This window comes from Camellia sinensis, chromosome 10 (genome assembly GCF_055761805.1).
Source record: "Camellia sinensis isolate YWXY chromosome 10, ASM5576180v1, whole genome shotgun sequence".
Taxonomy (NCBI): domain Eukaryota; kingdom Viridiplantae; phylum Streptophyta; class Magnoliopsida; order Ericales; family Theaceae; genus Camellia; species Camellia sinensis.
This window is the reverse complement of record NC_138970.1, coordinates 91,293,602-91,365,690: the sequence shown is the minus strand read 5'-3', so window position 1 is coordinate 91,365,690 and position 72,089 is coordinate 91,293,602. Positions and strand designations below refer to the sequence as shown.

At 37.8% G+C, this 72,089-nt stretch overlaps 1 pseudogene across 1 annotated transcript; it reads left to right on the top strand.

Annotated features, from left to right (window-relative positions):
* The first annotated feature begins 52,694 nt into the window (after positions 1-52,694).
* On the top strand, positions 52,695-69,100 carry LOC145800547 (uridine nucleosidase 1-like; annotated as a pseudogene). Its single transcript, XR_014341488.1, has 8 exons — positions 52,695-52,736; positions 54,550-54,609; positions 56,541-56,723; positions 56,855-56,959; positions 67,775-67,871; positions 67,975-68,082; positions 68,520-68,655; positions 68,744-69,100. The product of XR_014341488.1 is annotated as a uridine nucleosidase 1-like (transcript).
* Positions 69,101-72,089: the final 2,989 nt, after the last annotated feature.

Below are 72,089 nucleotides of genomic sequence, written 5' to 3'. Positions count from 1 at the left end.
ATGTCGTAATAGCTTATTAGCTAGTTAGCTATTTGGTCCCTCCGTCGAGAGGGCCAACTGTTGTAATAAGTGTGCGTGTGTGTGATGCATGTTTTCCAACCCCCATTTCTTTCTCCATTTTACTTAACCGCTTACGATGGTTAGTTTTAGGGCATATTTCATTTAGCATACCTTATGCTTGCATGTGTGCATCCATTCATTTGTATTGCATGCACCTGGCTCGGCGCATCATACTAACTGCATTGTATTTTCAATACATTTACTTGAATACGTGTTCAATAGCATGTTATCAAGTTGCATTTCACATGACGTTCTAGAATAGCCGAGCCTATTTTAGCTGCATTTTCGCATGTGATGCATTAGCCATTTTAACATGAACTAGGATCATGCATGATTTCTAACTAGTTCTTTGTTTTGGCTCGGAGTACACTGTGAGTGTTTACGCTTTAGCATACTGCATGCGTGTTATTGATTACCATGAAAGCATGCTTGCCATGAGGCTAATTGCTTATTTGATATAACTGCCTGAATGTCTGTGGGTGAAAGTTGGATTACTTGAATTGGAACAATTCATCGAATCCCGAATTTAGCCTGCTTGCGAGTAGCAAACTTCAAATCATTTTTAAACAAACGAATATGCAATGTTTTGTTCCAAATTAGGCGATCTAGTCTATACTTGTATGCTGTGCGCATCACGTAGTAAGATTAGCTAATTAACCGGAATAAGAGCACATGTGTTTTCAAAAATAAAATATCATGCTTAGTACAGGCCGATCTTTGATCAGGCGAGCGGGGGTGCTCATTGCATGACCTTCCCCCCTCATACCCAAGTTCCCGAGCCGAGGCAACTTTGGTGATGACGGACACGTGGCCTTAGGCATGAGTCAGGGTTTCCTAAATTCCCCCAAAATAAAATATTTAGGTGGCGACTCTGTATCTGGCAAAGCAGTCCATGTTTGACACTTCTTTATAAAAATCAGTTTTCCAAAAAATGATTTTCCGGATTTGGACTCTTTGGTGATTTATCGGTCTCACATTGCACTTTGTGAGATTAGATTCAGAACCGTGACATTGAGTTCAAACTATGGTAGCTCAGAACAAAATGAGATTCGCGTGCGCCCTCATCGCGAGCGCGGATGTCGAAGGGTTCCCGGAAGCGCGTCCACAGTATCCCGTCTCTCAACAACCATTCCCCCCCAATCTCTCTCTCTCTAAAATATGGTGTATGTGAACCACCGCCTCTAAGTCCACTCAGATCTCAGACCTCATGCCCTCCATCCTCTGTCATCATCCGTCGTCGTCGTCTCTCAAATTTTCCTCTCACCTCCATCGCTGCTCTCTCTCTCTCTCTCTCTCTCCTCCTTTTCTCTTTACCTCCGTCGCCACAGACTGACCACCACCACCTCTATCGCCGCTAATCTTCACTGGTCATTGATCAGTCACCGATCTTTACCATCGATATCCTCTCTCTTTCTATGTATACATATATATGAGTTAATTACCTAACAGTCTTATTTATAAATGTAATGGTAGCTCAGGCCCTATCTAAGATTTTTTGAACCAATAAATCCTATTTAGTAAAACTAATCATATTACCAGTTTTTCCAATTTTTAAAACTAAGAATATTATTAATTTTGTATAGTAATATTTCAAATAATTGTTTCAATAACTGATAAAAAAACAAAGCATGAGATTAAATGTTTTTGTCTTTCTACTTATTGATTTGATTTAACTATCTAATAAAATCGAGAACAATATCAGTTTTTTTCAGTTTTAAAATTGATAATATTATCAATTTTTTCATTTTTAAAAGTTTTATTAGCAATAAAATCTCGTAATAAAATAAACAACTTGTGGTCTCGCCAAGCCCCACATTACCATCGTGGTATCGCCAAGACCCGCGTCTGCTTGCTTTACCGGTTGTTAGCCGAAAGGAACACATTACCTCTATATAGCACGGCTTGCTTTACATGGTGCTAATCGGAAAGAATGCATTATCTCTATATAGCACATCAGCTCGCTTTACCGGTTGCTAGCCGGAAGGATACCGTTACCTCTATATAGCACAATCATATTCCATAACACGTGCATCTCAATTTCTTTCCGTTCATTCTCATATAATTACGCAATTGCAGTTAATCAACAACACATAAGGTTTTATATCAACCTATTTCACATCAATTCTACAACAAGTAATACCATCATCTGCCAATGATCAAGGACAAAACCTCTAAGCATTTAATAGTAATAATATAAATTCTTATAAACAAGATAGTGTGATTCTCATAACATTTCCATACCTCCATATTACCAATATTGTCTAGAATTAGATTAAGAATTATATCATCTCGTAATGTCCACAATTGATTCCACTATTTTCAATCACCAATATTTACAACTTAGGTCAATTTCATGATAATCATTTACTTCATTCTCTCCCTACTTTCCATTTTTAGTTCACAATGATTATTACAATCATCTATTAATTAATTTTTAACTATCACATTTTTCAATTTACCAATAACAATACTTAGCTCAACCATTCATAAACAATAACTCTTTTTCATACTACATAACCATCAAACAAAAATTAGAGTTTTTCATCTTAAACTTCACAACTAACTTTTAATAGCATCAATTCATCATATTAACTACGACATCACAAAATCAACCATTTAAATTTCCTTCTCTTTCTATTTCACATTTCTTATTCACAAAATATATATATATATATCAACATGACTCAATATTTATATATAAAAAATCATCTTTTCTTTTCATTCTCATAAACATTAAATTAAAAATTAAGGCTTGGCTTTTTATTTCAACCATCATAAACATGTTCTATTCGCTTAAAATTTTCATAATCAACAACAAAATATGAGATTAAACTATTTGATTCAAAATCCTAAATCTCATATATATGTATTTCAAAAATCACTTATAAACTCATGTTTTTCATGCAATAAAAAGTACCACATATCCATCTACAGTGATATATTGAACAGAATTTAAAAAAATCTATACCTCAAAATATGACAGAGCAAATATGGAAATGCAAAGCTTGTCGGATCAAGAATCCGAGGCTACCGTTGCAAAGAGTGCAACGAGCTCTCCAACTTCACTTTACAAAGATTATACAAAATCTTACTCTAAGAACTCCCACTCCAAGCTCAAAGTTTGAGCAATAATGGCGGAAATTGGAGAGAGAGAGAGAGGAACAACTCTCTGGGAAAGGGGAAAAAAAAAAGAGTTATGTTAGAGACCCCAAATGAATTACCAAATATTCTATCAAATCTCTCATATGGGTGTGAGATCCATACACATGTGATTTGTGTAGGTCCTACATCCATATGAGAAGTTTGATAGAATATTTGGTAATTTATTTGGGTTCCATAGCATTTTCTAAAAAAAATTAAAGAAGAGAAAAGAGAACAGAAAAGATAAAGGAAAGAGGGTGGGGACTTGGGTTGTCCCTCTTCTTTTTGTTTTTTATATTCAAATATCAATCTATTTACACGTACATATATATATATATATATATGTATATTGAGAGGGTAATTTTTGGTAAAAATTGGGCCGAGCTGCGAAGATAGACTTTATGGCCCAAAGTACGAAGGACTGGATAAAAAGGCCCAATGGAAATGTAAAAGTTACTCCGGTCCAAGAATAAGAAAGTTACTCCGGTTCAAGAATGATAAAGTTACTTCGACCCAGAAGAGATGTTGAGTTACTTCGGTCCGTGCAACTTTTCTAGTTAGACCGGTCTCAGAGATAGCCCGGTCATGATGTATTCTGGGTAGGTCGGTCGGAATGTTGCTACTCGGTAGATCGGTCCAAACACACCATGGTTCGTGCATGAGAGAACCGAAATATGGAGTAGCAAGAAGAAGAACCGAACTACTGTTAGTACGGCCTACTCTGTGGCTCAGTATAGCCAGGTTTATCTCGGTCGTATGGCAGTTTGGCCATAATAAAAACCATCCCACTTGGTTTAAGCAGTGGGGGGGGGGGGTGTAAAAGGATAAGCATTATCCTTAGGAGTATGAATCCTAGGAGGACTCTGCATGGAGGAACAGAAATCCTACTAGGATTGTGCCATTCGAAACTTATAAAAAGCTCACAAACATCACCTTGGAGGAGGTAACACGATTTTGCTTTCTGAAGAACATAGAGCTTTGTCTATTTGTCAAGTTTACTGACTTAGGCATCGGAGAGGTTTCCGGCACACACCCGCCGGCTAGCTCACGTTTGTGTTTTCAGGTGATAAAGCAACGTCGTACGGAGGAGCGTGGACTTGGTCAACAGGATTATACGAGAAGGCGTATTTCTTTCCCGTACAATTGGCGCCGTCTGTGGGAAAAAAACAGACAGAACAAAACCTTTTGACTAAAGCTTCTCCCCTTGACAATCAATGGCACACATTGAAGAATTGCCGCAGTCCGCCGTCGACGGACTAACTCCAGAAGGAGGCGCAAGGCGAGAAGGATTACCTTCTGTCCCTCCCATGGCGGACTTGGAGCCCCAACGACATAACTCTAGGAGGGATGCTAGGGGGAGGCGGCCTAACAGCCCCCGTCACTCTCGTTCACAAAGTCCTGACAGGCAAAGGAGGAGAATTGATCCCCAAGCTCTGGAAGACCGCGTAAAGGAGCAAGATGAATTGATAAGAAAGATGGCGGCGGACATGGAGGCCTTGAAACGCCAGATGAAGAAGAAATAAGTGGCGACAGGAGAGGGGCGCAAAAACAAGACGCCCCCTCGCCATTCAGAAAATCGTAGTAGGAATACTACACCCTCGCAAGGAGAGAGTAGAAGCCTCAGGACAGGCGATACTCAATCATGGTCATCCAGAACTCGTCACTCCAGGTTTGAGAGGACGAAGTCTGAAAGATCATACACTGAAGGAAGCACGTACTGGCCCTCTCATTCGCATCAAACTAGATCTAGACAGACGGAATTACCCAGATCATCCGACTTACGAACCGTGCTCGAAGAGAAAGCACGATGCAAGGAGGATGCCAGGGCGCGGGATCCGCACAGAATCTCTGCCTTACAGCGGTTGGCTCCTCGGACGCATGGAAGCGTCGAGGTTGGAATGCCAATACCGCGCCCTACCTATGAACCAACGGACAAAGCATTAGCAAGACTACAGACTTTGCCGTTTGTTCCAGCGATCAAAAACGCGCCCCTACCATCAGGCTTCCTTCAGCCGAAATTCACCACATATGAAGGGAAGACGGACCCGTACTCACACTTAAGCCACTTTTGCCAGGTCATGGCCGTTTACAGGCGAAACGAGGCCTTAATGTGCATACTCTTCCCATCAAGCCTTGGCGACCTAGGCTTGACTTGGTTCGAGAAACTCCCAGAAGGCAGCATAGCCTCTTGGGCACAATTGGCAGAAGCCTTCGTAACAAGGTTTCGGACAAATACTAAAACTCCGGTGGAGATCGACCAGCTACTCTCCATCGACATGGGTGATAAGGAGACCCTAAAATCCTACAACAGTCGCTACTGGGAGACATTCAATCAGATTGGGGACTGCCCCACCAATCTCGCCATTGCACAATATAAAAGAGGCCTTCCAGTCGGGAACAAACTAAGGGACTCGATCACCATGACGCCACCCCTCACCATGGAAGCCCTGATGGAAAGAGTGCATCAACACATCAGGGTAGAAGAGGATGGCGCACGCGCCAAAGCAAAATCTGGGGCACCTACAGTACCAGAAAAGAAGACCTCAGTAAAGGTCAACACGGTAGACCAAAATAACAGAAACGAACGTGGCAGACAAAATAACGGAGAAGACCCAGATAAAAGATGGTTGAGAATCCGCACTGCCATAACCACGGTATTCAAAAAACCGATATATCGGATTCTGAGCAAAATAAGAGATGAGCCTTTCGTCAAGTGGCCAGCCAAGCTGGGAGAAGCCCAGAAGGACTATGACGAAAGATCACGGTGTACCTTTCACAAAGAAAAGGGGCACCGAACTGAGAATTGCACACCATTGAGACAACACCTGGAAGCGTTGGTGGCAGCAGGCCACTTGGACAAATACATTGAAGGAGGGATGCAACCAGCCCCCCAGGATCACAATAATCCCAACGGAATGCCAATCGACGCCCCACCTCAAGGCATTATCAATGTAATACATGGAGTCTTTGAACCTGAGCGTGTATGCGAGCTCAGAGGATCTATCAAGAAGGCTGAGCACTTTAGAGAGGTGTTAAGTGCCCAACCTACCATCAAGAAGGGAAGGACAGAGGCAACAAACGTCATGTCCTTTTCGGATAAGGACTTGGATCGAATATACTGTCCTCACAATGATGCTCTGGTCGTCACTCTCCGAGTCAAGGATTTTGACGTCAAGTGGATTCTGATTGACCAGGGTAGTTCATGTGAGATCATGTACTACGACACATTCAAACAACTGAAGCTACAAGACAAAGACTTGGCACCTGCCGTGTCTCCCCTTATTGGGTTCAACTCCATGCCAGAATGGCCTGTCGGCAAGATAATTCTTCCAGTCAGAGCAGGAAGCGTGACAAAACAAGTGGAGTTCTAGGTATTAAAGGTCCCCTCCACTTACAACATCATCTTGGGCAGAACATGGCTGCATGCCATGCGATCGGTGGCGTCATCCTACCACCAGGTAATGCGGTTTCCCAATGACACTGGAGTAATTGAAGAGGTCTATGGGGACTAGATCATGTCGAAGCAATGCTTCGCCACTGTAAATGGCAGTCGCGCTGCCAAAGGATACGTTCATTCAATAGAGGAACCTGAGAGCAATGAACTATTTGTGGACGTCGGCAAAGCAGCTGATCAAAAAGTAGTGGAGGACTTGGTAGAGGTAAGAATAGATGAAAAGAACCCGGATAAGTTCTTTTTGCTTGGTTCGTCATTGTCCAGCACTGAGAGATTAGAGGTCTTAGAATTCTTAACCTCTAACATCGAAGTGTTCGCCTGGACGCCCTACGACATGCCAGGCATTGATCCAAACTTCATCTGTCACCAACTCAATGTCCACCCATCAGCCAAACCAGTCATTCAGCGCACTCGCAGATCGGCACTTCACCATGCCGAAATAGTGGCAGAAGAAGTAGGCAACCTGTTGGAGGCAGGAGCAATTAGAGAGGTGCACTACCCAAGATGGATCTCCAACACAGTCGTAGTGCCAAAGAAGAATGGCAAGTGGCGTGTCTGCGTCGACTATAAAACAGTCAACAAGGCATGCCCAAAAGACAGCTTTCCTCTACCACGAATAGATCAACTGGTAGACTTAACGGTAGGGCACAACCGACTTAGCTTCCTGGATGCATATAGAGGCTACCACCAAATCGCCATGCATGAGCCAGACCAGGAGGTCACATCTTTTACAACTCCAAGAGGACTATACTGTTACAAGGTCATGCCCTTTGGCCTGAAGAACGCAGGGGCAACATTCCAACGGATGGTCACCAAGATGTTTGAACCATTGTTAGGCAGAACAATGGAGGCTTACATCGACGACATGGTGGTCAAAAGCAATCTTAAAGACCTAAGCGAGATGTTTGAGATCCTGAAGAAGCACAAGTTGCGCCTCAATGCGTCCAAGTGTGCGTTCGGAGTAGGGTCTGGCAAATTCCTAGGCTTCCTTGTGACCAACCGAGGTATAGAAGTAGACCCCTCCCAAATCAAAGCAATCCAGGAGTTGGAGAGAGCAAACTCAGTCAAAGAAGTACAGCATCTCACCGGAATGGCGGCTGCGCTCAATCGGTTCATAAGCCGGTCATCAGACAGACTATGACCATTCTTTCATGCTTTAAAGGCCAAGTTTGAGTGGGATAAAGAATGCGACCAAGCTCTAGAAAGCTTAAAGGAATATATGTCTTCCCCACCACTGCTTGTTACCCTAGTACCTGGTGAAGAACTCTTCTTGTACCTGGCAGTATCTCAGCACGCAGTTAGCGCAGTGTTAGTTCGTGCAGAAGGCATATAACACTTGCCCATGTTTTATGTCAGCAAGACATTGTTGGGTGCCGAAACATGGTACTTGCCTTTGGAAAAATTAGCATTGGCCTTAATGATGGCCTCCAGGAAATTGGCACACTACTCCCATGCCCATACTATAGTCGTCCTCACAGCTTTTCCACTAAAAGCTTTGTTTGAGAGGGCAAACTTTTCTGGGCGTATCTTGAAGTGGGCAGTAGAGTTGGGACAATTCGACATCAAATTCCAACCTAGGACCGTAGTAAAAGCCCAATCTTTGGCAGACTTCGTCGCAGAGTTTACTCCAGGAAGTCATCATATCTGCCCAGTCGACCTAACTGACACAACCGAACTAGGGATGGAAGTTGACGCCGGAATAGCGCAACCCCTAATAGAAGGTACTCAGTCAGACTCCAAGGCAGACCAGATTAAAGAGACCAAGGCAAAAGCCACACCAAACCAAGACTCATCAACAGTACAATCAGATGACGAGGGGCAGACAGCAAGCATAGACCTTGAAGAAAACACCATTCTCGACCCCACGACATCATCTGACGCCACCACTTGCTGGAAGTTGTTCGTTGGAGAGATGTGGAAACTTTTTGTGGATGGAGCATCCAACCGACATGGTGCAGGACTTGGCATAGTCCTCATCTCTCCAGACGGCCTGGTTGTAGAGCAAGCAATCAACCTTGGCTTCCCAGCATCCAACAGCGAAGCGGAGTATGAAGCACTTCTTGCAGGACTCAAATCAGCATACTACATGAAGGCCACCGAACTAATGGTCTACAGCGACTCACAGTTGGTGGTAAACCAAATTTCTGGTGACTATGAAGCAAAAGATGATAGAATGGCCAAGTACCAAGAATTGGTCAGAACAGAGATCAAGAAGTTTGATGTAGTAAGGATAGAACAAATCGGCATGGAAGAAAACAGCAGAGCAGACGAACTTGCAGGCTTCGCCTCAATGGCAGACGCATCCATCCCTCATCCATTACTCATCGACTACTTACCAAGACCAAGCATAGAAGACCCCGAAGTAGAAGAGGTATGTTGCGCAGAACTAGGCCCCTCTTGGATGGATCCCATCATCCTGTTCTTAAAAGACGGCATCTTACCAAAAGAGAAAAAAGAAGCCAACAGAATAAGAGCGAAGTCGCAGCGATTTTGGCTCTCCCCATCCTTGGCATTATACAAGAAGTCATTCTCAGGACCTTACCTAAAGTGTGTTCATCCCAGCAAAGTGAAAGCGTTCTTGTTCGAAATACACGAAGGGGTATGCGGAAGCCATCAAGGAGGAAGATCACTAGCTTACAGGGCCATTTCGCAAGGATACTGGTGGCCATACATGCAGGCCGACTCAGAAAAATATGTAAAGAAGTGTGAGAAGTGCCAGAAATTCGCACATCAAATACATCAACCAGCTAGGGAACTCCTACCATTAACTAGCCCATGGCCCTTCGCAATGTGGGGCTTGGACATAGTAGGACCACTTCCAACAGCACCCGGTAACAGGAAGTTCTTTCTCGCAGCAACAGACAACTTCACAAAGTGGGTGGAAGCAGAAGCATTGGCATCAATCAAAGAAAAAGATGTGAAGAAGTTCGTTTGGCAGAATATCATCACTCGGTTTGGCATACCAAAAGCCCTAATCTCAGACAATGGTACTCAGTTCGACGGCAGAATCTTCAGAAGCTTTTGTGAGGAATACAAGATAGAGTTCTACAATTCTACACCAGCATATCCTCAAGCAAATGGGCAAGCAGAAGCATCAAATAAAGTCGTCTTGGATGGACTAAAGAAAATGCTAGAAAAGGCGAAAGGCAAGTGGGCAGATGAACTGCCTCATGTTTTATGGGCTTACCGCACCACACCTCGGCGATCAACAGGAGAAACACCATTCTCCTTAGTCTATGGAATGGAAGCAGTAATCCCACTGGAAGTTGGCCTCCCCACAATTCGAAGCGAAAATTTTGATCCAGACTTGAATGGAGAAGCCATAACATTGGAACTCGACCTTGCAGAAGAAAGAAGAAAAAGAGCACTGGTTCATATTGCCTCATACCAACGAGAGTTAATCAGAAAATACAACAAAACGGTGCATCCAAGACAATTCAAGATTGGGGACTGGGTACTGCGCAAAGTAATGGGAAACACCTTAATACCAGGAGACGGCAAGTTAGGGCCAAACTGGGAAGGTCCTTACAAGGTGGTTGGGTTAGCAGGCAAAGGGGCATACCACCTAGAAGACAAGGACGGCAAAGCAATCCCTAGGCCATGGAACACGGCCAATCTCAAGTTATTTTACTTTTAGCTTTTTCAAACATATGTAATTTTTTCTTTCCTCATTAAAACAAGCGATTCTTTTCAGCATGTGTTGTTCTCTGTAAGAGTTAGCTTTAGTATAGTTTAGGTACATTGCAAACATTATTCTAAGTTAGCTGGAAAAACTAACTTAGAGGTTGGCTGGACTAAACCAACACCCTCCTAAGCCCAGGATAAGGATCCAGGCTACAGGACGTTTTGGTCGAAATAACCAAACACTATTCTAAGTTAGCAGGAAAAACTAACTTAGAGGTTGGCTGGAATAAACCAACACCCTTCCTAAGCCCAGGATAAGGATCCAGGCTGCAGGACGTTTGGTCGGAATAACCAAACATTATTCTAAGTTGGCTGGAAAAACTAACTTAGAGGTTGGCTGGAATAAACCAACTCTTATTACTCTTCAGCCGAAGTAAGGGTATCGCTGAAGAGTGGTTGGCTGGAATAAACCAACTCTTGCTACTCTTCAGCCAAAGTAAGGGCATGGCTGAAGAGTGGTTGGCTGGAATAAACCAACTCTTATTACTCTTCAGCCGAAGTAAGGGTATGGCTGAAGAGTCGTTGGCCGGAATAAACCAACTCTTGTTACTCTTCAGCCGAAGTAAGGGTATGGTTGAAGAGTGGTTGGCTGGAATAAACCAACTCTGTGTACTCCTCAGCCGAAGTAAATATGTCGGCTAAGGAGTGGTTGGCTGGTAAGCATAACCATCTAGAATCGGAATAACAATTGGAGTAAAAAAAGACATTACAAGTGCAAGCACACATCAAAACCGGAATAAGAGTTCAAGCAAAATTTCTCATTCATTAAAAAGCCATTACAAAGGGGCATAGTTCGGTTACAAAGACAAAAGGCAACAGAAAAAGAAAAAGTACATAATCAAGAGAAAAGTTCTTCAATTTCGGCATCAAAAGCTGCATCACCATCAACTTGAAGACCGGTTTCAGGAGGGAGCTCGCTCTCGGTTGCCAGGGTGGTTTCGGTTGGAGCCACGGTTTCACCTGGTAGTTCAATAGTCAGGTCTTCCACCATGGGCTCCAACCGAACTGATGGGTCCGCACTGACAACCGGAGTATCTTCAGAAGCAGAGGAGTCATCGGAATCTGAGTCTTCTAGAAACTCCTGTTGCAGGGCATTAGCATAGTCCACAAGGGAGCTCGGTATAAAATAGGCTGGAGGGTTGAAAACCTCGGTCTGTGGATCGTGACCGAGCTTCTCAACAGCCGCCCTCCAGCCGCACTTGAAGAACAGCTCCTTGGCAACATCGCACTGTTTAACATAAGCATCCTCTGCCTTCTTGTAGCCCTGCTTTTCGGCTCCCTTCGCGCTCTTTTTCAGTTGAGTTATTTCGGTATCTTTTCTCTTTTCTAGCTTTATCAACTCGCGCAGATACTTGTCTTTCATAGCGATGGCGGCTTTCTGCTTCTCTGCTTCGGCCGAACTAACCAGACCGGCAAGTCGGCCATTCTCAGCTTGTAGCTCGGCCATTTTCTTTTCGGCTTCTTCTAGCTCGGCCACCTTTGCTTCGGCTTCCGCCACTGCTTGCCTTGTGGTTTTTCTAAGCTCTTGGACTTTCTTGTAAGTAATGTTGTTTTTCTGTAAGGCCTGACAAAAACGAAGACTTCCCTTGAGCCGAAGTAAAAGTTGGAAAAATTAGATAGAAGAACGGACAGAGCTACTTACCAAAATCATGGACTTCGATGAAGACCGGATGGACTTCAATTCGGTGTTTAATTGCTTTAGTTGGTGCTCCATGTCTTTGGGGAGGCACACATTCTTGGCCAGGTTGAAGGCCAATTGATGATCTTTGTCAGCAACAACCGAATCAGAATCCTGAATATCTCGGTCGTTGAAGGTTAGCTTCGGAGCCCATTTGGAAGATTCTGCTTGGTCAGTTTGCTCCGGTTGAAGGGTAGGTTGAGGACTTTGGGGAATGGATTCAACCTCATCGACGAGTTGCTGTTCAGCCGGTGTAGATCGGGCGCGTTTAGAGGGGCGAGATGAAGAAGGCTGTTGAGAAGGGAGGGCCACAACGGCAGGCTGCGTTTGGATTGATGGTGGTACTTCGGCCCTGGTTGTTGCGGTCAGAAGGGCCCTGACTCTGCTTTTCTTTGCCATCTCTTCTTCAGCGGTTAGTGGGACAAGTCTTATTTCGGGCAAGGTTGGGTCCGGCTCTGGTGCGTCTTCAAGAAGGAAATCGGTCACTCTGGCTTTTCGACGACTGTTATATCTGTAGGTCGGTTCAAAGTTTAGAAGCTTGGCCCAACTCCTTTCTTTAAACCGTAATGCGGCTCGGAGTGTGTTCAGATTTGGGTAACTATACAGGGAAGCAAGATGAGCTGAGTCTGCAAAAAAGATACAACTGTTAGATCGGTTATGACACCTGAAACCGAAGTGAAAGAAAAACATGCATAAAACCGAAGTAACTCTACCAGGTTCTCCTTTCTTTCAGTTTATACTTCGGCCTGGGATTTGGGCTTGCTGATCTTCAAAATTGCCCGATACCCAGAAAAAGTCATCATCATTCACATTCTTATCCAGCGTATCTTTTATTATCTTTTCTCTACGGCGGCGTATCCTAAGGTAATAAACCCAGCCATCGTCTTTGGAACCTATGGAGTACTGGTGGAAGATTTCGGCTAAACCGAGGTTCAGGCCTGCTTGGCGGCTTAGCTCGGCTATACCCATTATTATCTGGTATGTATTGGTGGATAGCTGGGTTGGGCATAGTCTGGTTTGCCTAAGAAACTCACAAATTAAAGGCTGGACTGGGAACCTTAGTCTGGTCTCTATAATTGAAAGGAGGGTAAAAGGTACAAAGCCTGCCTCGCCCCATGGTATGACATCCTGCTTAGCTAGGGTAAGGTGTACATTGTCTGAAATGCCATAATCCCTTCGGAATTCGGCCATGCCACCAGGGGTCTCTACCAAATATCTATACTTACCCATTTGTTGTATAATTTATGGATAAGTTATATCGGTACAAAAGTTGTGCTCAGTAGCACGGTTGAGCACACGAAGAAGTGCCTGGGCAACCTAAGTCTGCAAAGTAGAAAACAAAGGGGTTAAGCACTGATCATTGGACCGTGCTACAAATTAAAAGCAAGGTATAAGAGCCCTACATCGGCCTCGTGAACTGGTTTTACCTCGGTTCGTCAAAAGGTTTGGTAGCTCAGTTTGAGCGGGTTGCTTATTAGACCGGTTCATCGTCTAGGGGCAGCTTACTGAGTTTGGTTTAAAAAACTAAGAAAGCTGGTTTAGCCCCAAAGGCCTAAATCGGTTGAAGTATGAGTTTTGTTACTTCGGTTGAGCCTCTAGGGGCAGCTTTCTGAGTTCGGTTTAGAAACTAAGAAAGCTGGCTTAGCCCAAAAGCTTAGCTCGGTTGAAGACCGAGGTTCCTAGTTTAATATGTTCAAACTTCGTTCGGTGATCTTATTTCGGCTAAAGTAAATCAGGAGTTGGTGACTCATTGAAGCTTTTGTTATTTATACAAGTTCTAGTTCGGTTATTGTTTAAAGTGATCTACCTATATAGGACAAACAGTATCCTAGTTCGGTCGCTATATTATTTTGGATCTAAGACTAGTTTTCTACAGAAGTTCATACACGCATGAGCTCTGCTATTGTTTTTTCATGAAAGTACAGAAGCGAAGCAAAAAATGGAAGAAAATGTTTTGCGCAAACACAGTAAACAAAGTGCATAGACCAAATACGAAAGCAAAAACAGGGGAGGGAAAAGGATTTGCTTACCAGATTGAAGAAAAGGGGACTGGAGTTGGAAACAGTAGCAACAAATCAAAAGCACGAACTCAAGATTGAAAAAGTAGAGGCACAGAGAGAGAAGACGAAGAATAGAAGAGAAAGTGATTCAAAAATGAAAGGGTAGGGTTGTTTTGTGTGTAAAGGACAAAAGGCAAAAAGGGCGGGACTGTTCAAAAATTTCGTAGTACGAGGGCGACGTGACAGCTGCCCCCAGCCTATCAGAGCCCGCCACGTGTCATTGGAAAGGGAAGCGTTACAGTCGTGATTGAAGAGACGTTTTGACCGGACAAAACAGAGCCCGGAGTAAAATTAGTTCGGCTGGATAGGCTAAGGGGTTTTTTTAGCTCGGCTGGAAAGGCTTAAGAAAACTTCAGCTCGGTTGGAAGACTGGTAATCCCAAATCATGCTGTGCGGATGGAATTAAGGGGCAATTGAGAGGGTAATTTTTGGTAAAAATTGGGCCGAGCTGCGAAGATGGACTTTATGGCCCAAAGTACGAAGGACTGGATAAAAAGGCCCAATGGAAATGTAAAAGTTACTCCGGTCCAAGAATAAGAAAGTTACTCCGGTTCAAGAATGATAAAGTTACTTCGGCCCAGAAAAGATGTTGAGTTACTTCGGTCCGTGCAACTTTTCTAGTTAGACCGGTCTCAGAGATAGCCCGGTCATGATGTATTCTGGGTAGGTCGGTCGGAATGTTGCTACTCGGTAGATCGGTCCAAACACACCATGGTTCGTGCATAAGAGAACCGAAATATGGAGTAGCAAGAAGAAGAACCGAACTACTGTTAGTACGGCCTACTCTGTGGCTCGGTATAGCCAGGTTTATCTCGGTCGTATGGCAGTTTGGCCATAATAAAAACCATCCCACTTGGTTTAAGCAGTGGGGGGGGGTGTAAAAGGATAAGCATTATCCTTAGGAGTATGAATCCTAGGAGGACTCTGCATGGAGGAACAGAAATCCTACTAGGATTGTGCCATTCAAAACTTATAAAAAGCTCACAAACATCACCCTGGAGGAGGTAACACAATTTTGCTTTCTGAAGAACATAGAGCTTTGTCTATTTGTCAAGTTTACTGACGTAGGCATCGGAGAGGTTTCCGGCACACACCCGCCGGCTAGCTCACGTTTGTGTTTTCAGGTGATAAAGCGACGTCATACGGAGGAGCGTGGACTTGGTCAACAGGATTATACGAGAAGGCGTATTTCTTTCCCGTACATATATCAATTAAAATTATTTTAACAACACTTTAATATTTTGTAACATAAAATAATATAATTTTTCTTATCACAAAATATATTTTTCGTTTGATAAAACACACCATAAATTTACATTTCAAACATTTATTATAATACAGTTTAATAAATAACAACAACTCTTGAGGTGGTACATTCTATTCACATAATTAAAAAGGGCTAAACACTTAAACATGTGTTATATGAACCCAAATTATATTGATTCCAAATTATGGTTCTTTAATTAAATTTTCACCCATGAACCAAACATGGTCCAAATATATATAAAACTAAACCCAATAAGTTTTACCACAAGTCATGATTTTAACATCAAATCTCAACACAAAAAAATTTGCTACAAATTAAATTGAACATTGTTCAATTTGTAAATTTTCAAAAAATAAATACTCATGTATAAACACTTCATAAAATTTTCATAAATGTTTGAGCTATACAACTATTTTTAAAATTTTACAAAAGTAAGGTCTTCAACTTGAGATACATGAATTTCACCCCGAATTTGTGTAACGAATTAAAAACTGTGTTTCAATTAACATAAATTCATTTACAAATGATCTTTTAATAATAATAATAATAATAATAATAATAATAATAAATTCACTAACCACGTGGTCCAACAATCATCAATTAAATTATGTAATAATTTTATAAAAAAAAAAAAAAATCCGAGTCATTAGTTACGCAACAAAAATTGCTGTATGGCTCGTGAGACTCACTTCGATTTCTTCATTTTGATAATTTAAACTATATATGTTTTAAAAAATATTGAATAGAATGTATTTGTAAAAAATTAAATTAATCAGAAGTCCATTCATCAAATCACATTTTGTACATATAATATATGAATATGTAAATATCAAACTAAATATAAATGTGATTTGATAAAAATACTAATGATATCTGATTAATTTAATTTTTTACAAATATATTCTATTCGATATTTTTTAAAAAATAAATAATTTAAATTATCAAAATAAAAGGCAAAGTGAATTCCACAAACTGCACACAGTACTATTGCACACAATGCCCCATAGTGACCCCAAATCTAATAAAATTTTCCACTTGCGGTTGTGTTTGGTTAGGGAGAAAAAATAATAATAATAATAATAATGGATAGAATTCGAATTCTAAGATATTTTTAGTTGAGTTGGGAATTGAAAAAGGTAAAGGGTTGTGTTTGGTGTAACTTTGTAATCATAATTCCACCTCTCTGGTTGCATGCATTGTTTAGATGGAGTTTTGAAAATGTGATTCCATCACACATTTCAAAACATATTTCTCTTTCATGTTTGGTTACTCTCTTTCTCTTTTGTCTTCTCCATTTTGAAAAGTAGAGGATTTTTGAATTTTGGGTCTACCCGATCATCCTTTTGGACGTCCGGCCTATTGACCGGAACAGTGTAAATTTTATTTTTTATTTTTTATTTTTTGCAATTGCCAATCGCCAATTGTCACCTGTTATTTGAAAAAAAAAAATTACATTTGTTTTGGGTATTTTTTTAAATATAGAAATTATTTTTTTTAAACCAAATGACAAATTTTTTTTTTTTTTGAATTGAATGTTAAAAAGAGTTTGGGTATGCGTTTTGAATAGAATTTTTAATAGAGTTTTGAATTGTATGTTTGGTTATGAGTTATAAATTTTTAAATTAAAGTTTTGAAAACTCTTTCCAAAACTTATAACCAAACAACTTTTCTCATTTCATATGTTATATCAAAAATTCAAAACTCTTTTCAAAACTCATAACCAAACAAGTTTTTTTTTTTTTAAATCATAATTCTAAAATTCTACCAAATGCTACCAAGAGCTTGCCTCATTTGGCAACTCACTGTTTTAGCCTAAAAGTCAAAAAGTCGCTAAAAAATTAAAAGTCAACAATCTATATCAAAAAGTCAAAAATTTACTTCTCTCTACTTTTTGCACATTTTTTCATAAAACACTAAAAAGTTATTCTAAACATATTAATTTTTTTTACCTCATATTTTAACCAAAAAATCAGAAAATTACTAAAATAGTTAGTTCCCAAACGAGGCCAAGTGGGGTGATTATTCAATATTCCCGGAGTATAGGCACATGGTGCTGTAGACACCCAATTTTTGACTGACCTTAAGACTCAGACGTCATCCTTTGAGCGCTCGGCGATCCCACATGTTTGTGCTCGTTTCGAGTTTCCGGAGTTTTTGGTTGAGTGCCTTGCTTCCAAGCCTCTAAACTCTTTGTGTTTTGGCTCGGTTTGTGGACCAAGCCTTGTTGACCTTGCCTGGAGGGGAAGAGAGGTTGGTAGACCACTTTTCGTGGTCATAGACCATTTTTCCCTCTGGTAGACTAGGTTTCGGTTTCTGGAGCCTTCGGTCGTGCACCTTGTCTCGGGATCGCTTACCGTTCTCCTTTTGGCCTGGTTTTCAAACCATGCCTTGTTGCCTTGGTCTAGAGGGGCACTGAGGTCTTGGAGACCACTTTTTGTGGTCGTAGACCACTTTTGGTGCCCGTAAACTAGTTTTCGAGGCTTCCAGCTGCGCGCCTCGACCCCCAGACTCTTGTCTTACATCCTTTTTGGTTTATTTTTGGCACAAACCTTGTTTTCCTTGCTTGGAGGGTGGAATAAAGGTTGGAGACCAGTTTCTCTCCTTGAAAACCACTTTTCTTCCCCGCCAGCCAGTTTTCTGGTCGGCCAACTAGTCTTGGTGGCCTTTGGACCACCAAAAGTGGTCAGCCACCATGCCACCACCTTACTTTTTGTGTGCATACCACCCTTCCCCCTGGCCGACCACCTTTCTTTCTAGGAGACCACTTTCACTGGTCGGCCGACCAGTGCATGTAACTGGCCGACCACTTCAAGTGGTCGGCAGCTTTCCTGCATTTTCTGCAGAGTTTGTGGATGCCAGCTGTGCCAACTGGAGAGCACAGATTGCATCCTTCATACACATGTATGGAGGGATTTAACCATGCTTCTAGCTTCTCCAAGAAGCTTGAAGCTTAGAGTTCTATAAGAGGGAGGCTCTCTCTCCCTTTTCCAGGTTCAGAAAAAGTTCATGAGAGCTATACATATATCTCCCTCTCTATTTTCCTCTCTCTCTCTATACTTGTGCCTTAAAGTGTGTTGTTTCTTCACTTTTGCACTACAACTCCCAGCCACACACCGCCATCTTTGAGATGAGATTCTTGGAGGTGGTATTTCAGTCATAAAAGCTGGTTTTGGGCTGAAGAAGGTGCTGTTGTTGCAGTGCTTCAAGGGTAACCCATTTTCCCCTTTTTAAGCTTTGTTTTGATTACTCTTTAAGCCATCTTTGCATGCTTTTTTTGACTTAGCTTTCAACTATAAAGAGCTTTATTTTCCAGTGTTTGAAATACTTGTTTAAGGCCTCTTTAGTGTTGGGGGTAGTCTATCCCCTTTTGTGCCTTATTTTACCTTGTTTTGAGCCATCTCTTTAAGCCTTTGAGATCACCTTCTCTTGGCCTTTTAACCACTGAAATCCAATGGATTTTTAGCGGTAAAAATGTGGTTTTGAGGCCTGGAATGAGAGCGGGTGGTCCCCTCTCCTCTTGTCTTATTTGTATGCATAGAGGGCCTATCAAATGAGCATGTTTTACACTCCTTTGTAGCTTTGTTTAAGCTTGTTTTTGTGACTTTTTGGACCAGATATGACTCTGTTTTTGACTGGTTTGGTTGTCTCTTGAGTGGTTCATACACTTGTAGTGTAATTTTACATTGCTAGCCCAACATGCTCTATACTTTGGACCATCATTCTAGCCTATTTTGACTACACTCCAGCATGATTTTATCCATGTTTTTTCATGCTTAAGCTCTATTTTAAGTGTTTTGGGTCATGCATGCCTTGCTTTGTATAGCCATGGTGCAATCTTGCTCATTAGCTTTGAGTTTCGAAGTCTCTAGCATGCTTGGAATGTGATGTTTGCATGATATAGCCTCAGTTCTCACATGATTTCAGAGCACATTTCATCGCCATACTTTCACACTTTTCACTCCTTCAATGTGTTTGAAAGTTGTGTCTTCATGCCTTGTTTGTGAGCCAATGTGCATGCATGTTTGCCTAAGCTCTTGAGCTTCATTTTAGCATGTTCTTGACCCTTGACTTGGCATGGTTAAGCTCTGTCTAGAGCTGGTTTAGTGGTTTAAGTTTCGTATTGCATGCTCCTTGTGTATTGCTCTTAACTAGCCTTATGCTCTAGGCCTTTGAGCATGCCTCATTTGTGTTGTTTGGATGATTTGGCATCATTTAACACTTCATTTCAGAGCATGTAGCATTGCCATATTCTCATGCATGTCACTTTTTAATTGCGTCTAAGAGTTGTGCCTTTATGCCTTGCTTGCGAGTCATGCGTTGAGTGTGCATTCCATGCTCTTTGTGCCTAGGTTTTGTTGAGTTTGGGCCACTGTTTTGAAGTATCTCAGGTCTGTCTATGTTTGGTTTGGCCATTTGTGCATTGTCTTGCATGCTTCATGTATGATACACTTCATTTGCCTTGGGGCCTTACCTTTTAAGTTTGCCATACATGCATTGTTTGCATGATAGAATCTTGAGCATGTCATTCTAGCACTCATAGAAGAGCATGTTGTTTGCATGTTGATTACCTTGCATTGTGCTTGCATGTTGCTATATTGCGTTGTGTTCGCATGCCATTAGCATTGATAGGTTGATCATGCTTGCATGCATTGTATTATGTTTGGATTGGGTGTTAGTCCAAACACGAGAAACGAGGGACATTTCATACTTCAAGTGATGAAACATGCCTCATTTCTCGGTTGCCGACCCTCTTGATCAAGCATGATAGAGGTTAAGGCTTTTATTTGTTGTTTGTGCATTCATCGACATTGAAATGTGCAAACTTGGCTCCTCGGCCATCGTGCATTGCGATGCTTGGTTGGTGGCCCGAGAGTCGAGAACCACACCCCCTTGAGCTTAAGAAATGATAGGGAGGATGGTTGTGCACACATACCTTGCAAATACACTGTCGTACCCCTTCTTGTTCTTTGTTGCATCAAACTGGAAGTGTGGCAGAATAAGTGGTCGGCAGACCAGTAAAAGTGGCTGGCCGACCACTTTTTCTGGTCTACAGCAAAGGTAAGTGGCCTGCAGGTGGTCTACACCACCAACAATTGGTCGACCACCCTCTTGGAGGTCCCTATGATAGAGTAGAAGCTACCTGGAAGCTTGTACAGTGTTCTGAAATCAAATGCAAATAGAGGCAAGTTGGGGCATAGCGATGGATTTCCGAATGAGGCGACCGAGCATGCATGCACCCCTCGCTCCGAGGACCTCTTCTTAAATGTTTTACTTAGCTGCTTTGCTTAGTTAGCTAGTTTAATGGTTTTGTACTTAATTAGTTAATGCATTTAGCCATTTATTTATTTTGTAATAATTAGTTAACTAGGATTAGTTAATTAGTTTCGTTTTGTAATAATTAGTTTAATTAGCTTAGATTAGCTAGTTAGCTTATTATTCGGACCCTCCGTCGAGAGGGCACAACTGTTGTAATAAGTGTGCATATGTGTGATGCATGTCTTCCAACCCCCATTTCTTTCTCCCGTTTATTTCCTAGCTTTCGATGGTTAGTCTTAGGGCGTGTTTCAATTAGCATCCTTATGCTTTGCATGCGTGCATCCATTCATCTATCTTGCATGCACCGGGCTCGGCGCATCATACAAACTGCATAGTATTTCAATACCAATTTGAATACATGTTATCAAGTGTTGCATTTCACATGCCATCTTAGAATAGTCGAGCCTATCTTAGTTTCATTTTGCGTGTGTTGCATTAGGCATTCTTGACATAGCTAGGATCATACATTGATTACTAACTAGCTTCTATTTTGGCTCGGAATACACTGTGAGTGTTTACGCTTTAGCATATTGCATGAGTGTGATTGCATACTGCCATGATAGCATGCTTGCTATGAGGCTAACTGCTTAAGTGATTAACTGCTTGAATGCTTGTGGGTGGAGGCTTGATTGCCTGGATTGGAACAACTCGATGATTGTGAGTTTTAAGCCCACTTGAGGTGGCAAAATCATGTTTTCTAAAGCCCACTTGAGGGTGGCAAATCTGCATCTTAGCCTACTTGCGAGTAGCACATTCAAAACATTTTCGAAAAACAAACATGAGTTGTTTTGTTCCAATCCGCGTGATTGAGTCTATACTTGTATGTTGTGCGCATCACATAGTAAGCTAGCTAATAAACTGGAATAAGAACACATGTGTTTTCAAAAACAACATATCATATTAGTAAAGGCCGATCCATTGATCGGGCAAGCGGGGGTGCTCATTGCATGACCTTCCCCCCTCGTACCCAAGTTCCCGAGCTAAGGCAAGTTTGGTGATGATAGACACGTGGCCTTCGACACGAGTCACGATTTCCTAAATTTCTCAAAATAAAATATTTAGGTGGCGACTCTAAAATCTGGCAAAGCAGTCCATGTTTGGCACTTGTTGATTAAAATCAGTTTTCCAAAACGATTTGCTGGATTTGGACTCTTTGGTGATTTATCAGTCTTGCATTGCACTTTGTGAGATTAAATTCAAAACTGTGACATGAGTCCGAACTGTAGTACCTAAGAACAACGATTCGTGCCTTTGCACGTAGAGCGGAGTTCGGGCGGTCTACAGGTGCTTCATAAGGTTTTGATTGGTAGAGAGGGGCAAAGGCCCACAATTTATGCTAGGTGTTAGAAATTGGGCGCCTATGTGGCATGACCCTTTGAACCTTTTGAACCTTATCCATGTAAATTTGAATTTAAATTCAAAACTTATTTGGATAACCAGTCATGATATCTAGATCTATCATATCAACTGATATGGATAGATTGATATATATGGTTATATATCTGATTATATATTTATCTAATATATCGATATCAGATACGTTATGTGGTTTTTAACCATAACACTTTTCCCAAACTCTCTCTCTGACTCTCTCCCATTAAACAACGATCAAGCCATTTTGCACTGTGACTTGTGTGGGTGATACTCATATTGTAGTATCACTCCACTGTTGGGTTCGTTGTTCGCATTCTTGCAGCACGTGATTTACCCATGAGATTTTTCACTTCAGGTTCTGTTATAAAGGTATGATCTGATATTTTTTACCTGCTGCGTTATACTTGTTTTACATTGGTATCAGAGCTTTAATAGGTATTTTCATGTTTTTTTTATGCATTAAAATGTGTGTATAATTTTATATAAATATATATACACGATATATGCATGAAAATTAATGAAGGAGGAAGATGAAGTGCAGGGTTTCTGCACTTCCACTCTCATTAGATTGAGAGTGTAAAACACCTTATTTTTATGGTCATTAAATATCATTTTTGAGACCATAAATGTTTTAGTTGTGAAAAATGGAGTCCGGCAGTACTGAAATTGGACCAGAAAACACCCTAGAAGGCAGCGCGTGGGCTGCACGCGCCATCTAATGCCGTCAACAGTCGTCACGCGCTTTCACGAGTCGTCACGCACTGCGCATGTGCGCGCTGGGCGCTGAGCCGCCTGCTGAGCCGCGCCGTTTTTCTCCGCCGGCTTGGCTGCTGATGTTAAGGGTCTGTTTGTGTTTTTTTTTTTTTAAATCCAGAATTGCGTTAAATGGTCATAAGTAATTCGTTATAGCTTTGTTTTAAGCGTGGTTGGTACTGTTAGACTCATAATTAAATTTTCTATCTTCTGTAAAATTTTCAAAATTTTATGAAAATAAAAAATATTTTTCTTGAAATAATAATTCATTATTTCTGCTTTAAAATGCGTCTGGTGTTGCATGATTAAGTTTCTGGGGCTAAATTTTTTTATTGTAGACTACTGTTATGGTTTACTATTTACTAGTATGATTGTTGTATTTTCCCAGATTCTGGAATATTTATTTATGATTTCATGTGTGTTTATTAATTATTTAAAATTCCAGAAAATACCAGAAAATTTCAGAAAATTTTAGAAATGATATAGTTTCTGTTATGGCATAATCTAAATATTAAATACATCATATTGTTGTTTTTGGCCTAGAGTTTCTAATATGTTGTAATTAGAATAGCATGATTAATTGTTTTTTTATTTTAATTCCATTATTAAATGTAACATAGCATGTATTGATTGTGAATCTACATTATGATGCTATTGTATGGAATTAGAATATTTTATCATGGTTTTTAGACATGCCATAATCAGTGGGAGGTTGTTCGGTTGAGAGAAATCTTTGTAGATTTACTCCAGAAAACTAATATTTTGCACATGAATTAAATTAAATTTTAGATAATTGTCACCTGTAAGAGATGATTACGAGCATAGCGGATTTTCGATCTTGCGATTTGTGTAATATTGTCACTATTTAATTTAGATTTTTGCAGTAAAATTATATTATGCTAATCAAATTAATCCTAATGCGAATTTCTCTCTAAATTGATTTAGCTTATGGAAGTTAATTTGGTTGATCTAGACTTAGTAGAGATGTTCAAATGTGAACAATGTAATCCTATTCTTTAAATGAGCAAAAGTCTTGGAGACTTTAGGTCAGACCTTGATTGAGCCAAAATAAGGAAACATGACTCAAAGTCGCCGTGATTTTGTTGCCTTGTTTGGCACAATAAAAACTAATGTGTGCCGTAGTTTTGGTTGGCGAGATTTGGAGTTATGAAATTAGTAAGCCCTCAATAGATCTGTATATGATTTTGACTATTGAGCTGCGCGAATTGACTTTGTAATTTGACTTGTAATGATGTTGCATCATTGGATGAAGTAACATTCAAGAGTCACGTCATCCAAGAAATGCGAGCTTAAATGAATTAGTCATTAAGTGTAAGATGATTAGCCAGTATGAGTAGTGTTTTGCTCTCTATCCAACTGTTGGGAGTGGATAGAGCAAAATTTCATGCACTATAATAGTGTGCATTGAAGTATCACTTGAAGTTAAATGATTAGCGCTTAGTAGCAACAAAATCTATTAACACTAAGTGAAAAGATTAGCGCCAAGTGGCTGCAAAATCTATTAGCATTGCCAACTTGTCTAAGTCTGGACACTTACTGTTTCCACACTTGAGTGTGAGACATGAGGAGGTGTTTCTTTGTATAGTCCCTTAGCTAGGCTAATGTTTTTGAATAACGTTACCACTAAGCGCAAACATTGCAGCATAGTAATGAAAAGGTCAAGGCCAATAAGGTTGTTATGACTCTAAGAATTTGACGCATGGCTCGTGAGAGCATTGTGTTGAATTAGACTCTTTAGCCTAATTCGTGCTTAAGTTACTTCGGGAGCTGTCATAAATTGATAGCTTATTCTCTCATTCTTGTGGATAGTAGAATTAATTGCTAGTAACTATGAAGCGAGAAACAGAGATGGCAAGAGGAGCATCGTCATTTTTCAACTAGATGCAGTAAAGTGTATGGAGAATAAAATTAACTTGAAGGTGCAGGGGATTAGCACTTACTAGTTAAATTTGTGACTTAGGCGCACTTGATATCTCCATGACATCCTTTTATGATCTAGTGAATATGAATTAGTCATGAGTCATTACCTAGCTGGGCCTAAACCTTTAAACTTGTCTTCGAGAACTCATACATTAGAATGATTGGAATTAGTTTATGACATTGGTCATGAACCGATGGCTTATTATACTTAATCACATTAATGAGATGATGATAGGATGGTTTGAGTAGGCCTTCTCAGGCCCACTCGCTTGTGACATCCTGCTCGCATGTGAATGTGAAACTTTGTTCACAATGGTTGCGCACAAGTAAGTAAGTAAGCCGTAAAAGGGCATCTGTATTGGCGCATTTAGTCCACTATGATATTTGTGACTAGATATGTGTAAGGGTATGATAGCTAAGCCTCTATCTCGACACATTTATAGATTACGATACGCATCTGAGTCAAGACTATTTGATCTCCCATAAGTCAAAAGTTTTGAGATGATTTTTGACATTGCACATATGAGGTCAAGATTAATTAGATAAAACTTTTGTGCTTTTAGTTTTGACCAAGGTGGCGAGTATCTATTTGAGTTATTTTTTAGAAAGCTCTGTGAAGAGAAATAGATGCTTAGAAAATTGATTATTCCTAGTACTCAGCAACACAAAAGTGTAGTCGAGATAAGGAATTAAGTATTTTTAATGTTAGGTGGATGATGGCGCAAAATGTTTCCCAATTGGGAATTGTACTAGTTTTTTGCCTATATCCCTAACAAAGTGCCCTCCATATCAGATTTTACACTCCATTTGAGTAATGGGTTAGCGGAGAGCCATCTATGGGCGATCTGTAACCGTTAAGCAGCTTATCTTTATTTTACTTCTCATAAGTTTGCGAAGTTAAGACCTAGGGTTCTATAACGCATTATTGTATGCTGTCTTGTAAACACATAGGGTTATGTGGCACATTATTGTATGCTGTCATACAAACCCTCCGGGTCATGTGCATATAGGTAAGCAGCCTTGTGATAGTGTAACTAAGTCACATAAAGTTTTCTTAGTAAAGGTGACGTGAATAGAGTTTTGGAACTCTATAAGATAGAGAATTCTAAGCATAGCGCTTTATGTAGCCTAGTTGAGAATGGAAAGAAATTTCCAATATCCTAGGGACAGTGGGAGCGATGTTCCTACTAATGGATTAATCCATTAGAGAAGAATACTCGACATTCTTAGTTACGTGGTAGCGATTGTGAAATTTTTCCACGTCATCACTGGGTGATTGAGAGGGAAACATTCATGATTGCTCTGCAAGATGATAAAGAGCCTAGGATAATGCCAAAGACTCTAGTCCCCTATTTTTAGAAAGTGGATTAATGTTGCGCAGTTTAAGACAAAGTCTTTGATGATTAATCATTTCTATAATTTGGTTAACTTTCCATTATGACGCGAAATTGTTTTAAAGTTATGCGTGATTTGGATAGTCATTGTTGAGGCATAAGGCTCGCTAGATACCGAAAAGTCGCACCATTGAGAAAAGTGTAGACCATGAGAAGACTTCCTCTTGGGGAGTGAGGTTATTTTGACTTAGGCTGTGACTGACATAAGTTCGGAACATTGATTTGTGGACATTGTGACCCAACTTCTCGTTGGAGAATTAGATAAGTAGATCTGTAGGGATTTACCTTCTGCTTTTATGGTGAAAAGTTAGGAGCGCAAAAAGGTTGCTAGTTCTAATAAATCTTTTACGGCCTAAAACAGTTATCCAAATAGTGGTTCTTAGATTTCGTCAAGCCATGATAAGCAAACGATGATCGATGAAGACCACTGAGGCATGATCAATTGTTCAAAAGAAGTTTTTCCTTACTTAGTCATTATGAGCCAGGAATTTATAAGGTTGTCGCCACCTAGGGTGGACAGTCCTCTATTTTAGATATGATGGACATGGGTGATGTAATTTATATGCTCGGATGTACGATCCTTAGGGATTGTTTTGGGAGAATTCCCAGTTTGTTTTCGATGACTTACATAAGGAATATCCTAGAACGATTCTAGATGCAAAATTGCAAACCCATTGACTTACCTATCAGTAAAAGCCAGAGCCTTAGCTATTTAGTGAATCCTCGTATTGTCTTTGGGAGAAACAGATAATCTATATTCCTTGATCTTTTTTTTATTGTGGGAGCCTAAAGTACTCTATGTGGGCGTATTCGGCATGATAAGTGTTATATTTGGTAAATGGTCAACTGAGTTGTTTAAAAATTAACCTTGCTCATTAGACTGTGGATAGAATGTTTTACTAGTAGTTTATAAATTTGCCCCTTGTAAAATTCAATGCGCTAGTTGGGTGCATCTGCGCTAGTTGGGCGCATCCAGAATGAACACAAATTGGTCATCAAAATATCTTTAGAGAGGTAATTGCGCAAGAGGTAGTGATCTTGAATCACTTCATGTGAGGCGCACATGGTGGATTCCGTTGTATATACTTATCGCAAGAGGTGCTGATAATGCTTATGTTTGGAACCTAGAATTGCGCAAGTTGTGGTCATGTTTTTTTTTTTTTTAAATCGATCACTTATTTATTGTGAGATGATGGGATGTTGACACTATTATGGTTTGTACCATAATGATTAGCAGATGATGATGTCAGCAGGCAAGATTGGCTCACTCACACGAGCAATCGCCCTTGGCGCTTGGGAGCGAGCAAGGATGAGACTAGTGATTTATTTTTATTTGGAGCCAAGAAAGGCTTAAATTATCCACTATTTATGTCACATTGGTTACAACTAAGATGAGGTCGTGTTAAAGACCAAACATAGATGTTAGTACCTACTTTTCATGTTGTGCCTGTTATGATTAGCCAGATGCGAAATCTCATTTGGCGCTTGGAAGGCGAGCAAATAGAGAATTCAGGTTAGGCGCTAGAAAGCGACTAGACTAAGATCTGTACGGTGTATCGAGTATGACGTCACTCTTTTAGAAGAGTTACTCCACCGTAACATGTATTCATACTATATGTGCTTAGCAACCGAGTAATAAGGTGAGAGAATGGATTCATGTTTCCTCACCGTGTGAGTCTTACGTGTCATTATTGATATGACTTTCATTTATGTACCCTTTTTGTGACTTTTGACTATGTCATAAGGTAAGGGGTTGATGTTCTGCTACTTTGGTATGTTGCTTGCGGTCATGTATGATTCGGCCTTAAGGGACATCACTAGGAAAGCGGTCAATCCTAAACTAAATGGCATAAAGGCAAAGGGAAGATCATCTAGTATTACACCACTGTTGTATATTCACTGCCGGCAACTCATATCGCTCTGTATGAGAGGCGGATTGAGTGTGAATATATTGCAAGAATTGAGAGGGTCAAACATGCTCTTTTGGAGGGATTAGAGATGTTTTTTGGACCGGTGTAATTAGATAGGTCTAGGGTATATGAGACACTATTTCTGTTCTTTTTGGGTTGATGTCTCTATGCTGGCTCATTTTGAGTTTCTAGTATAGAGCTCCCACATGCAGGTGTTCTCAACAGTCGCACGATGCATTGGCTAGTATGAGATTGTTCTTTTTTTGAGAGATTGAGATAGAGATGTAGCAGTGTCATGCCAACTCATGTGCAAGTGGGAGATGTTAGAAATTGGGCGCCCATGTGGCATGACCCTTTAAACCTTTTGAACTTTATCTATGTAAGTTTGAATTTGAATTCAAAACTTATTTGGATAACCAATCATGATATTTATATCTATTATATCAACTGATATGGATAGATTGATATATATGGTTATATATCTGATTATATATTTATCTAATATATCAATATTAGATACGTTATGTAGTTTTTAACCATAATATTTTTCCCTGACTCTCTCTCTGACTCTCTCCCATTAAATAACGATCAAGCCATTTTGTACTGTCTTGTGTGGGTGATACTCATATTGTAGTATCACTCCACTGCTGGGTTCGTTGTTCGCATTCTTGAAGCACGTGATTTACCCACGAGATTCTTCGCTTCAGGTTCTGTCATAAAGGTATGATCTGATATTTTTTACCTGCTGTGTTATACTTGTTTTACACTAGGGATGGAAGAACAACATGAGACTAAGTAATTGGTGATTGACTTGGAATATGACCACGTGATATTTTAAGATTATTAAATAATTTCCCGGCCAAGTGAACCAAAAAATAACAAGTAGAATTGCATTTTCCCCTCTTTCATTTTCTCTATGTTTTCTATTATAATTAAACAAAAAATGAGATTACATTCCTCTCTGATCATGAAATCATCTAATCAAACACCGCCTAAATAACTGCGGCCACTATTGAAATAAGTCGAGCCTGAGGTGGGTCAAACAACATACATCTTTGTTGTCCCACCTCTACAATTGTGGAGATATATATTTCTCAACTTACTAAACGTTATGATATCCCAAGTCTAAACCAATTCAGTTTCCTATCCTCTATCATGAACACTAAGGCAGTTCCATTACTCCTCCACTTCCTACTGTTTTGATCTTTCCAGACAACAATTCTCCTCAATGGTATGAATTCCATTATGCTCTATATGTTCTGTAAGTTCAAGATACCTAATATTTTATGCTATTTTTAATTTTTTTTATAAACTTTATGCACATATATGTTCCATACATTGTTATTGTTTGTTGTTCAGAAGAAAAGTCCTTGATTGCTATTTACACATTGATTTAACTAATTAATAGAAAAGTTAGAAAGAAAAAAAAAGAAGGGAATAAACTTTCTTCGTGGTTGATTGTATTTTCAAATTTTTTCCTTTCTTTCTTTGAAACATAGGCAAATTGTTTTCAAAACTTCTTTTTGAAAAAAAAAAAAAAACCCCACTTTTTCCATCTGTTTTGAAACTGTTGTTTTCCGAACTTTTCAAATTTTTCTTTTTTTTATCTGTTTCAAAACAGATGGAAAAAAGTGGGTTTTTTTTTTTTTTTTTTGCACAAAAGCAAATAATAAAAATGATAGATTCTTTTTAAATGTTTTTTTTTTCTCTCCAAACATACGAAAACAAAAAGGATAATAAAAATAAATAAAACAATATAACAACAAAAAAATACCCTCAATTCTTGGATGGATGGGAATATATACACACACTCATATAATTTTGCATTATAATTGAGTTTTTGTTTGGGGGTTTTATTTATTTCTTTATTTTAAACTTTCTATCATTGTCTAATTTGTGCATAAATTCTAAAAATTGAGGGTATTGAATTGAATTATACAATTCTTGATTATTCCTTGATGTAATCCTAACTTTTCTCGACCCGTTTTACATAATGTTTTACTTATCATATTTTTTTTATTAATTTAATTTATCATTAACATTTATGCAAAGGATGTGGATAGTTTTAATGGATAACCTTACACGTATGGTGATTAGCTAAGAAAACATTCAATTCTTTTATTATTTACACTGTTTCTTATATTGAATTTTAATTTTAATATGTTTGTCGTTTTTTTTTTTTTTTTTTTTTATAGATTCAATACGATATGATATTAATATATGTATTATTATTTTTATTTACTTTTATTTATATAAATTGTACACATGGCGTTTACCCTCCTACCTAATTCTTATACAAACATTAATTATGTAATAGAGATTTTGAATTCATGTTTAGATTTCGGAAGAAATGAAATCTTGCTTACTGTAAAAGGCAAGCCAATGGATGTGCAGTTGTGCACATTTGGTGGATACTCATTCCATGGATGGTTCCTTGACAACAATTAACCTTTAGGTCCCGTTTATTTGATGAACTAGATTAATGAGATTAGTATGGTAAGAATGAGAGAACAAATTATTAGTATAGTAGTATTAATTTAATATTTGTATAATAGTAAAGGAATATTTATTTGCTGTAGTTAAACTTACATATAAATTCTCAATATATAAAAGGTACTTTTTTTACAATGAAAATATAACAATATTTTCACTTCTAATCACATGAGATTAGGTTGTGAAACCCAACCAACTTATGAGATTTCTAACACCCTTTTGGAGGGGGTTTGTTGTCCAATAATAGTCTCATGGTATTCGTTGTTCAATCCCACTACTTTCGTACTAAAACAAACATGGTGTTCAAGTTCATTTAATTCCTAGTTCGGCTTCTAAAGTTGGGTTAATTAGTGTCCAATCCTATAAAATGAACTTAAATACTAATAAGTTTTGGAGGGTTGCCTCTATTTACACATCACATTTGGTCTCAAGGCACATCATTAATTAATTATTTTTTATTACAATAATGACTTTATCTAAAGTGACCAAAATGACCACAACTGAATACACACCTTAGTTGACACATCCAAACCCTAACCCTAGCCACCAATGCAAAGAATTCGAGCAACGGAGCATAAAAGGCACTGTCTGAGCTCAAAACACCAAAAATAGGTTTTTGATTCAAGTATTCAAAAAAAAAAACCAATCTGCACAAACCCACAAATTTCAATTAAAAAAACAAAAAAAACCCAAAACACTGAACACGAATGAGTGAAAAAAAAGAAAAAAAATAATTGGGTTTGGCAATTCACAATGGCAATTGCAGTGATAGCAGAGGCAAGCAAGTAGACGAAGAAGGGGATCTGAAAGCTCTACTGCGAAGCACTCTAAGAAGTTTCGTCTTGAGCCCAAGGAGGAGGCTCGTCCGCATCTGATCTAGCCCATGAAGGTATTGATTCTTCTTCCTTCTCTTTGCTCGAGCCCTCGGTCACTGCAAAGACTATCAATATGCAAGAACGGGACAAGTTTTTCCTTGTAGTATTCAGAGAAATTTTTGTTGCAGTGAGGAGTGATGGTGTGGGACAACATGTGTTGAGTTTGATTGAACCATACATAGAGGAATTAGAGGCGTGGAGAGACTGGGAAGTGGGCAGCGACAATTACGAAGATGGAAGAAAGGGTTGACGGCGGTGGACATGGTTGGCGTTGATGGTGGTTGCCGGTGATGGCTGCTGCCGCCAGTGGTAAGTGTCTAATAATTAGGGTTTTTTTTTGTTTTTTTTAATTTGATGTGTGTACTAAGTGGTGTGGGACTAAGGGAAAAAATGGAATATTGTGTTGTGTGTTGAGAAAAATTATGTTTTTTTTAAATTATTAAAAGTGTGAATTAAGTATTGGTATGCCTTAGACTAAATGTGCTATGTAAATAGAGGCACCCTGAATATGTAGCTCGGTGGGGCTACTCATGCTGCTTGGTTTTAATTTTCTTTTTTTTTTTGCCCTTTTTTTTTTTTTTTCTTCGTGGGTTCGACCTCCTTATCCCAAAAAAATTTTAAAAATTAAAAAATTAACACTCTCATATAATAAATTAAAATTACGAAACTTATAAAATGAAATATATTTATATTTTGTCATATTTATAATTTATTTTTTAATTTTAACCAATTAAATTATGAAATTTTTTTATTATTAAGAACTTAGCATATACATTATTGATATCAGAATAAAATTTTTCTCTTATGTGTAAGTTTGACAAAAATAAATAAATTTAATTGGTTATAAATTATTTAATTACATATTTCAAATAAAATTTATATTATTATTTAAATTTAACAATTAATTTTTAATTATTTATTTATGCATGGATAATATGCTAGAATAAAGAATAAGGTGAAATTCTGTTTAATTTTAGGATTGAACACAAGGCTGCCGACATATATGGCTTCAGCATTAATCCCTAGTTGGTTCAACATTTTTTTCAATTGCTTTTATTTGCTTTTTTATTTTTATTTTTTTGTCAAACATGGGATGATGATACGCATATGTTGAGGATTATTTTGACGGAGGAAAGATAATCTAAAATTATTCATACCAAGTGGTGAGGATGAATTACACTTTCTTGTCCTGAAATATTGATAATTTAAGGGGATAAGCTCCTCCTCATATCTCATTTCTCTATATCTCTCTATAATCTTCTTCTACGTTTTAATCCAAATCCATATTCATAATTCAAACCGTCTATCTTGTAAATCCTAAAATAAATGTCATTTATGCAAAAAATTAATTTCATCAAAAAATTGTAAATACAAAAATAAATTGTATTTTATTTTATAACATGAATGGTAAATATAATTAAATTTAAATTATTTATTTTATAAAATAAAATACGATTTATTTTCATATTTATAGTTGTCCGATTAAACTAATTTTTTTACATAGATGACTTTTATTGTAAAACTTACAAGATATACGGTTCGAATTATCAATCTAAGCTCAAATTAAAATCACAAGAAGAATATTTAGAAATATAAAGATAAGACATGGTGGAAACCTTATCCCGTAAGTTAAGTACAAAGTCAGTTAGGATAAAATTATATTTTTATCTTATATATATTAAAAGTCAATTAGCTGGCCATTCTTTTCTTTCTTATTTTTTAATTAGTGTCAGGCTTGTCTCCAATTTAACTTGTGAAATAGACAGTACTATTGAGCCTGTGGAGCCCATCACAGGTTCAGTTTTGATAATACAAACCGTTCAATATGTAAATCTCGTCGAGTACTTTATCTTTGTAAAAAATCTAGTTGGTCGGATATCAATAGCTACTTGATCGGATCAGATTTTTGTCAATAATTTATTTTGAAAATTATATTTACCGTTGATAGAAATATGATTCGATCAAGTAGCTATCGATATCTAATCAACGTAATTTTTTTATAGGGATAAAGTACTCGACGAGTTCTACACATTGCATGGTTCGAATTATCGAAACAGAACCCGTAATAGGCCCCACCAGTCCAACAGTACACTCCAGTCTAATCACGGATGGAAGAAAAGCCTAACCTCTTTTGATATATCATAGGGGAGAAAAAATCGTATATAAGTTACGTATATTTAATATATATTCTATGGTTGCTGTTGGCTTTTTATTTATTTTTTTATTTTAATGAGACATAACTATTTTTTTTTTTTTTTGGTGTTATTATTTATAAATTTCATTCATATAACATATTATGAAAGTCAATAAATTACAATTATAGAAATGAAGATTAAATACAGATTTTACAACAAAAAAAAAAAACTTTCGAAATGATAAAGAATGCCCAATTAATACACGGGGACTAACCTTGCGAAATTTGGTCAAATTCTCCTCATAATAAAATTTTAATGCATTAAGGACAAGTAAAAAAGTCTTTTTGAAAAGTCCAGCTCATATTATTATTACCAAAATATCTGTAGTGAGTAATTTAATATTTTAAACTTTCAAATGATATAACTTTTAATTTAGATGTCAATTTTTAATAGTTAATATTTTTATAATTACCTCATTAAGATCTATTTCACAAGATCTAAATTGACTGTGAAATTCTTTTTAAAAAATATTATCATCAAAATTGACTTAAACAATAATATTTTACTTTGGTTAACAGTAACCTTTTATTTTAATTCATAGTAATATGTTACTGACTATCAGAATAAAATTTCACTGTCTTCTTAAACAAGACATAAGCAACAAAAAATAGAATATAAATTTAAGGAAGCTATGAGTTCACAAACAAATCAACAACAATTCAACAACAAATCAAGATATCTAAAGGAAACTCTACAAACAACAATCAACAAACTCAAAAAATTAATCAACAAATTTCGTCCAATCCCACCAAATTTTTGACCAATAGGCCTAGTCCTTCAAACCAACTCTCCTTAATCACATTGAATTTCTACACCCACCACTACTTTCATCAAAACCCAACCAATACCCAAATCTAGACCCACTTTCATTGCAACGATCGACATAAAAGCATCTTCTTCTGCTTCTTCTCTTTCTTTCGTTCAGAACCCTTCTTCTTCTTTTTCTTCTTCTTCATTTTGGTTTATGAATTTTTGAAATTAAATTTTGATTTCTTAGGTTCTTGATTTTCGTGAGATGAACAATATTGGGAATCGACTTGTTTTTGCTCTCTCACTGGTTAGCTTTTAAAAAGATTGAGTTCTTCAGTACATTTAATTTTTAATTTGCATTATGTTGGACAATCTTCACTGTATTTAAATAGTTTAAATTCTGTTGTGTACTAAACAACAACAAGAATATAAAGAAATAAAGGAAATGAGAGAATTTGCTTGAATACAAAAATCAAACTAGAAATAAAAATAAATAAATAAAAACAAATTTTATTTTGTTACAAAAAAAAAATTAAAATCTAATTTAAATAAATAAATAAAAACAGATTTTATTTTGTAACAAAAACAAAATTAAAATCTGATTTAAATAAATAATAATAACACCGAAAATAAATTAAATAACTTACTTGATTAATTCTTGAATAATAATCTGATCAAGTCCAGTGTTTAACACTGTGTCCTTAAGACAAATTCGTCCTCTCCACGGTGCTTTCAGAATATAGACGTCTATCTCCCAAGATGAAATGATTTACTACAAACAATAGCAGCACTACAAATTGTTTGCCTTACAAATACACTAAGTGTTTACACTCTTTCTTACAAGAAAATAATGTAACAAAATGAAGAATAAATTTACAAAGCTCTTTAGTATGAAAATTCTGAATCTAAAAATCAAATGAAGGGCTGATCTATTTATAGATGAATTGATGGCTTTCCATTTTGAATTAAACAGGTATAGTACTTGTTCAATTTAAATTAAACAGATACAAATCTGTTTAAGGCACTGTTTGGTTTAAAATTCAGGTGGATTTGAATTTGAACATATAAAAATGGGAAGGGCCTTGTTTGAGTGTCAGGAAAAAATCGGACCAGTTTAATTCCGGAATTAATTTGAATTCTGGATTTTATTTTTCAAAAAATAAAATTAAATTCAAATGTTTTTGACCCAAAAAGATTAGTATTAGGCCGAACAAGCCCAACCCAACCACACACCACGCACAAGCCCAGGCTTAGTCCAGCCCGCCCGACCGGACGCACAACAGCGTGTGTGATGATTTTTGGGTCCAATTGATCTAGCCCATTTTGCCCATAACCTCCCTCTCTAAAACACTTGGGTACCTTTAGACGTCCCCCGAACGTCCCGGAAGGGAATCCCGTTTCGTTCATTTGGGCTCACTACAGTTCAGGACTCAAATTGTCATGGTTCTAAATCTGAACCAAAGAGTCCAAATCCGGCAAATCGTTTTGGAAAACAGATTTTTGTAAAGAAGTGCTAAACATGGACTGCTTTGCCAGATACAGAGTCGCCACCTAAATATTTTATTTTGGGGGAATTTAGGAAACCCTGACTCGTTTGTCTAAGGCCACGTGTCCGTCATCGCCAAAGTTGCCTCGGCTCGGGAACTTGGGTACGATTGGGGAAGGTCAGCTATGAGCACCCCCTCTCGCCCGATCCGAAGATCGGCCTCCACTAACCATGATATCTGGTTTCGAAAACATTATGCGTTCTTATTCCGGTTATTAGCCTAGATTTACTACGTGATGCGCACAACAAACAAGTATAGACTAAGTCGCCTAAATTGGAACGAAACATGTCATGTTTGTTTATTTGAAAATGGTTTGATGGTGCTACCCGCAAGTAGGCTTAAGACATGAATTTTTGCCACCCTCAAGTGGGCTTAAAACTTGCATTCAATGCATTGTTCCAATTTAAGTAACCCAACCTTCACCCACAGGCATTCAGACAGTTATAACACGTAAGCATATAGCCTCATGATAAGCATGTTATCATGGCAACACTCACACTCATGCAGGGATGCTAAAGCATAAATGCTTACTGAATACTCCAAGCCAAAATAGAAACTAGTTAGTAATCATATGCATGATCCTAGTTCATGTTTAAAATGGCTAATGCAACACATGCAAAGATACAATCTAGACAGGCTCGGCTATCCTAAACATGGCATGTGAAATGAAACAGATAACACGTATTCAATTTGGAATTGAAATACAATGCAGTTAGCATGATGCGTCGAGCCCAGTGCATGCAAGACAAATGTATGAATGCACGCATGCATAACATAAGGTATGCTAATTTAAATATGTCCTAATACTAACCATCGAAAGCTAGTAAATAAAAGGGAAGAAAGAAGTGGGGGTTGGAAAACATACACACATTCACACACACTTATTACACAATTGCCCTCGCTCGGAGGGTCCGAATAAATATTACACAACCAAAGGAATACTACTAAATTAATTATTACAGAACTTCTAATTATTTAACAAATTAAATGCAGAAGGAAGGTGGCCGCAGCCCTGTCTCGGGATACGTGGATGATGCATGCTCGATCCGCCTTGCCCGATAACCCGGTACCATGCCACTGTTGCCATTGTTTACATTGCCTCACCCCTCTGAAAATTATGAAAGTCCCCAGAACTACCTTGAGCTTCCTTCTGAGTGCTGTGGAGTGCCAACGGCCAGAACAAAAGGTCACCGGCCATGGGAACAGGCTTATCGACCAAAGATGGTGTCATCGGCTGGACATGGATGGCCGATCGGCACTAGAGATGGCCGGTCGGCCTTTTATTCCTGCAGGATCCTGCAGTTGACAGCAGCAGAGGGCAATCAGTGTATGGCATGGAATTTTCAAGCAAATGTGTGCATGGCCACTCCTCCAATCATGTTATGGATTTAAGGGAGTGTGGCCCTTGGTACTCTAGCCACCAATCACGCATTCCAATGCATGATGGCCTAAGACACCAAGTTTGCCAATCAATGTAAATGCATGCAACAAAACAAATGAATGCCAATGCCCTATCATGTTGAGATCAAGGGCATGTTGAGATCAAGGGCATGTTGAGATCAAGGGCATTGGCGACCGAGGGTGAAAATGTGTTTCGTCACTTCAAGTACGAACACTTCTCAATCCTCATACTTGGTTTGACACCCCAAACCACGCAAAATGTAATGCGATGTATGCCATATACCATGCAAAGTAATGCACCTAATGCAATGCCATGCTACCTATTCATGCAAGCTAAACATGAACATATCAAGCATGCAACAAGACTATGTGGTGCAACTAACTAAACAATATGCAAACATGCAAACAAGACATAATGCAAGCATGCAACTAATGGAATGCAACATGTAACATGCTAAGTATGCGACTATATACAAGGGTGGTCTTAAACTGAAATGGGAGGCCTCAGCCACACCCCAAAACAGTGGCCAAAAGTGCCAAAAATGATGGACAAGTGCTCATGCAAACATGCACACCAATGAGCCAAAAACCCAAGCATGGAAGGCTACTCTCAAGAACACTCAAAGGTGATATACATGGACATCAAACACTCATGTTAAACTTTGAAAAGCATGCGAAGAATGATGCCAAAACATGCTAGGGGATGGGTGTAAAATAGAAGGCATTCAAGGGCACAAAAGAGGGTATTACTCGACACCTACCCCAAGCAAACATGGCATAAACTTTTCAATACAAAACAAAGTTTTAGCATGCAAAAAGGACCTCCAAAACCCACTGATATGGCAGCTAAGGGACACAAACCAAGAGGTATGCATTTAAGACCTATTTCAAGGCAGAAAAGAACAACACTTCAAGGCATGAAAGGGATGATGAATGCAAGCATACAAGCATGGATTAGGGACTGAAATGGCATGAGAAATGATTCCAAATCACTAAAACAACCCAACTCAAGCATGCTCATGACTCACACACTAAAGGCTCACAAGCCAAAATACAAAGAGGTTATACCAAACATGGAAAATATGATCAAATCAGTGCCTAACAGACCTCAAGCATGATGAAATATGACCAAGAACTTCACAAAGTTAGGCAAGAACATGCATGCATGATGGTCTTAAAGGCAAGATACATTTCTAGGCAAAGAGGAGAAATGCAAAGCAAGTATATTATGCATGCAAAGGGGCATGAATCTGACCAAAAACAGAGATGTTATATGACCCAATAACACCCAAAAACCTCTGAATTGAAGCCAAAAGCAACTAAGCATGCATGCTACCCTTATGAGCCAAAAATGCAAACAAAAGAGAGACAAAGGGAGAGGGGTGTCCCTCCCCTATGCAAGACCTCAAACCCTCTTCATTACCACTGAAAATCCACTAGATTTCAGTGGTGAGAAGGCCAAAACACAATAGTATTCAAAGCTTAACAAAGAGAGCACAAAAGAGCCAAACAAGGCCTAAGAGGGGGAGGTCGACCCTAAACAACAAAATGTCCTTAATAAAAGATCTTAAGCATTCAAACACAAGACTTTTTCAAGTTATACACAAAGTCTAAAACAGCATGCAAAGTGGGTTAAAAACTAGTGCAAGATTGTGGAATATAAAACAAATAGTGTTACCCTTGAAGAACAGCAACCTCAGCCTCTTCCTTATGATCAAAACCAGCTCAAAACTCCAAGAACGACCTTTCAACACCTCCCAAGTCGAAGTATGGTGTAATAGTAGGTGTTCTAGTGCAAAACTAAGAACAAACTACACTTTTAGGCCCTCAAACACATACAAATGAAGAGAGAGAGGGAGATATATAGAGAGAGAGTGATATATATCAAATATATATCATATAAGGTCTGGTTTTGTTGAACCTCTGAAATGAAGAAGAGAGGTCTCCTTATATAGACAAGGCAAAGGTTTGAAGCTTCTTAGAGAAGCTAAATGAAAGGGTCAAAGGGGCCAAGCTTCTAAGAGAAGCTATCCCAAAGGTCCAAGCTTCTTGAGGAAGCTAAGACAAAGGGTCAAGCTTCTTCAAGAAGCTTGAGCAAAGGGTGCAAGCTTCTAGAAGAAATTTGGATTAAAAAAAGGGGCAAAGGGGCCAAAATAGCCACACACGCGTGTGGGGGGAGGGTCTGTGCATCTTAGCTGGCACAGCTGGCATGCACCATGCCTGCAAGAGGCAACAATGTGGTACCAGCCAGAAAAGGAGGCCATCGGCCAACTAAATGGTCGGTCGACCACACAAAGTGCCGACCGGCTATCACCAATGGCCGATGGCAAGAAGACACGGCCGGTGGCCTCAAGCCATGGCCGGTGAGGAGTGGGGATGGCCAACAAGCCATTCCCTGCCCTCTAAACAAAAACACAAGTGTTTGGTGCAAAACCAAACACAACGCAGTCGAGTCGAGAGGTCCTAAGGCAAGGCGCGTAGCCGAGACCTCCGGGAACTCAAGACAAACACAAACGTGGATGATCACAGAGTGTTCAAACGGTGACGTCCAAGTCTTGAGGATGGTCAAAAATGGGGTGTCTACAGTACCCCTTGGGGCACACTCCAAGTTCCAATCCCATGCCTTATAAACCCATTTAAAACTTCCCACCAAATCAATGTGGGACAAGCCTTATTCAAACCTTTAAGGATTTTTCACCAAAACTCCATTTCCATGAAGCATACTTTAGCTTCAATTTTCCATTCACTCGGTAATGGTTTTGAGCAACCAAATATACCACGTGAATCACAACGCGACATAGAACGCGTTACCAATTTGACCAGCGAAAATCGACGCTCGGGGCGTACCTAAAAAATAGACCAAATTTAGGAAAAAATTCTGGTTTTACCCAGAATTTTATAACCATTTCCAACAATCCCCCCACATGAATGGAGTTTGATGACAACGGAAATGCAACAATATGCAGACTTTATCGAAAGAGTATAAGTCAAAAATATCTTGCATTAGGATAGGTAGCTTTCGGCCTTGAACCTTCTCTAGTAATAACCTATCGGACTTACTGGCTAACTAATGGACGCGATGCCTTGAATTGTTCAGCCGTTTGTGTAAGCCAAGACAACAAATTTCACACAAAATATCTTCTAACACATCGTGGTTCTCACTGTTGTGTTCATTTTGGCTTTGAACGCGCCTGGTTTTCATGAGTATTTCTACAGAATTTAGCCTTTTGCATTCTCATAGAACCGGCCCTAGTTCGACACTCATATAGGTGATTCTTATTGTGAGTATCTGTTTATACTCGTCTTGATTTTATGCCTCAATCAAGATATAAGTAATTATTAAAAGCAAAGCTTATCCTTATACCCCTGCATACAACAAATGTTGCAGATATCACTCTCGCCATAGGAATGGGTAAGGAATTTTAATCCCTTGGTGATTTCTGGCGAGCCATACATAACTTAGTTGTCCCTTTGAACTTAGTTCTTGGGATCTCTAGTCATATAAGTAGGGTTACCATTATGGCGACTCTTATGTAATAGGCTTTAATCCCATCCTCTTCGATGAACTATACACTAGCTCTTTTGTCAAACCTTTTGTTAACGGATTCGCAATATTCTCTTTAGATTTTATATAATCTATTGAGATTATTCCGTTTGACAACAATTGTCTTACGGTATTATGTCGACGACGAATATGTCGTGACTTACCGTTATACATATGATTATGTGCCCTGCCTATTGCAGATTGACTATCACAATGAATGTAAATAGCTGGCACACGTTTTGGCCACATTGGAATGTCTTCTAAGAAATGACGAAGTCATTCTGCTTTTTCTCCTGCTTTATCTAAAGCAATGAACTCGGATTCCATTGTGGATCGTGCGATGCAAGTTTGTTTCGTGGACTTCCAAGAAACAGCAGCGCCTCCTAGAGTAAAAACATATCCACTAGTGGATTTGAATCTTTAGTATCCGATATCCAATTGGCATCACAATAACCTTCAAGTACTGCTGGATATCGAGTAAAGTTCAAACCATGATCATGGGTGAATCTTAGATATCTAAGAATCCGAATGATCGCTTTCCAATGGTCTTCTCCAGGGTTACCAGTGTACCTACTCAATTAACTGATAGCATAAGCTATATCAGGATGAGTACAATTCATTAAGTACATAGGCTTCCAATGATTTGGGAGTATTTTAACTGAGACACTGCATCGCTTTTATTTTTTAATAAATAAAGATTGACGTCTACAGGTGTTCTAGCTAAATTCATATCATCCTTGATAAATTTACCAAGAATTTTCTCAATATAATGTGATTGAGATAATGCATATCCGTCAGATGTTTTAGTAATTTTCATTCCTAATATAACATCTGCGACCCCCATATCTTTCATATCAAATCTTTTGTTAAGCATTTGCTTAGTTGATTTGATCATGTTTTGACTGCTTCCAATGATAAGCATGTCATCTACATAAAGACAAACTATGACATATCCTTGGTCAGTGTTTTTAACATAGACGCATTTGTCACATTCGTTTATCTTAAACCCATTAGTAAGCATTGCATGATCAAATTTTTCATGCCATTGCTTAGGTGCTTGTTTTAATCCATAAAGAGACTTTACAAGTCGACAAATTTTCTTTTCTTGCCCCAATACTACAAACCCTTCGAGTTGCTCCATATAGATCTCTTCATTTAGATCACCGTTTAAGAAAGATGTCTTAAAATCCATTTGATGTATTTCTAAATTAAACAATGCTGCTATAGAAATAAGCATGCGAATGGATGTTATTCTTGTCACAGGGGAATATGTATTAAAATAGTCCAGACCTTCCTTTTGTCTGTAACCTTTTACTACAAGTCTTGCTTTATACTTGTCAATTAAACCATCTGCTTTCATTTTCCTCTTGAATATCCATTTATATCCAAGAGGTTTAGAACCTGGTGGAAGATCCACCAATTCCCAAGTATGATTTTGCATAATGGATTCAATTTCATTATTAACAGCCTCTTTCCACAAAGGTGCTTCAGGACCTGTCATTGCTGCCTTAAAGCTTTGAGATTCATTTTCTAACAGGTATGTCAGAAAATCTAGACCAAAGGATTTTGATGTTCTCGCTCTCTTACTTCTTCTTGGTTCATCATCAGTTATATCCTGTTGGTCGAGACCATTACTAATCTCTTGTGTTTGATTGTCAGTAGTCTCTTGACTTTGTATACAATCATAAGTTCTTTTCTGTGAACTTAATTCCTGTCCTTTTTTGTAAGGAAAGACATGTTCAAAAAACACAACATTTCTTGACTCTATAATAGTGTTCACATTTATGACAGGTATTTTTGATTTATAAGTCAGAAACCGATATGTACTACTATTCTGAGCATAACCAATAAACACACAATCTATTGTTTTTGGTCCAATCTTAGTCTTTTTAAGAACATGAACTTCAACTTTTGCCAAACACCCCCATACTTTTAAGTATTTGTAGGAAGGCGGTCGACCTTTCCACAATTCATAAGGAATGCTGTTGGTTTTTCTTGTGGGGTATTCTGTTAAGAACATAATTAGCAGACAATATTGCTTTCCCCCACAAGTTCTGTGGTAAGCCTGAACTTAGTAACATGGTATTCATCATTTCTTTATGGGTTCTATTCTTCCTTTTAGCAATACCATTTTGCTGTGGAGAATAAGGTGCTGTAGTTTGGTGAATAATGCTATGTTGTGCACAAAATTCATTTAAAGGCGCATCATATTCCCTACCCCTATCACTTCTAACCATTTTAATGGTTTTACCAAGTTGATTTCAACTTCTATTTTGTGGAGTTTAAACATTTCTAAAGTTTTATCTTTACTTCTAAGTAAATAAACATAACAATATCTTATGCAATTATCGATAAATGTTATGAAATACTTTTTGCCTCCTCTAGTTTGAACAAATTTTAGATCACATACATCAGTATGAATTAATTCTAGAGGTTCGGTTTTCCTTTCAACCGATTTAAATGGAGCCTTAGTTAGTTTCACTTCTACACAAATTTCACATTTATGATTAGGATTAATTTCAAACTTTGGTATATAATCTAAACCAATTAATCTATGCAAAGCATCAAAATTCACATGTCCTAATCTACCATGCCATAAATTCAACTTAAGAATATAAGCAAAAGATGTGTTATTCTTATTCATAGCAACTTTTGGTACAACTGTCATTACATTCAACTTAAAGAGACCATCACTCATGTATCCCTTACCAGCATACATACCACTCTTTGTTAATACAAATTTATCAGACTAAAAAACAAGCCTAAAACCATTTTTACTTAACAAAGAACCAGAAACTAAATTCTTCCGGATGTCAGGTATATGCAGTACGTTGTTGAGGGTTAGTTCTTTCCCTGATGTCATCTTCAAGATTACTTTCCCTTGTCCAGCCACAGTAGAAGTAGAAGAATTTCCCATGAAAAGTTGTTCACCATTTGCAGCCTCATTATAGGTAGTGAACATCTTCTTGTCCGCACATATGTGACGAGTTGCTCCAGTGTCAACCCACCACTCTTTGGGATTTCCAACCAAGTTAGCCTCAGACACCACAGCAGAGAGGTTGATGTCATTCACTCCGTCAGAGATGTAATCTAGTTCAGTTACATTGGCCTGATTGGTAGTCTTCTTGCTTGTACTTCCATGATCCTTCTTAGGGTAGCGGTAATCAGAAGCTCGATGTCCAGTCTTGCCACAGTTATAGCATTTTCCTTTGAACTTCTTATTGCCATTGTTGTCGCCTTGTTTAGGACCATCTCCAGTAAACTTCCTCTTTTTGTTATGTGGTTTATGAACTTGTTCAACCACATTAGCCTTGGACTCAATGGGATTTTTCCCATTCATCTTTTCAGCCTTTCGGTTATCTTCCTCAATTCTTGATCTTACAATCAATGCATCCATGGTCATCTCTTTGCGTTTATGTTTTAAATAATTTTTGAAATCTTTCCAAGCCGGTGGTAACTTTTCCACTAAAGCAGTGACTTGGAAAGACTCACTCAGAGACATACCCTCAGAATGAATATCATGTAAAATTAATTAAAAATTTTGAACTTGAGAAATTACCGTTTGGGAGTCTACCATAACAAAGTCCAGAAATTTACCGACAACAAATTTCTCCGTGCCGGCATCCTCTGTCTTGTATTTCTTCTCCAAAGAATCTGACAATTCTTTTGCTGACTTCAAAGGACTGTAAACATTATACAGCATGTTGTCAAAGCCATTGAGGATGTAGTTTCTGCACAGAAAATCTGAATGTTTCCAAGCATCTACAGCGGCAACAACTTGCCGATCACTTTCACCCTCTTTAAGTGCTGGAGCCTCTTCATGGAGAAACCGGGCCAAATTAAGAGTTGTAAGATAGAACAACATCTTCTGCTGCCATCTCTTAAACTCAGTACCGTTAAATTTTTTCGATTTTTCTCCATGAATGATTGGTACATGAACATGGTTCTGGATAGAGACCGGTGTTGGTGTAACAATCGAAGTACCACTTCCAGTTGCAGTTTCAGTTGCAGTAGCCATAATCTCTGATTACAAAAATCAGAAAAAATTAAAACACAAATTAATTTTCTAGTTACTAAAACCAGAAAATAAATTATAACACAAAATAATTTTATTTTCCTTGTTACTAAAACTAGAAAAATAAAATACCACAATAATTTTCTGTAACACAAATTAATATTCTGCAATTGTTAATGACACCAGTATATTACCACTATCTGTCAAATAGCATAAAACACTATTTGTTTTTCCAACCAGAATATGTCTTTATGAAATCACTGAAAATTAAATATAATAAAGATACCAAAATAATTCTGTTTTAAGATTGTTGGACAATCTTCACTGTATTTAAATAGTTTAAATTCTGTTGTGTACTAAACAACAACCAGAATAGAAAGAAATAAAGGAAAGGAGAGAATTTGTTTGATTACAAAAATCAAACTAGAAATAAAAATAAATATATAAAAACAAATTTTATTTTATTACAAAAATAAAATTAAAATCTAATTTAAATAAATAAATAAAAACATATTTTATTTTGTAACAAAAACAAAATTAAAATTTGATTTAAATAAATAATAATAACACCGAAAATAAATTAAATAACTTACTTGATTAATTCTTGAATAATAATCTGATCAAGTCCAGTGTTTGACACTGTGTCCTTAAGACAAATTCGTCCTCTCCACGGTGCTTTTAGAATATAGACGTCTATCTCCTAGGATGAAATGATCTACTACAAACAATAGCAGCACTACAAATTGTTTGCCTTACGAACACACTAAGTGTTTACACTCTTTCTTACAAGAAAATAATGCAACAAAGTGAAGAATAAATTTGCAGAGCTCTTTAGAACGAAAATTCTGAATCTAAAAATCAAATGAAGGGCTGATCTATTTATAGATGGATTGGTGGCTTTCCATTTTGAATTAAACAGGTACAATATCTGTTCAATTTGAATTAAACAGATACAAATTTGTTTAAGGCACTGTTTAGTTTGAAATTCAGGTGGATTTGAATTTGAACATATAAAAACGGGAAGGGCCTTGTTTGGGTGTCAGGAAAAAATTGGACAAGTTTAATTCTGGAATTAATTTGAATTCTGGATTTTTGGGTCCAATGGGTCTAGGCCATTTTGCCCATAACCTTCCTCTCTAAAACACTTGGATACTCTTTGGGGCACACCCCAAGTTCCAATCCCATGCCTATAAACCCATTCAAAACTTCCCACCAAATCAATGTGGGACAAGCCTTATTCAAATCTTTAAGGATTTTTCACCAAAACTCCATTTTCATGGAGCATACTTTGGCTTCAAATTTCCATTTACTCGGTAATGGTTTGGAGCAACCAAATATACCACGTGAATCACAACGCGGCATAGAACGCGTTACGACTTTGACCAGCGAAAATCGACGCTCGGGCCCACCTAAAAAATAGATCAAACTTAGGAAAAAATTCTAGTTTTACCCAGAATTTTATAACCATTTCCAACACATTACTACCTTGTTTACTTCTTTAATGTGTTGTATATATTGTTGCGTTCTCTTACACTTTGTGAGATATATACGTAAGTGCAAAATTGTCTAGAAAAAAGAAGAAAAAATATTAGTCTGTCCTTCATAGAGGAAGCACTTGTTGCTTAGGGGGGTTTAGAAAAGTAAAATTTTTTTTCCTATCCTTTGCGCACTAACATATTGGGTAGGGTTTTGGCTAAATTTTCCAAGGGGCACTTACCAGTAAGTCCCATACACAAAATTCAAGATTCATCTAGTTCCAAAACAAAACATTTGCACCTATTAGTCCTGCATATGTTTTATTTTTATTTTTATTTATTTTTTATTTTTTATTTTTTTTATAAATTTAAAAAAGTTGTTACATCTTATCACTGCTGAACTTCCATCAGATGGTCACTGGAGACTCGCCGAAATGTTCAACGTCACCAGAAAGTCTGGAGTATCGTCGAAAGTTCATCGGAGTATTGTCGGGGTGTTCTGAATATCATTGGAAATAGCCAAAATATCCAGAACGTTCGATGGACGTTAAGAACATCGTTGGAGATTCACCAAAATATCAAAAATATTGCCAAAAAAATAAATAAATAGAGAAATTAAAGCAAAAAATATAACAAAAATGTGCTAAATATTGATAAACTAAAAGAGGAAAAAAAAATAATAATAACAACAACAAACAACAAAAATGGAAAAACATATATTATTTTTCAATTTTTTTAGAATTTAAACAAATAATCTCAAATATTGATCAAATTGAAAAGCAAGCTTTGAAACTATAAAAATGTTATAGTTTCAAAGTGTGATTCTATTAAGTATTTATCATTATTAATCAAACTGAAAAATAAGTTATGAAACTGCAAAATTTTATAGTTTAAAAGCATGTTATAAAAATGTAAAATTTTACAGTTCTAAAAAATGTTATGAAACTACAAAATTTTACAGTTTTAAAGCATGATTTTATTTCTGCACCAAAATTGAAGCTGTAAAATTTTATAGTTTTCACCGCTTGTAACTAAAACTCGAAAACAACTTTTTCATAAAATGAAATTCTCTCTATTAAAATAAGAAAATAAAAGTGTGTAGTAGAGAAAAAGTAGAAAAATAAAGAGATCAGAGGACAAAAATAGATATGGAGAGATGATTGTACTTCGACAACTATTTTTTCTTCAAATCTAATCGAATCTGATGTAGATTTAAGTAGATCTACATCAGATTTGAGTAGATCTATTCATCTTCTTCGTTGAAAAATCGTCTCATTTGCCGTTGGTGAGGTTGAAGTAAGGAGTTAGTGTTCGCTAGTTGCCAATAAAACCCAATCAATGGTGATCGTCAGTAACTATATATCAGAAAGAGAAAGAGAAGAAGTAAGGCGTGGTGGACAGTCACCGGAAATTACGAATAGAAAGAAGTAAAGAAGAACGAAGAAGTAAAGAAGAACGAAGGCGTAGAGAAGAGCAAAGAAGAAAAATGTATAATGGACTTTTGAGAGCATCCAAAAAGTTGTGAGATTAAATAGATTTCTCCTCTTTTAAGTAGGACTTCCGGGTAATTTACCCATTTTCCAATAACTTCTTAGTGAGATGTAGGAGTTTTGGTCAATTAGACTAATCACATTGATTAAGATATAACTCATGTTGTTGATGAGGCAAAACAATTATAACCAAAAGTTTGGTATCATGGAACCAATTTAGCATAATTTTATAAAATAAACAACACTTTAGTGCCTAATCAACATTGCATTACTGTTGCATGAGCCAGCCATGACCTGCTTTTTATCTTTTAATAATAATTTTATAATAATTAAAGTTATCTAAAGAAAAAAAAATGTGGATGTTCTCTAATTATTGTAGTGAAACATTGCGTAGGCTATGCTGAATAATTATGTAAATTATGTCACACGCCCTTGAATATTTTTTTTCAATTAAGCCCTTAGTTTAAATTTAGTTCAATTAAACTCTCTAACTTTTTGAATTTTTTAGCTTAGTCCTTCTATTACATTCTATATTTTTGGTGGTTAAGTACATTAATTAAAGAATAAATTAACGAAATTAATCTTCATTTTTCTAATACAAAAAAAATCATAGAATTAACATTTTTTTATGTTAATGATTTTTTATTTTATATACTATGAAATTTTAGAATTAAATTTTATTAATTTATTTTTTAGATTGATCTTATATCACATATTAAATTATCAAAAGTTGTTCAAAATATAAAAAGGTCTAAATTAAGAGAAATCATTTTTTATTCCTCAAGTAATGCCATGTGGTAATCCAACTTGATATTCATTAGTTAAAACAGTAGGACCCAATACTTTTTGTTTGGTTTTTGAGAAATAACTTAACAAGTGTCAAGTGATAAATGGTTTTACTCCTAAATTAAATTAAATAAAAAAAGTTTAAAACTTATTTGAATAAAAATTTAATTGAAAAACCTAATTAAAAAAGGAAAAAAAATTATGGATATATCCCTTTACATGTTTGTGCTAGAGTTCTAGAGCACTAAATGTTTGTTTGGTAATTAAAATCCCTAAGATTTCAAACCTTAGAAGAATAAGGAAATATTTTATTTTAAAAGAATAACCTTGCAACCATAATTTTTTTTCCCCCTCAGAACTCTCTCTTTATCTACGACGTTCTCTCTACATGCTTTAGATCTAGAGGTTGTCATTATCTTTGTCCACCACCGCCACTGCCACTACCTACTATTATCCATCAATCACAGCCACCATCTGCTACTGCCATCGCCACTATCCACCACCGCCACAATCCCTCAACTATCATTTTATTCATATCTCTATCAAATTCATTGCGGCAATGAAATTCCTTGCACAATCTTCCTTGATTTATTTTTTTCATCATTCTCTTTCTCTTTTTTATCTCTTCTCCGTTGTTCTTTGTTCCTTCTATATTACACAATAAATTTTTACTGTTGTAGTGAAATTTTACCGAGACAGTAAGCGAAATTTAACTTAAATTTCATTATTTTGTAACACTCAATTTGAAATTTTTAGATATAAATTTGAAATTAGGTAGCTAATTTTCGTAGTCGAATCTTAAATTTACAATTTTTAGTCTTTTAATAAAAAAAATCGAAGTATGGCGGTGAGGTTTCAATATGCAAAACTAAATGAAATTTCATTATGTTTTCATTGACTTTTTACAGTGAAATTTCATGCATTTTTTAAATAAAATTTTTATATTACTTATAAATCTTATTTGATAGATCTTGATGAAAAAATTATAAGAATATGAATTTGGCAAAAAATAGATATAAAATCAAAAGTTATTTACTTTTAATATTTTGAAAATCACTCAAAAAGTAAAAAAAACTATTGTTGGGTATTTTCAAAAAACGCATTTTGAAAGGATCTAAACTAATATTGAAAAGTTTATTACCCTTATTCTTTTAAAATTTTTGAACCATAGAGTTGAAAAAAATTTGGGTTATTTATACAAAGTCCTCTTAAATTATTAAGAAATATCATTTTGACTCTATAAACTATACAAGCATACAAATAGATTCATAAATTATTAAGAAGCATCACTTTATCTCGTAAACTGTAAAAGCATACAAATGAACCTTTTATACTTTTTTTTTTTTTTTAGTTTAAGGGATCCAGTTGTATGGTTTTATAGTTTAGGAGACGAAGTGATATTTGTCAATAGTTTAAGGATCTATTTATTTATTTTTATAATTTAAGAGGTTAAAATGATATTTCTCAATAGTTTAGAGAGTCCCGATGTACATAACCTAAAAAAATTCTCCAAAAGTGGGCAAAGTTTTAGGATTTCCAAGAATTTACTATAAATAATTAATGGGTAAATTAAAAGTATACTTCCCGAGTTTTGCTTAAAATACAGATTGTCATATATTGTTTGAAAAATTATAAATACCACATTCTCATAATTTTTTATTTAATAGAATTAGTTGAAAAAATAAGATTATTAACTGTCTCTTAAACAATAATAAAATTACTTGAATTATTATTTAAAATAAATTTATGATATCATTAAAAATTGTTAATTAATTTTATGATTTATTCATTAATAAAAAGGGACTATTTATATGAAATTCGAAAGACGAGATGTAATTTTCAAAAGGCCACAACTTCTCTCCAATTCAAATTAGATTAGAGGGTGTTGTTGAGTCTTTATGAGCCCACCACGAAGCTCGCAACAATGATCTAAATCGTTTAATGTATAGGGCTAGTTGAGTATTACATCCCTGAAAAAAACACATTGATCGAATATCGATTGCCACTTGATCAAATTACATTTTTATCAACGGCAAGTATGATTTTTAAAAAAAAATTATTTATACAAATGTGATATGACTAAGTGGCTATCGATATCAGATTAATATGGTACACCATGAATTTTACATATTGAATAATTTGGATTATTAATATGAACCCATGATGGGTCTACGAAAGCCCAACAGTACTCTATAGTTGGGATAACTAACTAGAGAGGAGCCTCTCTCTTTTTAGAATATATATAAGACAATTTATATTTTAAATAAACTTTAGAGATGTATTTGTAATTTACTCATAAAAAATGTTAGGGTCTCAAAATTTGGAATTTAAAATTTACCTAAAAATAAATATACGTAATAGAGATTGAAGGGATAAAATATGGGGTTGACATATAAAATAAATTTAAGTTATTAATATAAAATTCTCAATAATTTATAGGTTTTTATGTTGGATATGTAGCATTAATGTTTCCTCAGTGATTTAGGGCTCCTTTGATAAAATATGGGGTTGACATATAAAATAAATTTAAGCTACTAATATAAAATTCTCAATAATTTATAAGTTTTTATGTTGGACATGTAGCATTAATGTTTCCTCAGTAATTTAGGGCACCTTTGATAAATGATTTTTTTAATTAAAAAATTAAAAAGTCATTAAAAAAATAAAAAAAATAAAAAATTTATATAAAAAAGTCAATTTTTTTTTTCTCTATTTTTTGTATATTTTAAAAAAAATTAAAAAATTATCCATATGTACTAACTTTTTTATGTCATATCTTAACTAAAAAATTAAAAAATTATTAAAAAAAACTTATTCCCAGACAACCTTAATCGCGTATCACAAAGAATATCGTAGGATATCTATGTCCATTAGGAGCGGTGAGCGGTGACACTTCGCAATCTTTAATTGGTTTAACTGGCTGGGTGGGGGGTGGGGGGGCAGCTGGGCTTTCTACATCAGTCTCGCCGTCCCTACAAAAGCATACAAAATCAATTTCATTGCTTCCTTACCCATCTATCCATATATATTTATATATCTGAATGTTTATGAGTATTGCATCGACATCTTCTATTTCGCTCTCTTAGATTTTTGAACCCTTGTTCTGTTTTTAATCTTTTTTTTCCCTCTCTGATTGGGTCGTTCATGGCGTCTTCAATGCCGAATACTAACGGGAGTGCCACTTTCGTCAGCAAAAACGAAATGGGTAAACGTGAGAAGATCATTATCGATACAGATCCTGGTATTAGTAAGAAGAATTTTTTTTAAATACATAGTACTATACTTTTCAAGATGTTCTACTATTAATTGCTAATTTCCCCTTGGCTAAAAAGAACCCAAAACTATGATTATTCCACAGAAAAGTAAGTCCATTTCATCTACTATCTTCAATCTTCAACAATATGGTGGCTTGTTCACACAGCATATGAAAAGAAACCAATAGTTGGATCACTGTAACTTATTTACAATATTACTAGACCACTTTCTTCAATTCTCATATTCTATAAACTCCTAAAACTGAAATAAAGTATATATTATAATAAGTTTAAAATATTTTCTATAGCCATTAAGAATGTACAATCATTCAAAACAAGCACTTGGTAAGACCTTAGATTTAATTGTTCCTCATAAGGAGAAAGAAAATCTCAACTAACACAATTCACAAATCAATTCAAACAACCCCAATACAAATAAAAGTCAAAACATATAACAACATATACACCCAAGTATAATTGAAGAAGCAAGAAAATTAATTTCAATAAAATAAAATAAAAAAATAAAAACTAACAGAAGTGCGGATATATAAGCAAATGGGTGATGTATATGTATATATAAGCAAATGTAGGAAAAACCCACTTACCAATACCAGGATCTGTATCGATAATGATCTTCTCACGTTTACCCATTTCGTTTTCGCTGACGAAAGTGGCACTCCCGTTAGTATTTGGCATTGAAGACGCCATGAACGACCCAATCAGAGAGGGAAAAAAAAGGTTAAAAACAGAACAAGGGTTCAAAAATCTAAGAGAGCGAAATAGAAGATGTCGACGCAATACTCATAAACATTCAGATATATAAATATATATGGATAGATGGGTAAGGAAGCAATGAAATCGATACAGATCCTGGTATTGGTAAGTGGGTTTTTCCTACATTTGCTTATATATACATATACATCATCCATTTGCTTATATATCATCACTTCTATTAGTTTTTATTTTTTTATTTTATTTTATTGAAATTAATTTTCTTGCTTCTTCAATTATACTTGGGTGTAAATGTTGTTATATGTTTTGACTTTTATTTGTATTGGGGTTGTTTGAATTGATTTGTGAATTGTGTTAGTTGAGATTTTCTTTCTCTTTATGAGGAACAATTAAATCTAAGGTCATACCAAGTGCTTGTTTTGAATGATTGTACATTCTTAATGGCTATAGAAAATATTTTAAACTTATTATAATATATACTTTATTTCAGTTTTAGGAGTTTATAGAATATGAGAATTGAAGAAAGTGGTCTAGTAATATTGTAAATAAGTTACAGGGATCCAACTATTGGTTTCTTTTCATATGCTGTGTGAACAAGCCACCATGTTGTTGAAGATTGAAGATTGTAGATGAAATGGACTTACTTTTCTGTGGAATAATCATAGTTTTGGGTTCTTTTTAGCCAAGGGGAAATTAGCAATTAATAGTAGAACATCTTGAAAAGTATAGTACTATGTATTTAAAAAAAATTCTTCTTATTTATTTATTTATTTAAAATTGCCATCCATTTTGAACTCCAACATGTAATTGTTTCTTTTTCTTTCTTTTTTATGTTACGAGAAGTGTCAAAGGAAAATTTCACTTTCACATTGAAATTATGGTATTGTTGAGCATATGGATTATACTTATTTTAATTGAAAAACCCCGTCCATTCTTCTCCTTAAAACCCAAGTGTTAAGGAGAGAAAAATTGGAGCTTATAACCAGCACAGATAGGGCAACTCCAGGCGATGTGGGATACATTCCAACATTTTTTTGAATTATTTATTTATTTATTTATATTTTGGACACAATAAAGAAATTTTTTAGTTTCAAGCAGATTTTGATTTCTTAAACAAAATTTCTTTTTTTACTCCTTCTTTTCTTGCTAATATTTACTTTTAGTAATGCTACGTGCACAGAAAACTGTAAAAAGAAGAGTAGAGCGAAAAAAAATCATTGAGTGGCCTAGATTCATATCACATGATGAATTTGGCTCACACAATGATTTTTCTCTGCACTTTTCTTTGATTTTTTTTTTGGGGGTGCATGTTGCATTTCTGTTTTACTTTAAAGCAAATTTTTGCTTTCCAAAACAGAATTTTCTTTTCTTCGCCTTCCTTTCCTGTAATATTTATTTGTAAACAAAATGGCAGAGAGAGAAGTGGACTTTTGTAGGAACTATTTCCCATTAAAAAAATGGAACTTCCAAGACAAAAGATCACGTAAAGATATAGTTTTTCTGTAATCTAACTATCAAACAACTTTGATTTTTCTTCATTTCATGATAAAACATTCGCTAGAACCAAGAATTCTTTGTGATGAATCGTTCAATAGGAAAGATTACATTTCCCGTGAATTTATCAAGAACACATTTTTTATTAAAGCAAACACATTGCTGGATATGTTAATCCAATTCAAAATGTTGTGAGATGTGAATGGGAGTTTTGTTGTTTTACAGATGATAGCATGGCTATCTTCATGGCCTTTCAAAGTCCACAGCTGGAGGTCTTAGGTTTAACCACAATATTTGGTAATGTTAGTACAGAAGGTGCCACTCGCAATGCATTGCTTCTGATATGTAATTAGTTGATGCCATTTTTACAATTATATATATATATATGCTTCTCATAATCTCTGTTCTTTCATGTTTTTCGATCATGTTCATGATCAATTACTATTTTTGATTTGTAAAAGGATAGTGTGAGATCGCAGGATGTCCAGGTGTTCTTGTGGCAGAGGGTAGCCCTGAGCCTCTGAATGTAACTGCTTTTACATTTAATTTTAAGATCAAATTGGACTGGATGGAATTAATACATTTTTTTTTCTCCCTCTTAACATGCTCAGTCCTTTCTTTTATAAACTAGATAGCTTTGGAGTTCCGTGGTTGCATATATATATATATATATATGTGGGTGCTCAGTGTATACAGACATGCATATGATTATTATTTATTTATTGATAAGGGAAAACAGACATGCATGTGTAGCACATGCACACACAAACAGAGTGTCAATGACTCTATGAATAAATAACTAGTTGTTTCTATTTAATTTTTTTATGCTATGAGTTAGGATGCATTGGTTATCTTAAAATAGGTTGTCAATGACTCTATGAATAAATAACTAGCTGAAACAACCAGTTTAAGCAACTTGTTTAAAATAAAGACATAATAAGAAGGAAACTAACTGCCTTGGTAAGTTGTTATTAGTTTATCATATATTTATCTTTTCCCACCTTTTAAAAATAGCTCAAAGCAGTAATATAGTACTTAATATTTTCTTTCAATTGCAGTCAACTTTTCCTTTTCTGTTGTGACATGCCCAAGAACTCATTCTATGATATGACAAGAACAGTTCTGTTTCTTTTAGAAAATCCAATCTTAATTCTTGCTTCATGATATCTACATTTGTGGAATTTGTATTCAGCTTCGATGGAATGGAAATTTTTTATTTTGTTCTTATTATAAATTCTGTTATTGATTTTTTTTTTTTTTTAGAAAAAGAAAATGAAAAAAGAAGATGATTGGAGAGAAGAAGAAAGAATAAGGCTGACATTATTTTATCTGAAAATATGGCTTTACAAAGAGCTAAATGGGGAAGTAAAGTACTCATGTAACCATCCTAATTAGTTGCGTTAAAGTTTGGTTTGTTGAACCACTACATTGATGTAGTCCTGAATATGGATCTTGTGTGTATAGTCCATTAAAAATTCTGGTTTTATTATAATACACTAGACTAATATTTGGAAAGTTTTTGAACTATTCTTCATTTTTTCATTACCATTATTGACAAACAGCTGCTTCTACTGTTTGATGATTGTTTTGACTGTTTGAGTTTGTTGCTGTTACAATGTGAAAAGTTTATATTAATAGATTAAATGGACCATCCTAGAATCCAGGAAAAGCACCAGCTATCTATAGTGTATTATGCTGCACTGTCATCTGTTTCTTAGTCTCCAACACAATTCGGATTCAACGAGACGAAGTCTATGTAAACTTACTAGGGATTAGTTTCATGGTTCCTTATTCACCATTCTACTCAATTTACAATCACTTTTGGCATTCATGATTACTAAGGCTTAACTAAAGGCTACACACCATATCTACCCATCACAGCTCCCCTTTCCCAGATTTTTGAAGCATCACATTCTAAACTATGACTATGTGGCAGTATGGTGTCTTATTCAATGTGATGTGACTATAACCAGTATATTAAGGATGCAAATGGGGGTTATCTATATTTCAATACACTAGCTTGACCTGTCATTTTATTTTAATTTATTTTTAAATTCATACATCTTATGTTGGTGGCATATATTTGGTTAGTTATGTAATATCTTAATGGGAACACTGTATGGCATACACATTTGACAGACTCTGGAAACATTTCATTAGATATTAATGTGTACTAATTGGGCGTTGTTTTATATAAAAATTTAGATCTATAGGTTTTTACTCAATAGTTATATCTTTATTAAAGTTTAATTTATAACTCGTTACTTACCAGATTAGTATTTAACAAAGATTTATACTACTAACTTAATTGGTTTATTTCTTTCTGTTTTGCAAAAGTTTATTTCCAAGATTTTTATTAGATTGTTCATTTGATTCTTGATTGTTTTCCGGCTTCCATTTCTCTTATTCTGGTAACTATATTGTATTATGCTTAGCATGTAATCTGCTTTGGAACAGGGGGGAAAACCACGTGTTGCAGACTTTGTTCATGGTGCAAATGGATTGGGGAACACAAATTTACCTCCTCCAAAATCCAAGAAAATTGAGAAGACGGCATCAGAATTTTTGGTGGATAGAGTTTCTGAATATCCTGGTGAAGTTTCCATACTTGCACTGGGGCCGTTGACAAATTTGGCTAAGGTAAGTTTTAGCATTTTTTCCTCCCTCCCATTCACTGTCACGAGTATCGCATTTTCAATCTTCTCTCATTTGCCCTTGACCTTGACACTGATGTACTCAATAAGGATTTATTTATTTGAATTTTTGATCAGGCTGTTAAAAGGGACTCATCCTTTGAAAGCAAGGTGAAAAAAGTCATCATCCTTGGTGGATCTTTCTTTGCATTGGGAAATGTCAATCCTGCTGCTGAAGCAAATGCAAGTAGTGATCAACACACTTCTACATTCCCTTATAATTGTTACATACACTACGAACCAGAACATTTCTTACTGTCAAACAATTCTATTGTAGATGTATTAAATCTTTTGAGATTTGGAAGTAGATGAAGCTTTAGCCTTTAGGGGTGGTTTGGCCAATGCTTTTTAGTAGCTTTTTTGCTTTTTTACTTTTTAAGGACAAAGTTGTTGCTAAAAAAACTGATGCATTTGACAAATGTTATAAAAATTCTTTTTAGCTATTGGGAAAGCTCAAGTGGGATTTGGAATTTTTTTATTTGTCTTAGTAAATTTTTTGTTTTTTTTCTTTTGTTTTAGTTTTTAGATTCTTCTAGACTAGAATGACCCAAAAAGTAAAATTTTTAAAAAATCACTAAAGACGAGTTCTAAAAAAAAATGTCTTGATTAGCACTAGGTGAACAGGGTGGGCTTTGTTAAAGAAGTGCCTTTTTTCCCGTGTCGCCTAAAGCAGCCAAATCCAAACAACCAATTTCTTAAGCAAAAACCAAACAGCGAATTCTATTTCAGGGGAACTAATTTTCAAGTACAAACAATAAAATAAAATATAAAAGTTGAAAAACAAAAGAAGAGTTAAAAAAAGGGAAGACTTTGGGCAAAGTTGAAAAACAAAAGAAGAGTTAAAAAAAGGGAAGACTTTGGGCATCTTGCTTGCCTTATTAAGTAAGTTCGTTTTAAGACCACTGCTGCAGGCTTGGCAGCTGATGTTGCCATAATAGCACGTGTATATTATAGTGATTTCGGTTGTCCCTTTACTATTCTGTTGTGTTCTGGACTTGGTTCCGTGAAGTTGGTAGTTGTATCTATCTTGTTGTCGTCCTTTAATTCCGCTTGATTGAGTTTTAGGATGTTTTGGGCAGGGTTGTTACAGGTTGGTTAGGCCTTGGTTTCAATTCCCTGTTGCCCAGTTTTTAGGCGGTCCGCTCGAGCGGGTCTTTTTGCGCTCGAGCGGGGATTGCACACCCCCAGTATTTCGTGTCCCTGCAAAACTTCTGCAGTTGTGATTTTTACGCTCGAGCGGGTTTCTTTACGCTCGAGCGGTGGCGCTCGAGCGGGTTTGTTGGCGCTCGAGCGGGTAGTACCTTTTCGGTGTAAGTTCTGGGAGGGGGAAATTTACGCTCGAGCGGACTGGTTTTCGCGCTCGAGCGGATGTGCTTTATTCTTGTGTCTTGGCGCTCGAGCGGGCCTTCTTGCGCTTGAGCGTGTTCAGATTTTTGTTCTTGACGCTCGAGCGTTGTGTTCTCCGCTCGAGCGGGAGCGTCGTATATCAGTTGGCAGCTGGACATTTTAAAATCACTTTTTACATTCACACTCTCTGTTTTACTTTTCCAAAACGCCATTTGAGAGCTCCTCTCTCTAAAACTATAACTTCTCTCTAAGTATTGATCTAGCTAGAGTGTTTTCCCCACCTTTGGTCTTCACAAGAGTTGGGTTGATCGTCGAGGGTTATCCATTGATCCGAAAAATATTGAGTTTTGGAGCACGTCGAGTTTCCTCACCTTCTTTCCTTGGGCTCCGAATTTGAGGTAGAGATTCCTACTCACTCTTGTGGTCTTTGACATAGATTTTTGGTTGTTTTGATAAAGTGTTGTAGTTGGGTAAATTTTGGGACTTGGGGTTTCAAAATGTGTTAAAGAGGGTTTTGTGATTTTGGGCTCATAATATGTATTTTGGGCTTCAAAATAATGATGTTGTTGTTGGTTGTTGATATATAGGCCATTGGGTCAATATTGGGAAATGGGGTAGAAAACCCTAACTGGTTATATAAATTAATTTGTATGATTAATTTGAGAAAATGATGGTTATATGGAATTGAATTAGAAATAATGAAATTACCTCATTATATGGTTAAATAGTGGAGTTGGATTTATAAATCGCTCACTTTTGAAAACATTGATATTTTATCTGTTGGAGCTTTTATTATCTGTTTAGAAATAATTGCTTGGGCTACCGGTGGAGGGTAGTTTTGATTGTTGTAGACAATGCATGATGATTAGGCAAACTAAAACTAATCAATTGGATATGTCATAGAGTATGACGGTTGATAGAATACATTAACGTTATGTATTGATTGATTGTGTATATGACCTATGTGTATATACATTGTGTATGTGGGAGGAGTCAAGGGATGTACTCTACGGTTTAGGGGAAGATAGGGGATGGACCTCTAAACCGGATGTTGTTTGGGTGGAGATAGGGGATGGACTCCACTGATACAGCTCATATGCTTGTCAGATAATGTGTTGATATAGCTCATATGCTTATCTTTGGAAGTGTTGATACAGCTCGTATGCTTATCATTGGAAGTGTTGATATAGCTAATATGCATATCTGTTGAAATGTGGATACAGCTTGTATGCTTATCTGTTGAGATGTTGATACAACTAATATGTTTATCTATTGAAAATGGAAAATGTTTAATATGAGTCATTGTCTCATATAAGTGGTTGGCCAGGTTCTGAGCCGTTGTTGTGAATTGTGAAACTGATAAGAAATGGAAACTGAAGTGAAATGGAAATGGGTTACGAATTGGTTTATGAAAACTGAACATTTATCAATTGCTAATATCTTAGTCATTACTCATACTGTGTTTAGCCTGTCTCTACTGGGCGTTGGCTCACCCTTTATGGGACATTACTTTCAGGTACAGGTAGTATGCCACCTCCAAGGACATAGCTTGGATGATGATGAGAGTTGGAGACTCTTTTTTTTTGTTTATCTTGATGTATTACATGTAAATTCAAGCCAAGGGCTTAATATGTATTGAGTTAGTACTCTTCCTTTTTGTAACCAAGTGTTAACTTGGAAAGCTGTAAGCCCATAGGGCATTTGCTTTTGTTGTTAACATGTAATACAGTTGTAAGAATTACTCTAATGAATACAAATGGTTGATTTCTTTTGTATCAATGCATGTCTAAATTGTTGGCTATTATGTATTATTTTGAGGGCGTTACAACTTGGTATCAGAGCGTACCGGGTTCGAATACTTTGGGTACGTGGGAAGTGATTAGTATCGCAATGGGTTTGTCTCGCTTGTTAGAGACTTATGTGTGACATTATGTGTTTATTTGATGACATGTTTATGTGACTACTTGGGTATGGGATTTAGTTTCTAGGATGTTGATTGGATCCTTGGGTTTCTGTGAGTCTTGTTGGAAAAGCACTTGATCAATGTTGTTTCTAACCGGAACTCTAGTAACGCCTCGGGACTGTCATTATCCGGAAATGAAATTCGTAAGTGCTTATGTGTTTATGTGCTTACGTGGAGTGAACTACAGTTGTCCATGCATTAGGACGCGAGTGTTATAGCTTCGGCACATTTGTGAATGTGCTAATAGTCTTGGTTACCTTTATTAGTATGTCAGGACGAGGACGTAGTAGGCGTGGCAGGCATGGTAGGCAGGAGGTACCTTTACCGGATGACGTTCCGGCAATGCACGAGAGAGTTGGTCAGGCCAACGTGGCTGAGCTAGCAGGTCAGCAGGCTATGGGCGCCTTGGCCCGAGAGATAGCGGGAGCTTTGGGTATTCTCAGAGCTGAGAATCAGGTTGTGGAGGCAGGGCCTTCTTTCTTGAAGAGGGAATTCTTCCGGTCTAACCCGGACGAGTTTGTTGGGGATCCGAAGGAGCCACTTAAGGCTGACGAGTGGTTGGAACAAATGGAGAAGACGTTCGAGATGTTTGGCATCGAGGACGGGGCTTTAAAGGTGACCTTGGCATCCTTCCAGCTGAAGGGAGATACGGGTCAATGGTGGAAGTACGAGAAGGGCAATGTTGGTGGTGCATGGGAGGCGTTTGTGAATGCTTTCCAGGAGAAGTTTTTATCTTCAGCTGCTAGGGAGAAGCCGAGGGAACAGTTTTGCCAGCTTAAACAGCAGGGCTTATCAGTGGCCGAGTTTGAGGCTACTTTTACTAGTTTCTCCAGGTTTGCACCTGAACTGGTGGCGTCCGAGGAACGTCGTTGTTTTGAGTTTGAGCGGAAGTTGAGGCGTGGACTCAAGCTGAGGGTTGGAGGGTCGTTTATCCGGAAATATGGACGTTTGGTGGATGCTGCTGCTCATATGGAGATTATGATGCAGAAGGAAGACGAGGGGCAGAGAGGCTCCAAGAGGAGCCAAGATGGTCAGGGTGACGGCAGGAGACAGAGGGGTTCTAACCCTCAACAGTCTCAGGGTGGTTTGGCCAGATCGACCTTTCCAGTGCCGGGAGCAGGCTCTGGGAGAGATAGTCAGGGAGGCTTGACTTGTTTTGCGTGTAGCCAGCTGGGTCACAAGTCTTCGGTTTTGTCGCAGATGGGAGGAGGTGAGCGAGCTGCTTCTTCATTAGTTAGACCTCAGGGCTAGAGTCAGGGCAGGGGCCAGCCTTTGTCTTGCTATCAGTGTGGTCAGCCTGGGCACCTGAAGAGGTTTTGCCTACAGTTGAGTGCTACTTCAGGAGCATCTGGTTCTAGGCAGACGCAGGGTTATCAGCCAGCTCAGTCTGTGCAGGCCTCGAGGGCCAATCCGGGAGCTTCGTCATCCTAGTTAGTGCAGCAGTCTTTTGCTCCTAGAGGTGAGCAGGTAGATCAGGGGTCTACAGGGCGCGTGTATGCTGTTACCGCGCAGGATCTAGTACCGGCTCCATCAGTTGTGAGAGGTACCTTCTTGTTTTGCAACTCAGTTGCTAATGTATTGATTGATACGGGTGCATCTCATTCTTTTGTGTCTGCTGCATTTGCATCTGTTTTGGAATTGGAGTTGGCACAGTTAGCATCTCCTATATGTGTAGTATCGCCTGTTGGTGGCGAGTTAATCTTGAAACAAGGTGTTAGAGGTTATGATGTAGAGGTCGCCGACCATAGGCTTCCTTTTCCGTTTGTTGTCATGCCCATGAAAGGTTTTGATGTTATTTTGGGTATGGACTGGCTATCGTCATACCGAGCTGTTATTGATTGCTACCGCTAGAGGGTCACGGTTTGTACCTTAAGCGGGGAGTGTTTCCATTTCTTGGGGGATCGGGTTGGTAGTGTGTTGCCACCGATGTATGATCCGCGAGGGTGGAGTGAGCTTAGTGGTCTACTTGCTAGCTTTTTGAGTGGTGAGTGTGATGAGACCTAGATTGTATTGCCGAGGGTGGTTTGTGAGTATTCGGATGTTTTTCCCGAGGATCTCGTTAGTTTTACCACCTCACCGAGAGATAGAGTTCTCTATTGATTTAGTGCCTGGCACAGCACCGATTTTTATGGCGCCTTATCGTTTTGCCCCAGCTGAGTTGAGTGAGTTGAAGATTCAGCTCCAGGAGTTGCTAGATAAGGGTTTTGTTCGCCCTAGTGTTTCGCCGTGGGGAGCACCGGCCCTCTTTGCTAAAAAGAAAGATGGTGCCTTGAGATTATGTATAGACTACCGGAAGTTGAATCGGGCTACGGTCAAGAATAAGTACCCTATGCCCCGTATAGATGATCTGTTCGACCAGTTGAAGGGTTCCCGTTGTTTCTCTAAGATAGACTTGAGATCGGGTTACCACCAGTTGAGGGTCAGGGAGGAGGATATTCCTAAGACGGCATTCCGTACGCGGTATGGCCATTATGAGTTTCTGGTGATGCCATTCGGGCTTACCAATGCATCGGCAGTCTTTATGGATTTGATGAACTGGATCTTCCGGGAATTCTTAGACCGTTTTGTAGTCGTTTTCGTGGACGACATTCTTATCTATTCGCCTTCTGAGGAGGAGCACGAGGAACATTTAAGAGTGGTGCTTGAGTTGCTTAGAGCCCATAGGCTGTATGCCAAGTTTGGGAAGTGTGAGTTCTGGCTAGGAGAGGTGAAATTCTTAGGCCATGTGGTATCCGGGGAAGGAGTGTCTGTAGATACATCCAAGGTAGAGGCAATGCAAGATTGGGCACAACCTAAGAGCATTTTTGAGATCCGCAGTTTTCTGGGATTAGCTAGGTATTACCGTCGGTTTGTGAAAGATTTCTCCAGGCTAGCTTCGCCGTTGACTAGATTGACGCGGAAAGGGGTCAAGTTTGTATGGAGTGAGACTTGTGAAAAGTCGTTCCAAGAGTTGAAGGTTAGATTGACCACCGCTCCGGTTTTGATTATTTCGGAGAGAGGGTTGGGTTATGCGGTTTATTGTGATGCCTCACGAGAGGGTTTGGGTTGTGTGTTGATGCAAGAGGGAAAAGTGGTAGCTTATGGCTCACGTTAGTTGAAAATACACGAGAAGAATTACCCTACACACGACTTAGAGTTAGCAGCAGTGATCTTTGCCTTGAAGATTTGGAGGCACTACCTTTATGGTGAGAGGTTCGAGGTGTTCTCGGATCACAAGAGTTTGAAGTACCTGTTTACACAGAGAGACTTGAATTTGAGGCAGAGGAGATGGATGGAGTTCATTGAGGACTATGATTTTGAGTTGCACTATCACCCGGGAAAGGCCAATGTTGTGGCCGATGCCCTTAGTAGGAAATCCATTAGTGATGTAGCTTGTATAGCCATCCGGGAATGGGAGATGTTGGGTGTACTTGGCGAGTTTGACTTGCTTTTGAGTGAATCAGCTGAGGCTGCGGCCTTGTTTTCTGTTGTTGCGCAGCCTACACTTGTGACCCGAGTGTTAGAGGCACAGAGAGGTGACCTTGAGGTAGAATCTCTCTGAGAGAAGATCTCAAATGGGAAGGTTGAGAAGGGTTTGGCGGTGTATCTCGACCTGAGTGTGAGATACAGAGACCATTTGTTTGTGCCAGAGTCTTGCCGAGAGGAAGTACTCCGAGAATTCCATCATTCACGTCTTGCGGTGCATCCGGGAGGCACTAAGATGTATCGGGATTTGGGTCGCCAGTTTTGGTGGCGGGGTATGAAGAGAGATGTGGCTGTTTTCGTATCGAAGTGCCTTACTTGCCAGCAAGTGAAGGCCGAGCATTAGAGGCCAGCGGGTTTGTTGCAACCCTTGCCTATTGTCGAGTGGAAGTGGGAACATGTCACTATGGACTTCGTTGTAGGTCTTCCGAGGACTCAGCGGGGTAGTGATGCCATTTGGGTGGTTGTAGACCGGTTGACTAAGTCGGCGCACTTCATTCCTATGCGCGTGAGAGATTCGGTAGATCATCTCGCCGACTTGTATATTCGGGACATAGTGAGATTGCACGGGGTCCCAGTAACGATCGTCTCAGATAGAGATCTTCGTTTTACTGCTAGGTTGTGGCAGGGTTTGCAGAGTGCCTTGGGCACTAGGTTGACCTTTAGTACGGCTTATCATCCTCATATTGACGGGCAGTCCGAGCATACTATTCAGATCCTTGAGGATATGCTTCGAGGTTGTGTCCTTGACTTTAGTGGGACGTGGGAGAGGCACTTGCCCTTGGTGGAGTTTGCCTACAATAACAGTTTTCAGTCTAGCATCAGTATGGCACCGTTTGAGGCCTTGTATGGCCGACCGTGTAGGTCTCCAGTGTGTTGGGCCGAGGTGGGTGATGCACTTTTGTTGGGTCCGGAGTTGGTTAGGGAGATGACGGAGAAAGTTGAGCTTATCCGTAGGAGACTTGTTACAGCCCAGAGTCGCCAAAAGAGTTATGCCGACCGTAGGAGGAGGCCTTTGGCGTTTGAGGTAGGTGACCATGTCTTCTTGAAAATATCACCTAGGCGAGGTTTGATGAGGTTCGGGAAGAGTGGGAAGTTATCCCCTCGGTTTATTAGTCCCTTTGAGATCCTTGAGAGGATTGGCGAGGTTGCTTATCGTTTAGCTTTACCGCCGCAGTTGTCCGGAGTGCATGACGTGTTTCATGTGAGTATGCTTCGGAAGTACGAGTCGGATCCGTCCCATGTGTTAGATTGGGCCGACTTGGAGGTAGATGAGGATGCCTCGTATGAGGAGAGGCCGGTTCGGGTCTTGGATAGGCGGGATCAAGTCCTGCGTGGCAAGACCATTCCTTTGGTGAAGGTTTTGTGGAAACATCATGGAGTGGAGGAAGCCACTTGGGAACCTGAGTTGGAAGTCCGCGAGAAATATCCGGACTTGTTTTTTTGATGTGTAACCGTGTATTGGTAATTTTGTAATATCGTTGAACTTTAAGAACATTGAATGTGTCATTAAGTTGTAAAACATTGTGAATGTTTTGGTTAATGGAAGTTTGTTTTAACATTGCGTATGTTAAGTATATTGTGGAAATGCAAGCATGATGATAATGTTGCATGTATTATGGAATTGTGGAAAATGGGTTGAAATTGGTAAATTTCAAAAGAATGCATGTTGATAATGCAGGTTGCTATGAATAATGTGTTATGCCTCTTGAAAAGAGATGGGATTGACCGGTAATGGGTCGGGTTGTTTAATGTTATGTTGTAATATTGTTGAGAATTGAGAAAATCTTGTATTTAATTTCGGGGACGAAATTCTTTAAGAGGGGAGGTTATAGCGATCCCGGTTGTCCCTTTACTATTCTGTTGTGTTCCGGACTTGGTTCCGTGAAGTTGGTCGTTGTATCTATCTTGTTGCCGTCCTTTAATTCCGCTTGATTGAGTTTTAGGATGTTTTGGGCAGGGTTGTTACAGGTTGGTTAGGCCTTGGTTTCAATTCCCTGTTGCCCAGTTTTTAGGCGGTCCGCTCGAGCGGGTCTTCTTGCGCTCGAGCGGGGATTGCACACCCCCAGTATTTCGTGTCCCTGCAAAACTTCTGCATGTGTGATTTTTACGCTCGAGCGAGTTTCTTTATGCTCGAGCGGTGGCGCTCGAGCGGGTTTGTTGGCGCTCGAGCGGGTAGTACCTTTTCGGTGTAAGTTCTGGGAGGGGGAAATCTACGCTCGAGTGGACTGGTTTTCGCGCTCGAGCAGATGCGCTTTATTCTTGTGTCTTGGCGCTCGAGCGGGCCTTCTTGCGCTCGAGCGTGTTCAGATTTTTGTTCTTGATGCTCGAGCGTTGTGTTCTCCGCTCGAGCGGGAGCGTCGTATATCAGTTGGCAGCTGAGCATTTTAAAATCACTTTTTACATTCACACTCTCTCTTACTTTTCTAAAACGCCATTTGAGAGCTCCTCTCTCTAAAACTATAACTTCTCTCTAAGTATTGATCTAGCTAGAGTGTTTTCCCCACCTTTGGTTTTCACAAGAGTTGGGTTGATCGTCGAGGGCTATCCATTGATCCGAAAATATTGAGTTTTGGAGCACGTCGAGTTTCCTCACCTTCTTTCCTTGGGCTCCGAATTTGAGGTAGGGATTCCTACTCACTCTTATGGTCTTTGACATAGATTTTTGGTTGTTTTGATAAAGTGTTGTAGTTGGGTAAATTTTGGGACTTGGGGTTTCAAAATGTGTTAAAGAGGGTTTTGTGATTTTGGGCTCATAATATGTATTTTGGGCTTCAAAATAATGATGTTGTTGTTGGTTGTTGATATATAGGCCATTGGGTCAATATTGGGAAATGGGGTAGAAAACCCTAACTGGTTATATAAATTAATTTGTATGATTAATTTGAGAAAATGATGGTTATATGGAATTGAATTAGAAATAATGAAATTACCTCATTATATGGTTAAATAGTGGAGTTGGATTTATAAATCGCTCACTTTTGAAAACATTGATATTTTATCTGTTGGAGCTTTTATTATCTGTTTAGAAATAATTGCTTGGGCTACCGGTGGAGGGTAGTTTTGATTGTTGTAGACAATGCATGATGATTAGGCAAACTAAAACTAATCAATTGGATATATCATAGAGTATGACGGTTGATAGAATACATTAACGTTATGTATTGATTGATTGTGTATATGACCTATGTGTATATACATTATGTATGTGAGAGGAGACAGGGGATGTACTCTACGGTTTAGGGAAAGATAGGGGATGGACCTTTAAACCGGATGTTGTTTGGGTGGAGATAGGGGATGGACTCCACTGATACAGCTCATATGCTTGTCAGATAATGTGTTGATATAGCTCATATGCTTATCTTTGGAAGTGCTGATACAGCTCGTATGCTTATCGTTGGAAGTGTTGATATAGCTAATATGCATATCTGTTGAAATGTGGATACAACTTATATGCTTATCTGTTGAGATGTTGATACAACTAATATGTTTATCTATTGAAAATGAGAAATGTTTAATATGAATCATTGTCTCATATAAGTGGTTGGCCAGGTTCTGAGCTGTTGTTGTGAATTATGAAACTGATAAGAAATGGAAACTGAAGTGAAATGGAAATGGGCTATGAATTGGTTTATGAAAACTGAATATTTATCAATTGCTAATATCTTAGTCATTGCTCATACTGTGTTTAGCATATCTCTACTGGGCGTTGGCTCACTCTTTATGGGACATTACTTTCAGGTACAAGTAGTATGCCACCTCCAAAGACATAGCTTGGATGATGATGAGAGTTGAAGACTTTTTTTTTTTTTGTTTATCTTGATGTATTACATGTAAATTCAAGCCAAGGGCTTAATATGTATTGAGTTAGTACTCTTCCTTTTTGTAACCAGGTGTTAATTTAGAAAGCTGTAAGCCCATAGGGCATTTGCTTTTGTTGTTAACATGTAATACAGTTGTAAGAATTACTCTGATGAATAGAAATGGTTGATTTCTTTTGTATCAATGCATGTCTAAATTGTTGGGTATTATGTATTATTTTGAGGGCGTTACATATATAACCACTAGTGTTAGTTTTCAGGATCAGTTTCACACTATCTGTCTTTTCTAGGAATTTTTTATTTTTGCGCTAAGCAACTCTAGTGAGGGAATTCTAGTTTCCAGTCAATCAAATTCAACTTCAGCTTAATGCAAGAAAAAATATACATTTGTTTATTGACTTGCAGATCTATGGGGACCCAGAAGCAGCAGATGTGGTGTTTACGTCTGGGGCAAATATTGTTGTTGTTGGCATAAACATAACAACTCAAGTCAAATTGACAGGTCCTAGTTCACCTTTGATGTTCTTTGTTCTAGTTTTATCTCGTGTACTGCTCATCATATGGGATTTATTCTCCACTAAATTAAATCTATATTACTGTTTCAGATGCTGACCTTGATGAATTGAGGCTGTCTCGGGGAAGACACGTTCAATTAATCAGCAAAATGTGCAAATTCTACTGAGATTGGCATGTTGCATCTGACGGAGTCCATGGTAATCTTAGGTTGCTTTTGTATTTAGGGATTTGAAATGCATGGATTTGACATTAATCATTCCAAGAGAACAATTCAAATTTAGATTTGTTTGTTGACCTATGAATTTCAAGATTAAATTAAATAGCTTTTTCATGATGGATTTAAAATAACTAATACAAAAACAGTTATTTGAAATCATTTTTAGCATTCTGCTTCTGACTTCAATCCCTTCTGTTTCAACTTACCTTCTTTAATAGTATTTTTATCCACCTATAATACCTAACTCTCCAATATTTTATGCAATTCAACCTCATATCTCTTGAATTGAAATCCACGTCCATCAAAACGGACCCTTATATTCATAAATTGGATAGTCGTAAAATTGCACTGTTTAATTCTTAATTGAAATCAATTATAAACTTAATTGAATTAACAGTTTAAAGTTGATAAATTCAGGGATTTTCCTTCATGACCCAGTCAGTTTTGTGGCACTGGTTCGGCCAGATCTCTTTACGTACAAGAAAGGGGTTGTGCGAGTTGAGACACAAGGGATATGTCTGGGGCATACACTGATGGACCAAGGACTAAAAATGTATGTTTTTAAAAGCACAATGCTCTTTTGGTGTATCTTAGCCTTTGTAGTTTTGTTTCTAATTTATTTTCTTGATAATATAATGCAGATGGAATTCAAGCAATCCATGGACAGGCTATTCCCCTGTTTCAGTTGCATGGACGGTTAATGTGGATGAAGTTCATAATTATGTTAAGAATCTGTTGACCAAACCGTGAAATCTTTGCAAGTTGTGCTCTGCACCCCATGAAGATGTCGAAAACTTTGAAAATGTTGTGTTGTCTTTGGTTTCTTCTTGAAGAGCCTTTGGTGATTTCTTTAGTTCTTTGTTGGTATAACCCAAAATTTTGGGAGCAACGGGCTAATAATTTGATGGTCTCCTATTGCTAAAAATTTGCTGTAATTTATGAAGTACGTAAACACGGTAGTTATATAAGGGTTATTCAATCTAGTTAAAAATTTCAAATTTCATAATCTTTACTTACCTCTCGGTTTAGTAGTTTAAATCTTGTTAGACCTGTTAATGATAAAGCCAAATGGAAAATCATAATTGTCGGGTCTGAGAAGAGGATTTTCCCGAACGGCAAATAGAGTACAAGCCCATCTCCGATGGGCTTGATGAAATCCAAGCCCATCAGACATTGGGCTATTACCGAATATACACAGCAATATGGAGAGTATGCCGGGTTTAGGCTACCCCGAGCAAAGTCGGCTTAACCAGGTCAGGCAAATTCGGATTGTCCTTTTAATAAAAGGGTGGTAGGGAGATGGGCCCTGAAAGAGTAATAATGAGGGGCTAGGCTACATAGAAAAAATATCCAGAAGAATAACGATATAAAAGGAGGAGGGAAGCCCCAGGAGGTATGTGCGAAGAACCTTGTATCTCAAAAAATTACAAAACACCAATCTTTTTACAGAGACTAACTTGTCTGTCGGAGTACTAATTCTGGCACTACCGTTCAGAGTTTTATTTCTATTTCAGGTGATAGCTGGGAAGATTATCAAAGAGCTTGTTTGGATTAGAGGAGATGAGTATTCCATATCCACTTCCACACAATTGGCGCCGTCTGTAGGAATACTTAAACTCATCTATGGCAAGTCCAAACCAAGATCTTCTAGTCATTGGAGTCGATAATACTACAACAGGAGCAATTTTAGGCCCAGAAGAAACCCTCGCAAGGAGGTCTTTGAATTTTGACTTGCTAACCCTATTTCAACGTTCAACATCCACAAAGAATGCCATACAAGTATTGATGAATCGGATGCAACGTAGTGAATAGCGTCTTGAACACATGGCGGCGAAAAATGAGCGCCTGCGTCATTAGTTGGTAACAGTATGCCAGACTCTTCGTGGGAAAAACCCAGAAAGCAAGGCCAAGTAGACGCGTCTAGTTTGTCAGATAGGGGAAGTCCTCCGTAAGTGCGTCATGGGCGAAAAAAGAAAGACGATGATTTAGACTCAGAGGACAAGCACGATTCTTTTATACGACGTATTGCCAAGGTCGTCTTGTTTAAGAAATTTAAAGCACCATCGTTCACTCTTTATGATGGAAAGTCGGATCCCACAGATCACGTGTGTCATTACAAGCAAGCAATGATATTGCATGCAGATGACAAGGCACTTATGTCTTGGATATTCCCTAGCAGTCTAGGACAACTTGCCGTTAGATGGTATTACAAGCTCGAGTCAACTTCGATTGAGAGTTTCCATCAACTCCAAAAATCTTTTAGGGTTAGGTTCATTACCAATGAGACCTAGCCGAAATAGACAGACTCATTGTGGGTAATGAAAATCAAGACTAATGAAACCTTACGTGAGTATTCAGTGCGCTATTGGGAGTGTTTTAATTTGGTGGATGATGATTGTAACGACTCCGTGGCAATCACAACCTTCAAGATGGGATTGCATCCCGATAGCTCGCTCAGGAGTTTGCTGACTCGAAAACCTCCCAAGACAGTCTAAGTAGAAGAGTACTGCAAAGTGGAAGATGATGCAATACGAGTTAAAGCCGGATTGTAAGCTGTAGAAACGACAACACCTATCTTGGTACAACCACTGACTATTGCACCGCCAGACAAAATCGTATCAATGAGGAGCCCAAAGCCAAGAGGCCGATCAGAAAGGGAAAACCGCCGAGATTTACACCGACACAACAAGCAATACCAAGTAGAAAACAAGCACTCTAGGCAGTCAGATAAGAAATACACAGAGCTGTCCGAGCTGATCAGAAAGATTATGCTAAAAATCCAATATCTGGCTTCCTTCAAATGGTCGACCAAGATGGCTGGGCCCCTTGACATGAGACGCCGAGACTTGAAATACGACTATCACAAAGACTATGGGCACACAACCGACAAATGTTACACCCTGAAGGATTATGTGGAAGACTTGGTCCAAGGTGGCCGACTGATTGAATATCTCCCAAAAAAGGATGACCCACCAGGTGTATTAGTTGTACGCCCCGATTCACCTCTAATTAGGGTAATCCACATGATATATAGCTTACCTCTACCAAACAAGGTGAATACGATCTAGTCACAGCGATCTTGCCAACCCATTTCCGAGCCCAGTACATCATCCAAACGGCAGCGATTGTCGAATGAAATTAGCTTCTCTAATGCCGATCTTGAAGGGGCCACTGTGCCTCATGACAATGCCCTCGTGATCGAGTTGCGAGTAAATAAATTAACCATTGGGCGTATCTTGGTTAACCAGGGGAGCACCTCCGAGATAATGTACTATAAAACGTTTCTCAAACTCGGCTTTAAAGATGTAGATCTCATACCGGCCGATTACCCCCTTTTTGGTTTCAATGCCAATCTGGAATACCCCTTAGGCAAGATCGTGTAACCGGTGTGGGCATGCACCAAGACACTAGAGGTTGAATTCCTAGTTGTCAAGCTCCCATCACCTTGTAATATAATCATAGGTCGAGCATGGCTCCACACAATGTAGGCTATACCGAGTACTTACCACAAGCTCCTTCGATATCCAACTCAATTCGGTGTTGAGCAAATCCGTGATTCACAGAAATCGACAAAGGATTGTTATCTCACTGCCGCTGAGAAAAGGCCAAAGGAATTGGAAGTGAATTCAATTGAAATTTCGAAATCAGAAGTGTCTGGAGGATGTTGGGAAACTTCTGGTTGAGAAAGTAACAGAGGATTTGGACCGAGTACAAATCAATGATGATCCTAAAAAAATCTTTAGTCGGTATAAGTCTTAATGTCGCCGAGCGAAAAGAGTTGTTTTCCTTCCTCCTCGGTAGCATCGATGTTTTCACTTGGCCAACCTACGACATGCCAGGGGTAAACCCTGACATAGCTATGCATAACCTGAATGTTAACCCCAAATTTAAGCTTGTCGTTCAATGAAGCCACTGTTCAGCTGCCGAGCATGCCATGATTGTAATTGATGAAGTTGACAAGCTATTGGACGCTGGGGCAATTCGCGA